Raw genomic sequence first — 71,745 nt, 5'->3', positions numbered from 1 at the left:
TGAAAAACCAACTCTGGACTACAAGAACAGCTCTCAAAAACCAAGGAGCAAAGAAGAAGCCACAATAAACCTGGTAGGGAGTGCCTGAATCTTCCCTGCTTATAGGAACGGGGGGGGGGGGTGAGGCTGAGAGCCCAGAGGGGATCTCACTCCAGGGAAAAGAGCAGAAAATACTGCTCACAGCCACTTGCCTGGCGACCAGGGAGTGAGGTATGTTGAAAAGACCAGCTTATCTCCCAAGTGGAAAGGAAAGAGAGAGGGACAGACTGTGAGGGGCTAAAGAATGCAGGAGACGATCTAAAAAAAGATGACTCATCTGTGCTGGAGGTGGCCATAGCTGGGGGAGGGACTGATCCTTCCCCACAAAACAGTACTGAATTGCTTCTGGATCAGAGATCTCCAGACATCTCTCCAGCTCCAATCAGTGCAACAAGACACAGCTGAAAACAAGAAGTGGGGAGGACAGGCAGTAATTCAGGTCTCCATGGAGATCTGAGATACACCTCCCCCTACTGAAGCTGAGAAAACACCCTGCCCCCAGAGAGATTAGTTGGTGGAAGAGGCCTTCAGAGTCTCAGGTTACACCCATCGCATTCCTGGATACAGTTTCAAGGAAGCCCCCTGATGATATCAGTAAACAAGACTATCACCTCTTAAGAAAACTAACAAATCAAGACTTCAAAGCTGCCCAAATCCTAAAGTGGATTACAAATAATAGCTGATACCAACCCAAGAAGACCTAGAAATAACACAACTGAAAACTGGAGGCAGACAACACCAAGCCTAGACTCAACCAACTCTACAAACAAAACACAGACAATGAGAAGACAAAAAAGTGCAATCCAAATGAAACCTTCAGGAGATGAACTGAGTGATATGGAAATAATCAAACTTCCGGATATGGAGTTTAAAATAATGATTGTAAGGATGCTTAGGGATCTTAGAACAACAATGGATGGTCATCACGAACACCTAAATAAAGAAATAGCAAGTATAAAAAAGGATGTTGAAATATTAAAAAAGAATCAGTCGGAGATGACAAATACAATATCAGAAATGAAGACCACAATGGAAGGAATTAAAAACAGGATAGATAGAGCTGAGGATCGAATCAGCGAGTTGGAGGACAACTGGAATGAAGGCATGAAAGCAGAGAAGAAAAAAGAAAAGAGACTCAAAAAGTCTGAGGAAACTCTTAGAGAGTTCTGTGACAACATAAAGAGAAATAACATCCGCATCATAGGGGTTCCTGAAGAAGAAGAAAAAGAACAAGGGATAGAGACTTTGTTCAATCATATCATAGCTGAAAACTTCCCTAAATTAATGCAGGAAAAACTCTCACAAGTTCAAGAAGCACAGAGGACTCCATTAAAGAGAAACCTACACCAAGACACATCATAATTAAAATACCAAAGCTAAACGATAAAGAGAAAATATTAAAAGCTGCAAGAGAAAAAAAAGCTATCACCTACAAAGGAGCCCCCATAAGGATGACATCCAACTTCTCAACAGAAACATTTGATGCCAGAAGAGAATGGCAAGAAATATTCAAAGTAATGCAGAACAAGAACCTACAACCAAGACTACTTTATCCAGCAAGGCTATCATTTAAAATCGAAGGAGAAATAAAAAGCTTCCCAGACAAAAAAACAACTTAAGGAATTCATGACAACCAAACCAATGCTGCAGGAAATGTTAAAAGGCCTGTTGTAAACAGATCAAAGTGGGAAAAAATATAGCAAAAAAGGAATACAGTTTAAAGAATAAAATGGCAATAAACAACTACATATCAATAATAACCTTAAATGTAAATAGATTAAATGACCCAATCAAAAGACATAGGGTAGCTGCATGGATAAGAAAACAGGACCCATACATATGCTGTCTACAAGAGACACACCTTAAAACAAAAGATACACATAGATTGAAGGTAAAAGGATGGAAAAAAACATTTCATGCAAATGGAAATAAAAAATAAGCTGGGGTAGCTATACTTATATCAGACAAATTGGACTTTAAAACAAAGGATATAGTAAGAGTTAAAGAAGGCCACTACATAATGATAAAGAGAGTAGTCCAACAAGAAGATATAACTATTATAAATATCTATGCACCTAATATAGGAGCACCTAAATATATAAAGCAGACTGGCTTTGATGGATTTAAAGGGCAAGATCAACAGCAATACTATAATAGTAGGGGATTTCAATACCCCACTAACATCACTAGATAGATCCTCAAGAAAGAAAATTAACAAAGAAACAGCAGACTTATTGGACACACTAGATCAACTCGATTTAATAGATATCTTCAGAACCTTTCACACTAAAGCAGCAGAATATACATTCTTTTCAAGTGCTCATGGTACATTCTCTAGGATAGACCACATGTTAGGGCACAAAAGTGGTCTTGACAAATTTAAGAAGATTGAAATCATATCAAGAACTTTCTCTGATCACAATGGCATGAAACTAGAAATGAACCAAAACAGAAAAGCTCAAAAATTCTCAAACACATGGAAACTAAATAGCAGGTTGTTAAATAACGAATGGATTAAGAATAAGATCAAAGAAGAAATAAAAAAATTCCTAGAAACGAATGACAATGAGCATACAACAACTCAAAATTTATGGGACACAGCAAAAGCAGTACTGAGAGGGAAGTTCATAGCACTACAGGCACACTTTAAGAAGCTAGAAAAAGCTCAAATACACAACCTAACCCTGCATCTAAAAGAACTAGAAAAAGAACAGCAAGTAAAGCCCAAATGTAGTAGAAGGAAGGAAATAATAAAGATCAGAGCAGAAATAAATGATATAGAGGCTAAAGAAACAATACAGAGGATCAATGAAACTAGGAGCTGGTTCTTTGAAAAGGTAAACAAGATTGATGAACCTTTAACTAGAATCACCAAGAAAAAGAGAGAGAGGACTCAAATAAATAAATTTAGAAATGAGAGTGGAGAAATAACAACTGACACAACAGAAATATAAAATATTGTAAGAAAATACTATGAAGAACTGTATGCCAAAAAACTAGACAACCTAGATGAAATGGACAAATTCCTTGAAACACATAATCTTCCAAAAATCAATCTTGAAGAATCTGAAAACCTAAACAGACCGATTACACCAAATGAGATCAAAACAGTTATCAAAAAACTCCCAACAAAGAAAAGTCCGGGGCCTGATGGCTTCACAACTGAATTCTACCAAATATTCAAAGAAGAACTAACTCCTATCCTTCTCAAACTATTTCAAAAAATTCAAGAGGAAGGAAGACTTCCAATCTCCTTTTATGAGACGAGCATAATTCTGATTTCAAAACCAGGCAAAGACAACACAAAGAAAGAAAATTATAGGCCAATATCCCTGATGAATATAGGTGCTAAAATCCTCAACAAAATATTAGCAAACTGGATCCAACAATATATGGAAAAAATCATACACCATGATCAAGTGGGATTTATTCTAGGGAGGCAAGGCTGGTACAATATTTGTAAATCAATCAATGTGATTCATCACATAAACAAAAAGAAGGAGAAAAACCATATGATAATTTCAATAGATGTAGAAAAAGCATTTGATAAAATCCAGCACCCATTCATGATCAAAACTCTCAACAAAGTGGGAATACAGGGAACATACCTCAACATGATAAAAGCCATCTATGAGAAACCCATAGCCAACATCATACTCAATGGGCAAAAATTAAAAGCAATACCCTTAAGATCAGGAACAAGGCAGGGGTGCCCCCTTTCACCTCTCTTATTTAACATAGTCCTGGAAGTCCTAGCCACAGTAATCAGACAAGAAGAAGAAATAAAAGGCATTCAAGTTGGAAAAGAAGAAGTAAAACTATCATTATTTGCAGATGATATGATATTATATATAGAAAACCCTAAAGTCTCAGTAAAAAAACTAATGGACCTGATAAATGAATTCAGCAAAGTGGCAGGATATAAAATCAATACTCAGAAATCAGAGGCATTTTTATACGCCAACAATGAACAGTCAGAAAGAGAAATTAAGGAAACAATCCCCTTCACTATTACAACCAAAAAAATAAAGTACCTAGGAGTAAACTTAACCAAGGAGACTAAAGACTTGTACTCAGAAAATTACAAAGCATTGATAAAAGAAATCAAGGAAGATACAAACAAGTGGAAGCATATACCGTGCTCATGATTTGGAAGAATAAACATCATTAAAATGTCTATATTACCCAAAGCAATCTATAAATTCAATGCAATACCAATTAAAATACCAATGACATACTTCAAAGATATAGATCACATATTACAAAAATTTATATGGAACCAAAAAAGAACACAAATAGCCTCAGCAATCTTAAAAAAGAAGAATAAAGTGGGAGGTATCACACTTCCTGATATCAAGTTATACTACAAGGCCATTGTACTCAAAACAGCCTGGTACTGGCATAAGAACAGGCATATAGATCAATGGAACAGAACAGAGAACCCAGAAATAAACCCACAGTTCTATGGACAACTGATATTTGACAAAGGAGGTAAGGAAATACAATGGAGTAAAGACAGCCTCTTTAACAAATGGTGTTGGGAAAACTGGACAGCTACCTGCAAAAAAATGAAACTAGATCACCAAAATGGATAAAAGACAAATGTAGGCCGTGAAACCATAAGCATCTTAGAAGAAAACATAGGCAGTAAGCTCTCCGACATCTCTCGGAGCACTATATTTGCTGATTTATCTCCACAGGGAAGTGAAATAAAAGACAGGATAAACAAATGGGACTATATCAAACTAAAAAGCTTTTGCACATCTAAAGACAATAAGAACAGAATAAAAAGACAAACTACACAATGGGAGAACATATTTGACAATACGTCTGATAAGGGGTTAATAACCAAAGTTTATAAAGAACTTGTAAATCTCAACACCAGGAAGACAAACAGTCTAATCAAAAAATGGGAAAAAGAAATGAATAGACACTTTTCCAAAGAGGACATACAGATGGCCAATAGGCATATGAAAAAATGCTCAACATCACTAATCATTAGAGAAATGCAAATTAAAACCACAATGAGATATCACCTCACACCAGCCAGAATGGCGCTCATCAACAAAACAATACAGAATAAGTGCTGACGAAGATGTGGAGAAAAGGGAACCCTCCTGCACTGCTGGGGGGAATGCAGACTGGTGCAGCCACTGTGGAAAACAGTATGGAGATTCCTCAAAAAACTGAAAATCGAACTGCCTTTTGACCCAGCTATCTCACTTTTAGGAATATACCCCAAGAACACCATAGAACGGCTCCAAAAGGAGAAATGCACCCCCATGTTTGTGGCAGCATTGTTCACAATAGCGAAGATCTGGAAACAGCCCAAGTGTCCGTCAGAGGACGAGTGGATTAAAAAGCTTTGGTACATATATACTATGGAATACTACTCAGCCATAAGAAATGATGACATCGGATCATTTACAATAACATGGATGGACATTGATAACATTATACGGAGTGAAATAAGTAAATCAGAAAAAACTAAGAACTATATGAATCTATATATAGATGGGACATAAAAATGAGACTCAGAGACATGAATAAGAATGTGATGGCAATGGGGGTGAGGGGGTCGGGGGAGGGGAGATGGGGCGAGGAAGGAGAGAGGGGGTGGGGGAGGGGAGGGGCATAAAGAAAACCAGATAGAAGGTGACAGAAGACAATTTGACTTTGGGGGAGGGGTATACAGCACAATCAAATGTCAAAATAATCTGGAGATGTTTTCTCTCAACATATGTACCCTGATTTATCATTGTCACTGCATTAAATTTAATAATAATAATAATAATAAAAACAGCATTGAAAAAATAAAAAAATAAAACAGGACAAGAGTCCCTTGGCCGAGAATGGCCAGAGAAGGCCTCTGTGAGGAGGATTTACACTAAGACAAAGCCCCTATGAGACAAAATAGGGAAGAGGATTCTAGGTAAAGGGGAAAGCTAGTGCAAAGGCCCTGAGGTAGGAAAGAACTTGATTTTATCCTAGAAACAAAAGGGTCAGTGTGGCTGGAGGGTAGTAGCTGAGAAAAGGAGGATCATGTGAGAGTTGTTTATAGAGGTGGAGAGGGACACATTCCTGCAGGGCCTTGGATGATGGTTTATGGGATCTTGAGGGTGCAACTACCATCTACTATAACATCAGTGGACTTGAAAGGCCACTGTCCTACTCCAAAGAAGCCAAGAATGGAAGCAAGAGCATTAATTAATACAACTGACAGGATGGTGGTGACCATTGGGTTCCGGTTACATACAATGTGCCTGGAGCTCTTTCAAATGTTTTACCTCACTTGCTTCAAATCACAACTGTTTGGCACACCTGAATGGGTAGAGAATGGCAGGGGAGGCTAGTCCAGAGGAGGGGAATGCAGGCAATGTGAAGGAGGTGACCTGCCTTCCTAGCTGATTGATAACAAGGCGCCCACTCTGATGGAGACCCCTGCTCAGCCCAGGCTTGAGGCACTGCCCAGATGCCAGGTGGGAAGAGATGCTTAGGGTTTCCAGAAGACCTGCCCACACAACAGGGCGGCTCAGCCAGCAGTGCCCTCCAAGGAGACAGTGCAAGGCCTGTCACCAGCTGCTTCCTTGCGTACTTCTACCTTGAGCCCAGGAGCATTCGAACTGGGCTCTTTAAATTTGGGTGAAAGGTACTCCAAAAGGTTAGCCACAGCATTTTTTCCCAGGAACTGACCTATCAACTCAGCAAGGAGGATCAGTGGGACCTTACGTGACCTGGAAGGGCACTCTCCATTCAAAAAGACTGCAAGGCAGGTCCAGGGCAAAGTGCGCCCCACGAAGGGATGACTCAATACCAAGTCCCTTCAGGTGTGGGCAGCCTAGGGGGCAAAGGTGTCATTTCAATGCCAGAGGCCCTAGAAACACTTCATCAGCCTGTTCTTGTTTGTGACTTGAGTTAACAAAGCCATGCAAATTTTTTCATTCCCGGATATTGAGTTCAAAATCAAAGTCTTGTTTGGATACTTTGCTCTCCACTGATGTTATAGTAGATGGTAGTTGCACCCTCAAGGGGAAATTTCACAGCCTAAGTCAGGGGTAGTCAACCTTTTTATACCTACCGCCCACTTTTGTATCTCTGATAGTAGTAAAATTTTCTAACCGCCCACCAGTTCCACAGTAATGGTGATTTATAAAGTAGGGAAGTAACTTTACTTTATAAAATTTATAAAGCAGAGTTACAGCAAGTTAAAGCATATAATAATAATTACTTACCAAGTACTTTATGTCAGATTTTCACTGAGTTTGGCAGAATAAATCTTTATAAAACAACTTACTATAGATAAATCTATCTTTTTATTTATACTTTGGTTGCTCCTTTACTGCCCACCATGAAAGATGGAACGCCCACTAGTGGGCGGTAGCAACCAGGTTGATCAGCACTGGCCTAAGACATCATAGCAAAAAGCCAACCTCTTCTGCACAGAAGAGAAAAAAATACCCTTGAGCTGGGTCCCCAGGAAAAGATGGACAACTCTATATAGCATAGGACATATGGACCTTGATAAAACTGTTCTCTTTATCCCATGGTCATGATAAATTGAGGAAGGTTAAACCCCTGTTGGTGGCCCATAAAGAAAAAAATAAGGTGCTTCTCCAAGAACGTGGGCATCAGGTCACCCTCAGAAAGTTAGATGGGCAAAATGTACACACACAGTGGATTTGACTAGAGTTCAATGAGAGTAAACCCAGTGACTGAATTTGTGACAGAAGAATTTGGAGTTCCCCCAAATTCCTATCAAAGTAACTTGACTGTCATGTCAGGAAGGGAGAAACAGAATGTGATTATGACTTTAAAAGCATAAGTCTTCCTACTTGGCTATATCGGATGTCCTGTGGGGATACCAATTTGAAGAGACTAAAGCATGCAAAGAAGAAGAAAAAGAAGAGGAAGAAAGAGGAGGAGGAGGAGGAGGAGGAGGAGAAGGAGGAGGAGGGGGAGGAGGAGGAGGAGGAAGAGGAAGAAGAAGAACAATCCCAAGGTCTCAGAGGTAGACAGGGCCATCTAAGCAAGGACGGGTGGGGTGGGTGGGCAGACTCACTCTTCCAGGACATTGCATCAGGCGTATTCTTCTTGTGGTCCACACAACTAATTTCACTTATTCTAACGCCAGGCTAACTAGGCAAACATCCACACTGAATTTGTCTCCTTGAGTGCATTTATCTACGAAAGGAGACTGTGCTTGCCAGGACAACATGGGTATTCAGATCTGTTGGTCGTAATTCAGGTATGTATATCAGTCTCTGGGCTCTGGTTAATGTGAGCTCACTCAAGGATGGTCAATATCTGGGTTGTGATGAATGTTGTGACATTTGTGGCAAATGAAGCAGCGGGAAATATCCTTTCATTCCCTCTGTATACAGAAACATCAAGAGAATGTACCCATCCTCTGCAATGTTAGCATTTGCATATGGCCAATTGCAGGACCTGGTAATCTTAATTATAGCCCAGTAAAATAATTTTTTCAAAAGCAAAAAATAAAAATAAATGAATACTTAAGAAAACACATTTGATTTTGATGATAGTTGTATGTTTCAAATTTCTGGAGCCTATTGATTTTCCTGCAGTCATTTCTAAAACAGTTGCCACTTTAAAAATTGTTTCCAAATTATTCTATCTCTCTTTTCTTTTTCTTTTTTTTTCCAAATTACATCAGTTAGCAGCCTTATCAGACCCTAGCCTGGTTAGGGTCTTCATTCTCATGGTGCCAAGGCCCAAAGATCCAGCACACTTCAGAGGAAGAATAAGGGCCCAGAGTGGACCCAGACAGGGAGATCTGTGTCTTCCTTTCCTCTGTGCCCCCAAATTTCATTTACTGGGTAGACTGCAATGACATTAACATTGCAAGACTCCAGGAAAAGAGTCAAAAAGAAGCTCAATGTGGCATGAGGTCTTTTAATGCCATGGTAACTATGACACCTTCTCCATTACTTCATTCACTTCCTCGGGTCAGGTTATTCTTCCCTCTTTCTCCTGCATTTCCTGTTGTTGTTATCAAATCAGGTTACCCTGAACTCCCGAGACCTCCTCAGGACAGCGGGCCTGTCTATTTCCAGCGGCATGTCTTTTCTCCTTCTCTTCCTTTGCTCCCGGACCTCTGTTTGGTGCCCTTGATGTTCCGGGTTGCTCTTCGTGGCGCTCCACATGCTGTAAAGGTGTCCCTTTCATCCACATCTCACCCACAGCCTGCTCCTGGCCGCTCCTCTCCTTGCCCCTCCTCTGGCTTCTGCAGTGGTCACCAGCACAGCCACTTGGTTTGTGACTCAGGGCTTCAGAATCCGAGGACCTTGGTTCTCCTGAAAGGCCCACGCCTCTCCTCCTAGAGTGAGATAAAAGTTCCTGCCTGCACCCAGATCTCAGTGCAATTAAGTTGAGATAACTCTGGGACCCCAACATGGGGTACTCCCTGGGGCACTCCATGCACTATTTAGCTTCCCCAGGAAGGTGGACAGAGCAAGTCTGGGCTTAGAATGTTTGTAGCCCAGCCTCCTCACTTCCGGACAGGAAAACTAAGGTCCAGGGCTTCATCGACTAGTTGCATGGCTAACCCTTAGAGGAACCAAAACAAATAGGGGGTAAACTCAATCCAATTGACGAATTTGGTGGGAAAAAATCTTGTTAAGGCATGAGCAGTGCCAACATGAGCTCTGATAATTATTGAAGAGTTCCGTCACTCATTCTGTCCTTGTCTTCCTGCCATCAGTGTAAACAAATAAAGCGGAACTGAGACACCAGCATAGGTCCACAGGACACCTGGAGAGAGAGGATCCTGCCTCCCAGGGGCAGGGAGACCCGGAAGACTAGTCTCCAGGTGCCTGGGCTCCTCCAGCCTCTACCAGCAGGGCGGAATGAGGGGTTGGGACATGAGTTCCACATCTACAAGGTTTTTCTCAATTTGCCCGTGCGCATAGTCATGAATTGACAGAATTGTTTTCCCTTAATATAGGAAGGTGTATAAAGTGCAAGATGCATATATATATATATTTGCAAAAAAATAAATCAGTCTTATAAGTCAGCTTCAGCCTCCTCTGGGGAATGACATAGGTAGTCAAAATATATGAAAAAACTCTATTTTGACTGCTTGCTGCAGTAGGTGCGGGTCTTACGTTTCTATATATCCCCAAAGAGAGGGATGTGTCCTTGGATGCACAGGAAGCAAACCACAGCCTCCTAGAAAACCCACTCCTTGGCAGGAGCATGGAAGCCAGTCAGACCCGGGGACTTGACTGTTGGATGTTCTGCACGGTCCCTGTCCTCCCAGGCTGGTTCTGGCGCATTGATCTGCTGAGTGAGTTGAGCCAGGCGGCTGCTGCAGCCGCCCACTGTGATTAAGAGCTTTATTGATTTTCTAGCCCATGACCACGTTGGTGGGGACAAAGGACGACAGAGGAGAATGGCAGGAAGCCAAGTGGAAAGAGGGTTTATGAAATGAGCTCTCAATGGAGAAAACTGTGGGAAAGAATGCGATGGAAGCAGATTTGGGGCCAGCAGATGTGGGAAAGTGGAAGGGCTCGAAACCGCTCTCCGACTTGAGCTAAGATAAAGCGCATTTGCCAACAACATGCAGGGAGAGGCCCCGTCTGTAAGCACGACTCAGCATTCTTTGTATGAACCAGAGCATTCCTCTCTGCAGCATCGCCATGGACAGAGCTCAACCTTCATCCCGTGCCAGGCACTGTGTTGGGTCCTGGGGCTTTACGTAAGAATCAGTCTGTCGAGGCCCTAGCCAGTTGGCTCACTGGTAGAGCGCCGGCCTGGCGTGCGGGAGTCCCAGGTTCCATTCCCGGCCAGGGCACACAGGAGAAGCGCCCATCTGCTTCTCTACCCCTCCCCCTCTCCTTCCTCCCTCTCTCTTCCCCTCCCGCAGCCAAGGCTCCATTGGAGCAAGGTTTGCCCAGGCGCTGAGGATGGCTTTGTGGCCTCTGCCTCAAGCGCTAGAATAGCTCTGATTGTGGCAGAGTGACTCCCCAGATGGGTAGAGCATCGCCCCCTGGTGGGCATGCCGGGTGGATCCCTGTCAGGCGCATGCGGGAGTCTGTCTGACTGCCTCCCCATTTCCAATCTCAGAAAAATTTTAAAAAAAAAGAATCAGTCTGTCTAGAGAAAGGGGTTGAAAACATACCCAAAATGATTTGTAAAGATGCAAATGTATCTTAAAAGAGTCATAAAAACGTTTTGCCTTAATTTGGGGGGCCCAGGTCCAGCAGGAATGAATGGTGGTGGGAGGGGTGCAGACCTGTGTGCCCATCCTGGCAGGAAGACCCCGGTCACCTCCCATCGCCACCCTATATAGGTGCAGAGGAGGCGTCCTCCAGTGATGCCAACCGTGTGCAGGCTTCCCAGTATTCTCAGGTGGAAAGGAAGCGCTTGACAACTTGGCTATGTGTTACAGGCTGGAGCTGCACACGGCACCACGAGGATGGCTAGACAGCCTTCTCTGAACCCAAAGACAGGAGCAGGATGCTTGTGACATGATACTTGCCCTGTCCTCACAAGCCCGCGCCCCATGAACTTGTGTCTCTGTGGTTCACCTGTGTGTTTGGGGGGGGGGGGAGGATTTCTTCCAATCACCATGGCCCCTGCCTCAGTTCCCTTTCAGTAAAGGAATAAATTATTTTTGTTTACTTTTAACTTTCAAAATATTTCTCTTTTTTTTCCTCCAGAAAATAAGCTGGAAACTAGAGAAGATGGGTATATGGTGTGTTTTTGTATATCAGTATAATTTATAAAGTAGGGGATATGTTTATAAAGGAGACATAAGAAAAAAATGTCATATAACTCAAAAACCGGAGAGTAACCAAACTCAATACGTGACGGCTTCCCCCCCCCCCCCCCCAAATCTGAAACAAAAATCCTCTTTTTGTGGTTTGTATTTGAAAGTGATGTGACCTGAGTGGCCCCTTCATCTCCCACTGCAGGGACACACCTGCAGCTTTGGTACCTGGGTGTCTGCACGGGAGGACTTCTAGGAGGTTCAACTTAAGCCAGAAGCGTTCAGAGGGGTGTAGACTAAGCTGGAGACTCTCTGAGTGGTCCAGCCCAAGCTGTGGGACCTCTGAGTGGTCTAGGGACTAAGCCGGAGGGGACCTTCTCCCAGTGTAGCCTGAGCCTTTATCTCCCTGGGGAGGAATTCAGGCTGGCCGGGGTGGTGAGAAGCACCAGAACCCAAATCTCCAAACTCCCGGTCCAGGGTCTTCCTCTGTCTTTCTAAAACAGTCAAAAGGGGTTGAAATTCCTGGCAGTATACGAAACAAATGTCCCTAACATTGTTCTCTTTTTCACGCAAGAAAACTGAATTTAAGAAGGAACTCATAATACTCGATAAAAATACGTGGCATTTAAGCATAGAGCCAAAAAGCATGGTGTGGTCTCCCATGCGCTGGAAGTACTCTTAAGTCGCCAAAGCCTCGTTCCTTGTTCAGAAAACAAAATGGAACAACTGTCATTGCTCTCTCCCGCCCCTCCTCCGTGCAGTAGCTGTTCCTAGCAGACGCCCAGAGCGGCACCCGGTAATTCCACGGTACACTGTGTACATTTACATCTATTCCACTAGCTATTTACAGCCGCCCTTTATGCCACCTGTAAGAGACAACGCCGCAATGAAACTAAGTGACTGGGCCGGGAACTAGGTCCCCCGTGATACTCTGCACTTGAAGAGCTCAAATCTGTGGAACGGTTGGCACTTGGAGAAACAGGGTGACAGCTGGGGACATCACCCGTCCAGGGCGGAATGAGCGAGAAGGAGGCGCGCCAGACGGAGGGTCCTTCCTCGTCAGCTCCTTTTTCACGACCACACCGCGAGGAGGAAGCAGCGGGCCTTCCGTGCGGCCAGTTTCCTGCCTCCTACAGAGTCCGCAGCGGTTTGGACTTGCTGAATTTCTGAACCATGGAGACGCCTGGCGGTCCCGAGGAGGGCGGGGACGCGGTGCGCCGGGGTGGGAGGCGCAGTCCAGAGGGGCTGGATATTGGGAAACCTGCTCTCTGATGTGATGCGGCGACCCCAGGACACCTGCGCTCCTGTGCGTGCCGCACTCGTGCATCTCCGGGTGGCAAACCGGGTGAAGCGGGGACGTGGGCGAGAGGAAGTCGAGGCGCCGGAGCGTCAGAAACGCTGCCTTAGCGTCCTCGCTCTTTGAAGGCTGTCGGTGAGGGTGGGAGGGGGGCGGGGCTGGCAGGCAAAGCGAACTTCCTAGTGTCCCTGGCACAGCTGGAGGTCAGAGTCCAGAGCCCCCCGAGGGCGGGTACCCGGCGCCCCCCTCCCCATTCCTAGGACCGCTTGGCGCCCTCGGAGCGCACAGAGATGCGAAGAAGCCGAGGAGAAACCCTGGGCCCGGGGGATGGTTGGCTGGGGCTCAGAGGCAGCGCGGACCCGGAGCGCCTTTCGTTTTAAGGAGCCTTACTTCTGGGAAGGGACAGGGAACTGTCAATCAACGAGGGAGGGAGCGCACCGGCGCCGGGTGATGTCAGCGGATCAGCTGCTCGCTAACAAAGAGGGGTTATTACAGGAGAAAGTTGCGGCGGGTGGCGGCCACAGCGGCACCCCGGGTCCTCGGAGGAGAGGGGCAAGTGGGCGAAGGGAGGAGGGACGGCTGCGGCAGCAGCAGCTGAAGGCCAAGGAATTGAAAGGGCTGTAGGGGGAGGCAGTGCGAGCCAGCCCCTACTGCTCCTCCTCTTCCTCCTCCTCCTCCTCCAAACTCGCAGGGTTCAGACCCAGCGTTCGCCCAGCTGCCGGAGCACCCGGAGGGACGAGAGGCAGTCGCACAGCCCCGAGCTGGGAAGGGTCCCCAGCCGCCATGGATAGCGACGACGAGATGGTGGAGGAGGCGGTGGAAGGTACAGGCATTTCTCTGGGGCCGTGGGAGGAGGCGCTGAGGGCTCGAAACGCGGAAGGAGTGGCAGGCTGTGACCCGCACGGCGCCGGGCCCCACAGCCACTACTGTCCCCTACGCGGGTGGCCCCCCGCCCGGCTTAGGCAGGGGCCGGACAGTCACCGCCACACCGCCGGGAGCGCGCACTGCGCGGCGGGGCGCAGGCCGGGAACAGGGTTCCGCTGGGCCGGGGCTCCCGGGATTTCACGCTGCTCCATGCCGGCGGCCACAGCCTGCATCCCATCCTCGGAGTTGCGGGCCCTGCCCCGCACTCTGGCCTTTCCCCTTTGGGGAATGGAAGGTAGGGGTGCGCAAGAGGACAACCCCTTGAGACCCGCGGTCTCCGCAGGGCAATGCCCTCGCCGGGTTTAGCAACCTCGAGCCCCTCTCCAGCCTCTACCTTTCCTTCCACTCTCTGCTGCGACCCGCGGCGACCGCGACCGCGTCGGGGTGGGTCCCCCGGCGCTGCGCACGGGGCCGAACCTGGCACGTGGCAGCCGCGGCCGGGGCAGCAGTTCTTTCGAAAGGATGAAATCATTGCGAGGCAAGGGCCGACGCTCCTGACCGAGGGTTTGAACGCGCGCCGACCGGGAGGCGGGTGGCCCTCCCCTCGCTGTCCTCGAGCGAACTCAGTCACACCGCCCCCTCCCCCTTCCTGCTTCCGAGCAGGGTGCTGCCGCCGCCACGCTGTGCAGGCGCGCCGCAAACCGGGACCGAAATTGCTGGGTGACACTTAACTTTCTGAATTCCATATAGTTGGCTGTGGGTGATATCACTGCCTTCGTGTCGTATTTCTCCGCCCCTTCTCTGCTAGCGCCCCTCCCCCGACTTTTCTTGCCACTTTGTTTTGCCGAGTTTCTCCACCTCTTCTTCTTCTTTTTCTTCTTCTTTTCTTTTTTTTCTAGTTCTAAAAAGCGAGGTGGGGATGTTATACAATCTCGTTGTTTGTATCATGAGATGTTTTGATTTTGTAACAGTGAATACTGGAAAATATTCTTTGGCATATTTATGTATTTGATCCTACCCAGCCAGTACGTCAGTCGTCGTGATGTTTTGCAATGTTGTGCGGTATTATTCCAGAATGTTTTTTTAATGTTTTTAATTCATACTACTACTATATACTTATTTGTGAGAGCTTAGAACCCAGAATATTTTAAACTAGCATCTAAGTACATAATTTTTAGCTTTTGGTTAAATCTGGTTGCTTTCTCACTTGTATAAGCAAGTTCTCATAAATGGTAAGGAAAACGAAAGTGGCAATATCGTACACGTGCATAAAGACATATATACATAGTTATTGCTGTGTTGGTAAAAGAAATCCATTTTTATGTTTTCATAAAACATAACTGACTCCTTTTGCAGTGCTCTGGAGATCTTAGGATACCATTAAGTAGAATAATATTTCTGAATTCTCTAAAAGTATCGATTATAATGCAACTATTAAAACGTATTTCTTTACTAGCTTCAAAGAATGTTTGTTGTTGTTTTAACTTCACAGTGTGTCAACTCACAGAACTATTTATCTCTTTGATAAGTAAAACTTATGTTGGGGCTCCCTGAGGCCCAAAGACATTAATTGAGTCCATGGGTTGGAAGCCTTCTTACAATTTAAGTTGTTGCCTACTTGTTCCTTCATGTTATGAAAGATAAATGAAAAAATGCTCTTCTCAAATTGGCAGGACTTGCTCTCATTTTTCAAAGTTTACTTTTACTTGTGTTTGTAAAATTTTAATGCAAACCCTTGTTCCTGGGCAGTGCTCCCCAGATTAAACTACTTCCTCCTTTGAAGCTGTCTAGATATAGAAGTCCATGGTTCGTAGGCTCCTTGCAGAGTGTGAACAGCAACTTTAGAAATGTGCCAATGCTGTTTTTGAGCTTGTCCAATTCATAGAAACAGAGAAAGTTCTTTATATGAACGAGGAAGGTTCTGTTTTATAGGATCACCATATACATTATTGTCCAAAATTAGAACACGCTTGAGAATGAGAGGGGTCACTATTAATACTCACGCTGGTGAAATAAAAACAAACTCAAAGATACAGAGAACAGAGCAGTGATTACCAAGGGAATGGAGGTGGGGTGAGTGAAAGTAGTGAAGGGGGTCAATTATATGGCGATAGATAGGTATTAGACTTTGGGGGGTGATCATTTTGTAGTGCATACAGATGAATTATAAGGTTGTACACCTGAAACGTTTATGTAGTCACTTAGGCTGGGACAACTTGGGCTTAAGCCTTGAACATTTTAGGGCAATCCAGGATACATGTCACTCAGTTGTATCTAACAGTAAACAATGAAAATAATACAGAATCTTTAAAAGTCCTTAGAGGCATCTAAGGCTCAAAGTTGTACAGCATCTAGAGTATGCAAGTGTTCACACAGGAAACTGTACCAGTGAGCTTCTCTCCAGCCATTCTTGGCCTTTTTAGTGCTATCTATAACAGTCTTGACTTAACATCAAATGCACGTTTATACACAGGGGCTAGTATAAAGCTAGTCTGAATATCTTGGTATTCAAGTACCAACTAACCTACCTCCCTCTGGAAACAAAGTCCCTGTTCTCAGTGGTTTCATTGTCTTGGTTGCTATTATTATTATCATCATTATTGTTTAGTTTTTATTCTCTGCAGGTTCTGTGTTAAATGTTTCACACGTACATTATTCATTCAGTCTTACAAGGTGAATAGTAATATTATCTGAATTTTACAGAGGAGGAAACCGAGGTATAGAGAAATTAAGAACTAATCCGAGGAGACTTGGTCAGGCTTGGACCTCCAGAACCCCACTCCACCATACCCAGCTACCTGTCTACATTTTTATTTTTTACTTTTAATGAGTCATCTAATATATGAAATACTTGGGAACCAAACCTGGAAGCAACAGTTAAATATTATGTCAATATCACTTTTTATTAGTAGTCACTCTTTAGAGGTTGCTTCTGTTGGAGTTTAGTGACATTCAGGAAAAAAAATGTATTTGGGGGAAGAGAATTTAACTTTACAGCCTCTGTAACACACATCCTTTTTCTTCCTCCTAAGACGTTGACTCTGGGGAACACATTGGTCTATTCAGGACTTGAAGTGACTTCTGTCACATCGTGTATATTTTGGTTCTCCATCACGGTGGAGCTGTGCTCTGTTGAAGGTCTGGACTCTGGGTGGATGAGTCCTCAAGGGGAACTAGGTAGTGGGGTGTCTATACCAGACTGGCTCCTTTGGAAAGGCAGTTGGCCCTGGGCCTCAGAGGCCTGACACCTCACCCGAGCTTCTGCTGTGGATTTTTAAAAACTCTTTGAGGCTCATTGGTTCAGTGGGAAGTGAGGTTGTGCTTTGAAAACAAAAATATTTATTACTGTGTTTTTTAAAAAAAATTATTATTAATTTTTAGAAAGAAATATCAATTTTTTGTACCATTTATTTATGCATGCATTGCTTGATTCTTTATGTTCTTTATGTACCCTGACTGGGGATTGAACCTGCAACCTTGGCATGTCAGGATGATGCTCTAAAGACCTGAGCTACCTGACCAAGGCCTATTATTATACCTATGTCTACCCACAGATTAAAAAGATGAATACAGTGTGGTTCTTAACATACTCTCAAATAAATATATCTAATCAGATGAATTACAGTGGTTAAGAAGAAGTACAGATTCCTTCCAGCTTGGGGAAGGAGCTCCCAGAAGAGGATACAGAGCTGAGCCCGGCTGAGTGGGGACCTTGGTTGCTGCAGACCAAGAGGGGTGGAATGATGCAGGCACGTTCAGAGAGGTGGGCACGTTCAGAGACAAATCCTCTGGCTCTGCTCTAACAGAGGGCCCAGGAGGAAAGGGGACCGGAAGACTGGAAGAAGTGGCTGTGTCACAGGCCAAGGCCGTGGGCTGTGCTGGAAGCCCAGGGAAGCTGTGGGGGATCTTGAGACCTGGGGGTGACAGGACCAGAGCTCTGCCCTGGGAACATGAAGAGGCGGTGGGGAGCTGGGGCAGCAGTGCCGCACGTCTGAGGGCAGGGAGAAAATGGAAAGGCCTGGAAACGCACGGGAGACAAAAAGGGGAAATACAGAATCCCCAGAACGAAGGAGCAAGAATGACAACAAGCAGGGTTGCACTGCTCCAAGCCCCTCAAAGTGTCAATGATATGTGTGACTGTCCCCACGACATCTTGTCCTGCCTGCCTCTCAGAAGCCTGCTCATGCTCTGTACTTAGGGAAAATGTGTGCTCGGTGTCCCGGCCCTCTCTCTGTGGCCATACCTTAAGGTTATGACCCTCACAACTACGAATTGAACCCTGGTAAAGAATTACCCTCAAAAGTCAAATTATGTTTTTAAGAATGAGTGTAAATGCATTATTGTGAGGGCATATTCTTTGCACTGAACAGAATAAGCTTGCCTATTATTATTATTATTTTGCTTAAGCAATTCTAGACTACGAAACCAACAATGCATGCAAGAGTCTCTTGTTCTTAGGGAAACAGACACACACACACACCCCACTTGGATCTCCTGAGTGTGAGCCGGAGGCAGGATGCAGCCCGGGTGCAATACGGAGGGAGTCCACCTTGCCCAGCTGTACCATCGCGGCACGGAATACCCACAGGCCTGGCTCTCATGACGTTAAAAAAAAAAGCTCAGAGGTAACACGAAGGAAAAAATTTCATGTTCTAAACACTTAGTAGAGAGTGACCTTTAGAACAAAGTGAAAAAGTAGACCGTGAGACTGTTGCATTTTCTCCCCTTTCTCTAACTTCTATAAATATTTTAAAAATCATGCCGCAGACAAACAGCACATGAGCCAGAACAGCGTTGATCAATGCGGAGCAGTCACTCCAGTGAATCTTCCTTGTTGTCTGGCCTGGCGTTCACCCTCTGATTACTGGGAACTGGCCTGGAAGGCCGTTGGCTGACTTGGCGCATTTCACAAATTGACCTCGCTCCTAGCAAGGAGGACTAGTGTGTCTCTTCGGGTTAAGTAACACTTGGAAGGGATAGGAATTTGCAACCACGATATGCTTTGCAAGTTCTGGTGGCTCTATGAGAACTATCTTCACGACAAAGGCTCTTCCACTTCTGTCCCTGGGACCTGGGCACACCTACCTGTTCAGAGGTACCTGCTTCCACCATCAGCAGGGAAGAAAGAGAGTTCTGCTAGTTTCCCCTTATCTAGAGAGAAAGGGAACTGAATGAAAGACTTAGGGGCTTTCAGCATCCACATTTAGAGCAATTAATGTGCTTCTTGGACAAGTCACATAGTATTGGCTTTCTCACCTACACGACTGGTACTTGGGAGATTGCTGTGAGAGGTTCAGTTTAGACAACAGGAAAGCACACACCCCCATGCCAGATGAATAATGAGGTGCACACATATTCTCTTCTCTGTATATCAGTCCCCGTCTCTGTTGAACTGACGATTACTGACGAGACAAATATGACATGCTCTGTTGTCCGGATGGCAGTTGAGCAAGAGTTGTGCAGAAACTCTTGTAGCAATAACGTTGAAAGGAAAGGTAAGCAACCCATGTCTCCTCCTCCTTACATTTCTTTCTTCGGAAAGTCTCTTCATTGTTATTGTTTGAGTTCCGCTGTTGCTTTATATATTAAATGCTACGCCTAAGACAACGACTCCAGACTATGAAACACTTAGGGTGGAAGTCTTGAATGATGACAACTCTTAATGTTCTGGCTTTTGTTCCATGATCCCGTTAATTGATTACATCTTCTCCGTTTGGAAGAAGACAACAAACAGGCCCACGAAGGATCCTGCAGTGGTCTGCTAGATTTCAGAACTTTCTCCCAACAAGCAACCTAACACCTTAAACATGGCAGGGAAGCGTCAGGTGTCCAAGCACCTACTTCTAAACACACAATGTCACTGGAGGAACGGCTACTGTTCAGCGGCTCATCTCCGTCCCTCTCTCCCTAAAGACTAAGAAGGTGATGGGACCCCTCTTCACCGACCTGTCGAAAGACGTGTGGAAACAAGCAGAACCTCACGGAAGCGAGGCTGATATTTTCGCCTTCATCTCCCCTGGAATTAGTACTGACCCTCAAGTGCTTCTCCTGTGTTAAATGACGCTTTCAGTTTTCTCTCCTACCAAAATGTCATCACAGAGGGCGCATCGACAGTGTTTTACTCAGAAATAGGACAAGACTATGGTGACTGAGGGAAGGTGGGAATGACTTTACACTGGGTTTCTTTTTCCCTTAGTGTTCATGGTTATCACAATATTTCTACTGACCTAAAGTAGAATACCAAATTTTATCAAATATTAACTTTTTTTTAAAGTCTGAAATATGTGAACTGTTTTTTATGGGGGAAGGCATTTCCAACAAATTAGTAAATGCTTCAATCCAAGGCTAAAATGACTGTTCTGATATCTATACCTACGTCAAAAGTAAAATGCGAAATTCATAGGAATGTCAATGGTTAAATTGAATTTGACCCAACACCATTTCATCAGAGAAAGGGTTTAGCTATACAATGAGCGGAGTTTTTTTCCAAGTGAAAAAAATTTAAAGGTTGATTTAATTTATTTCCATGAGAGAAATGTCATCAGCAGATATTTAGAGGATAATTGTCCAAATTATTTTGCATGACTCAAATGTCATGAAATTATGTCCCAAACAGCTGGGTTTTGAGAAAGGAGAAAGCAGTGATGGCTTATTTCCCTCCTGACCATTAATTTCCTGGCCCTTGGTATTTTTATTGGTAGAAAAATAAACCTGTGTTTAGAGAGGAAAGGAACTATATCATCTGTGGTTTATTTAAGTAGTCATGTTTTATGGCAATATATTCTAGGTAATGCATTCTATACAGTATCAGATGCAGACACTGTATATTTGTTTGTTGTTATTTTATGCTTATATAAAAATACAATAAAAATAAAGAGCTGTTTGTTCTTTATAAAAGTGTTCACTTACCATCTCTTCCAAGGGATGATATACTTTAGAAGAAATCATTTTAGGTGACTAAAGTGTTCATTGTGGTGATATGGTTTGTGTTTTCTTTCATGTCTGTGAGAGCCATCTGGAAGCCACATTTTAGTGTTTAATGTCCTGCACTGCCCACAGTTTTTAATGCTTTTGTACTTTTTCATCCATGAGCCAGGTCATTCACCCACAAAAAAAAAAGCCACAAGATAAACTATTGCCTTCATTTTTACCCACCTTTGCAAAATCAGCTCACCAGAGTGACTGGGGAGACACCAATGACAGGACTCCTGGGTGCCGGGAAATCTGTGGAGAATAATAAAAATTCTAAACATGGACTGGGAACATAAATGTTAGACTATACCAGTCTGTGACTCAAGAGGAACCAGCAATTTAAAGATCAGAGTGTCATAACTCCTGCCGATGTTCAAAATCCCTGTTTAAATGGCCATGCGGCTACCTCTAGCTGCAGTTAAAGCACAGCCCTCTGAACACAGTGGTAAAAGGTACAGACCAAGGTTATTACTAACCATTCAAAACTGGAAGATTTTGTAAAGTAAAGCAGCAAGTTCAAGGTGAAGCTTCCTTCCAAGCTTAAAGGTACTCTTGAGTTCACCTGTTAGCACAATGAGGTATATCATATAAATACTCAGGCAGTTGTAGAGATGTGGCCATGTCCCTTGTTTGGATGTAACAGATAGCAGTGGGATTTTCAGAAGTCCCTTGGCTGGCAGTCCTCCACACCATGCTATGTAATAATATCTAAAATCATTTTGCGAACTAGTTCTAGATTTAGATGATTCATGGCAAGAACAATGCACCTGACGACAGACTATAAAATGGTGTTGTCTCAAATACACTTCTGTTAAGCATCAGTTTGGGGCCTTCGTTCCTAATATGAGAAGTACCTGGCCGTGTGGCTGGGGGGGGGGGGGCATACTTGGTGAAGTGAAACAGGCTCTGCAGATGTGACCATTGACAAGAACTCTCAGTCCCACTGAAATGCAGGCTTCCTTTCGATTCCTGTCTGCAGTGTGGCTCAGTCCCTCCATCACGGACCCGTCGTTCACAAAGTGCCCAGAACAGGCAGGTTGACACTGCTATTGTGGGAGGGCAGGCTGAGTGAGGAGCCTTTGCTCTCTCTCGTCCCTCGGGCAAGGAAGGGACCCTTTGGCTGCAGGGGGACTCGCTGGGGGCTCCAGTGCTCGGCACATTGGTGCTGGCAGAGCAAGGAAGCCCTTATGGTTTGCCTTGTGATTCCCTTTCTCCAGGACACCTGGATGACGATGGATTGCCGCACGGGTTCTGCACGGTCACCTACTCCTCCACAGACAGATTTGAGGGGAACTTCATTCACGGAGAAAAGAACGGACGCGGGAAATTCTTCTTCTTTGACGGCAGGTAGCTCTCACGGTTTCATTTTCTTTTGTTTGAGGGACAGGACTGGGCCAAGTTCCTTTATTGGAAGGAATGATCCAAATGAAAGAATTTAAGTGGATGTTTTGGTAGAACTTAAAGAAGAGGTAAAGGGGGGGGGGGGAAGCACTGCTTTGGGGGCCAGGGAAGTCACCCCCATGGTTAGGGAGGCGCCAGCTCTGTCGTCACTGCCTCCTAGGGTCTGCTTGTCAAAGGCCAGAGGGATACACCATGCAGTGCCAGGCTCCTGGCCCCCATCTTGCACAAGTTGGTTAGGTGGTCCCTCGTTTCTTTTTTTTTTTTTTTTTTTGTATTTTTCTGAAGCTGGAAATGGGGAGAGACAGACAGACTCCCGCATGCGCCCGACCGGGATCCACCCGGCACGCCCACCAGGGGGCGTCGCTCTGCCGCGACCAGAGCCACTCTAGCGCCTGGGGCAGAGGCCAAGGAGCCATCCCCAGCGCCTGGGCCATCTTTGCTCCAATGGAGCCTTGGCTGCGGGAGGGGAAGAGAGAGACAGAGAGGAAGGGAGGGAGGGGTGGAGAAACAAATGGGCGCTTCTCCTATGTGCCCTGGCCGGGAATTGAACCCGGGTCCCCTACACGCCAGGCCGACGCTCTACCGCTGAGCCAACCGGCCAGGGCCGGTCCCTCCTTTCTTTGATGGATTTCACCTGCTCTTTTAGGTAATGAGTCTCGAGAACACCACACCGTGGGGCTGTGTCAGGGTGGGTTCTTGCAGTTCTGGTAGTGACCAACGCACTGTTTTCCAAGAGTACCACACACCCTCTGCCTTCAGCCCGCTCTCTCGGTCCTCGCGGTCTGGTTTCTCACTACCCCAAAGGGACGCTCGGCCACCTCGCTGGGTCCGCGGCGCCAGCAGTTTCTCAGCACATTCCCTCTCCTCACGGGACTGGTCAGGGGGATAGTTAGCAAAGTTCTGCCAAGCCGCATCACCCTGGTCCAAGCAGGAAGACAGGGCCAGGTGGACATGGGAGGTGTACAGCTCCGGCCTCACGGTGTTTAAATGCTTGGGATACTGACGTCCGCACTAGTATTTTCTGCGTTCTACCTCTGGTTAAAACATTTCTCACAGTGGCATCCTTCCTTACTTTGCTTTCACCCACTGTGTGAGGTAAAACCATGTCAGCTTCAGAAGCGAAGAGTCACCATGTGGCTTTCTCAAGCATTTAGAGGCACGAAAGCCATGGAAGGACCAGCTCTTCACAGACCACTTGGTTGGGTCACACAGAACTGGGTTTAGCTAACGCAGTTACAGGAGTCCGTGGGACAGGCCACCGCTTCCTGAGCTCTTGACACTGCTCATAACCTGACGCGCTCTACATCCTGGAGTTCCTTTGGGAAAGGAATTGTCTAAGCCAACAGTTGAAGGGTGACCGCAGGGACTGGTTTGTGACCCAGAATCCCTTTTCCATTGATGGAGTCAGGCTGTCAATTATCTGATACAAGGAGGAGCAGGCTGTCAATTATCTGATACAAGTGAGGAAAACAATAAAAACCTATCACAGCACTTTTGTAAAATTTCATTTTAATTATTCATTCCAATTTTCTCTTTCCCATTGCCCCCAACACATACCTCACCTTTTTTTAAAACAGAGTTTTGCTTACAAACTGTCCATTTAACATGGCCAGATATTTTATCTCCTTTTTCTTTTGCCTGGCTTTGAATACCCAGCATGCACCTGATCCCATGAAGGACTCTTTCTTCTCCTGTGGTTCCTTCACCTGTCCAGAGGGAAACATTTCTGAGTTCTTCCCTTTCCTGTTTCCGTAGCAGGGTATTTATTGCTCTGTCTGGAAAGGTTCTCTGTTTACCTCACGCTGCGATTATTCTTGGATTCTTTTAGCAAATATACTGTAATTTTTATCAATGACTTGTTTCCCCTACAGAACAGAAGTTTCTTTGAAGGCAGAATTTTGTCTCTTTCCTCTTCTGGGCTTCATAGCACTTTCCCTTAATTTAATGCTTAAAAAAATTCTTGCCGAATGAGTGTGGGAGCTGAAAGAGAGTAGACTTCACCCAGAACACACACACACTCACTCACTCATGCTTTAAATCTGGTAGTTTGATGATCAGAGCAAGTAACTGATTGATGCTAGGAAAACAGTCTAGCAGGTTTGGTTGGTTCTTTGTGTTGGTTATTAGTGTAAGTTTGGTTGGAATTTAGTGTTGGTGACTTGGTTGCTTCACAGACCGGATACACAGGGTATTGATGGATTAGACCGAGCTTCCGAACCAGTGTGCCAAGCATGAGCTACACGTTACTCAGCTACAAAACACTGCTCCCCGTGGTCCTGGGGTGCCAAGGGGGGCCTGAGACTGCCTGAGCACCTCTCTTCCTCTGTCAAGCTGGTAACTTCTGGCTCCAAGCGGCTTCATCCAGTCACTCCAGGTGTTGTGCAAATGCAGTCATCTGCATGTGTGTCATGACATGACAGGGATGAAGCTCTAGGCCATAGCTATCTGTGGGATAGAAATAAATTCTTCGACTTTTTTTTTCTTCAGGCACTTGTTCACTAGTTTTCATACCTGCCACTCAAACCCTGGTAGACACTTAGTTCAAATAGTAGACTCAAAGAATGATGGTATTAGCGAAGACCTCGAGAGGTTACCTTTCTTAACTTTCTTCAAACAGATGGGGACTAAGGCCTTGCAGGGAGAAGGTCAGTGTCATTGCTTGTATGACATGTGATGAAGCAGAGTGGTGACAGGCTCTTGTCATCCTTCTTAAACTCAGGACTAATCCTCTTATGAGATACCTATGAACAGGATTCATGGTAAAAAAAAAAAGTTGGTGAGACAGTCTTATGACTGGAAAAACGCTGTGAACTCTGTTGGGTCTTTCTAAAGAAAGTAGAAGATTTGGTGGGAGACAAGTCAGTAGTTCCTACATGAAGCAGCACCTTACTTTACGTTTTTCTGTTCATTTTTCTCCCTGTTGTCTCTCCTAATTGGTAGGGTCTGATGTGTTAGGTTTAATGCAGTGGGAACCTCACACTTTCACTGCCAGCCAGGAGGCTTTGGTCTGCAAACATTACCTCAAGAAAAACAAAAGGCTGAAAGCAAGGTTTTGAAATCACAGGTGAGGAAACAAAAAGTTTCCGTGGAGTTTTAAAAAGTTGGTCAAACCTGTGGGGCTGGCTGATGTTCCCATCAAAGGGTTTGTTTACAAATTGCAGCAACCTGTGTTTGCAAAGATCACCAAGTGTAGAGACAGAAGATTTAGACAGAGACATTTTAATCTTACAGAAAACCAGAACTCAAGTGTGTGATTTTTTTAAAACCAATTTATTGAGGTATGATTTGGATGCAAAGAGCTGTACTGATTTAATGTCTACAATTTGATGAGTCTGGAGTTAAATATATGTCCCTGATACCATCACCATAATCTATGCCACTAACTGGGTGTGTGATTTATGAGGTTTCATACAAATATGAATTTATATCAAGATAATTCCAGAATCAATTTTTCCCTTAACACAGTTTATGCTACACCTAAATAAAGTTTTAAATATTCAGATCATTAGGAAAATGGCCCCTGTTAAATTTTTTAACCAAGTTCCTAGATAAAAGAAGATTTTATTTTTAAATTGCACATGTTGCTAATGTTTGGTAGAATAAAAGACTTCAAGAAATACAGAAATATGAAAAGTGAATATGCTCCCTTTGTTTACCCTTACCCCATGTCACAGAGGTCACCCCTGTCGGCAGAGAATTTAAGCATCTTACGTATAGTCAAGGTAAAAGAAGAAAAAACTTATCTATTTCTATATCTCTAAATTAAGTTTAAATAGCCTGATAAGCCTGACCAGGTGGTGGCGCAGTGGATAGAGCGTCGGACTGGAATGCGGAGGACCCAGGTTTGAGACCCTGAGGTCGCCAGCTTGAGCGCGGGCTCATCTGGTTTGAGCAAAGCTCACCAGCTTGAGCCCAAGGTTGTTGGCTCAAGCAAGGGGTCACTCGGTCTGCTGTAGCCCCCCGGTCAAGGCACATATGAGAAATCAATGAACAACTAAGGAGCCGCAACGAAGAATTGATGTTTCTCATCTTTCTCCTTTCCTGTCTGTCTGTCCCTCTCTCTGACTCTCTCTGTCTCTGCCAAAAATAATAATAACAAATAAATAAATAGCTTGATCAGACAGTGGAGCAATGGATAGAGTGTTGGCCTGAGATGCTGAGGACCCAGGTTTGAAATCCCGAGGTCACCAGCTTGAGCACAGGCTTACCAGCTTGAGTGCAGGGTCACTGGCTTGAGTGTGGGATCATAGACATGACCCCATGGTTGCTAGCTTGAGCCCAAAGGTCACTAGCTTGAAACCCAAGGTCTCTGGCTTGAGCCAAGGTCACTGGCTTGGGCAAGGGGTCACTGGCTCAGCTGCAGCCCCCCGGTCAAGGCACATATGAGAAAGCAATCAATGAACAACTAAGATGCCGCAATGAAGAATTGAATCTTCTCATCTCTCTCCCTGCCTCTTTGCCCCTATCTGTCCCTCTCTCTGTCTCACTAAAATAAAATAAAATACATTAAGTTTAAATAGTCAAAAGTTACATTATTTATCTTTTTACTACTGTCTCAGCTTTGAATGTTTGCTAGTTTTAGGATCTTAATCAGTAGTTAGTCTTTCCTTCATCATGTGACAGAAGGTAGACCAGAAAGCTGAATCATTACAACAGGTTTATTAAGTCAGAAACCTGAAGTCAGACCACTCATCCTTTGCCAGATAGTTTATCCCAAAAATGAAGAATGAATATGAAAATTGATCTTCCTTTGAAAATTGCCTTTTCAAGCAGCTGTTTTCCATTTCCCCTCTTTTCAAAGGAAAGGGAAAAAAATGTGAAGATTAGGTTATTGGGACTTCTTGACACCCGCTCTGGTCCTAGGTAAAGCCGTCTGCGCAGTGAGGAGAAAGGAAGTGTGGGCGTTGTTGGTGCGGCTCTGGAGAGGATTTGTTGGACCACAGTGGGCTGTTATGAAATACATTCACTATGCAAAATACTTTGATATACACATCTCTAATTTTTATACTAACCCTCAATTCTGGATGTTTTTTTTTTTTTTTCTCAAAATTGTTCTCGTTGCAGCCAAGATTATGGATGTAAAGACAATTTCTCAAGATTTCTTTACATCCTAGAGTGGTAACAAGGAAGGGGTATTTCAATGCCGATAGGCTGTGGGTTGTGTGATATTAGGTTGTGTGATTTTATCTGTTTTTTAGTCTGATTATGAGACAAAGATGAGTTAATCCATTCAGTTCAATTTTTATTATGTTACCGTTGCGTCTCTTTACATGCCATTCGATTTCCAAGTGTTACTGATTGCCGCGTGACTTCCCTGTCCTGTGCCCCAGCCATTTTCTAAAGTTGATTTGCCACGTTAATGTGTCCAACTAAGAGGGCTCCTTGTAGTTTATCACTGGCCAAGTAACCTGAGTAAGGCTGCCCATCTGATGAGCCACTGAAAAGGGCTGACATGTTCTAGGCGACAGATCTGTGCAGGATTTCTTGTGTTTGCTTTTTAGAAAGTGCTTGGTCACATTTCAGAGAAAGTGGAGTTGGAATGAACTTCTGAAGTCATGTATTCCAACCTCCCACACAAGACAAAAAAAAAAAAAAAGAAGTCCTGTTTCCGACAGTCATCCAGCTTTTGCTGGAATCAGACTCAACAAATATATTCATCTGTATTCTAATAAACAGCTTTGATTAAGGCAAACATTTTTGTGATACAGAAGAAAGGAAGTGGGAAAGAATGGGTAACTTGGAATACTTACCACTTCTTCACTTGCCTTCCCAACAATCTGGGAAGTCAGTTTTATAATCTAATTTTATATGTGAGGAAATTAAGGCACAGAGTGGGTAACTAACTTGCCCAAGGTCCCCATACATAAGGGCTGGAGCTGAGAGTCAAACCCAGGTGAGTTCAAGTGCAGAATCAGCTCTCATCTCATTACATCTACTACCCTGTTCTAACCAGAAGCAAGGAAATACCTCTGTCCCTGACGGCCTTTCCTCCATGCTTTAACTTTACTTGAGGTCACTCATTAGGTATAATTGTGAGGAGTTCGAAAGAATCCTGGAGGTGACAGTGAGTTTCCGGTGGGAGTTAGAACACCAAGGTAAGAGCTTGGCAGTTTGATGGAAGGTTTTCATGAGGAACAACTCAGAGGAGCCATGTTCTAGCGAGGTGGCCTCTTCTTCGCTCATAACCTGGAAATAATTATACCTACTGCTCTAGCTGTGAAGACTGAGGAGGACACCTGTGGAGAGCTTGCAGCCTGGAGGGCACCTAGCAGGTGCTCACGGGAAAGCCGGGGTTTTTTCTTCTATTACTGTGTATCTGCATTTTTACAGCTTTATGGAGATATAATGGACATAATATATGCAAGTGTAAGGTGTGATTTGATACATGTATATATTGAGAAATGATTACAAGAGGGTTAGTTTACACCCCCATGCCATCACATAATTACCATTTTAGTGTACGCAGGGATAAATAACATTTAAGATCTACTCACGTAACAAGTTTCAAGTATTTGCTACAGTATTGTGAATTATAATCACCATGCTGTATGTTAGAGCCCCAGAACTTATTCATCATATAGCTGGAGGTTTGCATCCTTTGACCAACATTTGCCCATTTCCCCATCCCTTGGCCCCTGGTAACAACCATCCTACTTGCTATTTCTATGAGTTGGGCTTTTTTTGAGTGTGGACATACAGCATTTGTCTTTCTTTGTCAGACTTGTTTCACTTAGCATAATGCCCTCAAGGTCAAGACTGGATCATCATTATTATATAATAATATAATATTTATCATATTATATAATAATATAATATAATAATATATAATTATATAATCTTTTGTCATTATTGTTGTTACTATTATTAATTGATAACAATGAGTAGCAGAGTTTTCTTACAGTTGATTTTTCTTTTTTTGTGTATGTGACAGTGACAGAGAGAGACAGAGAGGGGGACAGATAGAGACAGAAAGGAAGGGAAAGAGATGAGAAGCATCAATTCTTTGTTGTGGCACCTTAGTTGTTTATTGACTGCTTTCTCATATGTGCCTTGACCGGAGGGGGGGAGGCTACAGCAAACCAAGTGACCCCTAGCTCAAGCCAGTGACCCTGGGCTCAAGCTGATGAGCCTTGCTCAAACCAGATGAGCCGGCACCCAAGCTGGTGACCTCGGGGTTTTAAACCTGGGTCCTCTGCATCCCAGTCTGACACTCTATCCACTGCGCCACCACCTGGTCAGGCCTTACAGTTGGTTTTTCAAAAGCAAAACTCAATTTCACTAATTGTTTCTCAAATATTTTACTGTCATCTTGAGCCTTTATAAGAATCAGATTCGACAGACTCATAACTCTTATTCTCAAGGGTAAAAACTTTGAAGAGAGACAGCTCAGTGTTTTTGGTTTTTATTTTATTTTTTTATCAAGTGAGAGGCAGGGAGGCAGAGAGACAGACTCTTACAAGCACCCAGACCGGATCCAGCTGGCAGCCCCCATCTGGAGTTGACACTCTGTCCATCTGGGGTTGCTGCTCCATTGCTTAGCAACTGAGCTATTTTAGTGCCTGAGGTGAGGCCATGGAGTCACCTTAGCGTCCAGGGCCAACTTGCTCATTCAAACCATGGCTTTGGGAAGGGAAGAGAGAGAGAGAAAGAAAGAGAGAAAGTGTTTGGGGGAGGGGTGGAGAAGCAGATAGTCGCCTCTCCTGTGTGCCCTGACCAGGAACCGAACCCAGGACTTCCACACGCCGGTGGACGCTCTACCACTGAGCCAACCAGCCAGGGCCCACACAGTGTATTGTATGAGGGATGGTGGTGCTCCATCCTGTGGCTTATCAGACCCTGGAAGAAGTTGAAGCTGGTGGTTGAAGGGGTCCCAGCAGATGGTTTGTTTTTTCATTGATGTTCTCCTTTACTTAGTTTTAAATATTTTAAGAGAGAATATATATTGTCATAAAAAATAATTCCTGGGCCCTGGCCGGTTGGCTCAGCGGTAGAGCATCGGCCTAGCGTGCGGAGGACCCGGGTTCGATTCCCGGCCAGGGCACACAGGAGAAGCGCCCATTTGCTTCTCCACCCCTCCGCCGCGCTTTCCTCTCTGTCTCTCTCTTCCCCTCCTGCAGCCAAGGCTCCATTGGAGCAAAGGATGGCCCGGGCGCTGGGGATGGCTCTGTGGCCTCTGCCCCAGGCGCTAGAGTGGCTCTGGTCGCAACATGGCGACGCCCAGGATGGGCAGAGCATCGCCCCCTGGTGGGCAGAGCGTCGCCCCCTGGTGGGCGTGCCGGGTGGATCCCAGTCGGGCGCATGCGGGAGTCTGTCTGACTGTCTCTCCCTGTTTCCAGCTTCAGAGAGGTGAAAAAAAAATAATAATAATAATAATAATAATTCCTAAAACAATGTGTTTAAGAAAAATTACAACTTAATTTGGTTATAGATGGAAATGTAAAGTGGAATTGTGATTCATTTTAAATTTCCCTCTTGGTTCTTTTTATCGCCATACTGCCTGGGAGAGGGAGGGAGCTCACGGGGGAAGAGATAGCCTCATAAATACAATAGATAGAAAGCCCCAAACGGTCCAGACCCAAAAATGATGAAGAAGAAGCCAAAGCTGTTAATTGTCCTAAGACCGCTTCTGTGTATTCAGATATTAAAGAGGACTTTGAAATGAATACAGTAATATGTGAATAGGATGCAAATGTGTCAGTCTAGGTCAGGGGCCTGGAACCTATGGCTCATGAGCCAAATGTGGCTCTTTTGATGGCTGCATCTGGCTCGCAGACAAATCTTTAATAAAAAATAATAACGTTAAAAGTATAAAACATTCTCATGTATTACAATCCATTCATTTCCTACCACTCATGTTCATGGTTTCAGGTGGCTGGAGTCAATCAAGCTGTCCTCCGGGACAACACCAAATTTTTATTGGATAATGCGTAACGTACACGGTTATAGTATGGCTCTCACAGAATTACATTTTAAAATATGTGGCGTTCATGGCTCTCTCAGCCAAAAAGTTTCCTGACCCTTGGTCTAGATAAATGAGAAAGTGACCTATGCATTTTTTTCTGACTGTGTCCTCAGGGATTTTAAAAGTTTGGTCACATATGTGTTAAGGGAAGGAGCCAGGAAACACAGTATGGAGGCTAAGATGCAAATAGACGTGTGCCTGGAGCAGAGCACCAAGGGGCACGAGTCAGCATCCTTTTTCTGTACTGGGTGGGACAGTAAATATGTTAGGCTCCTCAGGCCACATACAGTCTCTGCTGCAACTGTTCAGCTCCACCGTTGTAACGTGAAAGCAGCCACAAAGGATCTGGGAAGGAATGCGCATGGCCACGTTCCAATCAAACTGTATTTACAAAGACAAGGCTGCAGGCTGGGGCTTGCCAGCCTCCTCGGCGGGAAGAACAAGTTGGAAAGAAAGATTAGCTCCTCTCATGCCAGACCAAGAAGCTTTTATTTCCTGCGTGACCAAGGATTTCGTAGCCGTATCATGTTTATTGCTCTGGGAGTGCCCAGTATGGAGATATGTCTCCTTTGTCTTCAGACACCATCCCAGCCCCCGTCAACATTTGACATGGAAGCAAAGCTGTTTCCTCAGGCAGGTGCTGAAAAGAATGCACTTAAGTTTTGCTCTGCCATGCCTCAAGAATTCGCAGTTGGGTATCTTATGTCATTTGGGCTAAGAGGAAATAGTTTATTCTTGGTCTTAGGACAGTCATAAGGATGGGCTTCATTGCAAGGGACAAGCAGCTGGATATAGTGAAGGGAGAATATGTCTAAGTCCATATTACTGTTTCTCTGATATACAAGATCCGTGCCAGGTAGAGTGCATCATAAACCTGGGAGACATGGCGGACTAGTCCGTCGGGGGATAATTCTACCCAACACGCAATTGATTCAGTTTTGAACGCTGCTGAGAATCTGGTCGTTCCAGTTGCCAGGGTTAGCCAAGAAAAACCCAGGGCACCTGGTGAAATGACATTTCAGATAAGCAACACAAAACATTTTAGTATCACTATGTCCCATTCAACATTTGGGACATACGTATACTAAAAATTTATTTCTTGTTTATGTGAAATTCAAATGTGACTGAGCATCTTGTATTTTCTCCAGTGATCCTAAAAATAAAGATAGAGGATGAAATAGTTTTTTCTAATATTAATTGCATCATTATGTCAGTTGAGTAGTTATCCTTCACCAAGGTTGTTTTTTTTTAATTGTAGTAGTCTAATGGCAGTCGAATCTCATTAATTCCAATCTTGCTGATTTAGAATTTTGATGATTTATGCAAGGGTTCTGCTAAAGTGCACTTTAAAATAAGCCTGTTTGTCATTCATAGTACAAACGAAACTGAAAAAGAAGTATTTATCGCCTTGGGAGAAAACAAATAGTGCAATTACCATGTAATCAGAGGCCATTGTTACTTGGACTATACTTTTCATTTAATAATTACCGATCATTCTGTCATTTATTAAAGCAAGAGAAGACTTTACCAGGCACAGTCAGATGCAGCCACCTCTGTCCCCACACCCCCTTCACATCCCACCTGTCACCAGTACACAGTTCATTGGGCTTGCTAGAACCTCCTATGATGCTCATTACCTAGAAGGTACCCTATAAATGTTTGTTGGTTGAATGAATGAATGCTATCTGCACATGTATAATATAATCAGACTGTCTTTGTTGCTAAACATCTTGCATTTTAAATTCAAAAAATAATTTGAGTTGGTCCCCTTATTCTAAATCTCAGTCGATAAAGGCAGTTTTTGGTATAGCTTCCTTGCACACTGCCCTGTGTGAGGCTAACAGGTTGTTGAAATTCTGCAAGTATTCTATAAGGAGAGTGGCACTTGCGAAATCACCACGAGCACCCTTCTGAATGTTCTTCTATTCTAAGACTGTGAGTCTCAAACATTATCAGGCTGCTAATGATATTAGCAAGGGGTAGCCTGTGGTTTTCCTTACTTAACCCTATTTTTCATGATCATGTACACACACATACACACACAAATAAATTTCCATAAGTCTTCCAAAGAGATGGACGGAAGGGGATTCTTTTGATTGGATACCAATTATAGTTGTCACGGACAAATAATATATTAATGATTTTAAAAAATATTTAGACATTTACACATTCTCAGCCACATTTGTATTCTGAGAGACCACGATATACAAGGCAGCTTGAAGATCCTTGAGTCTGCAAGTGAATTCTGAACCATTCTTGAGGGAAGTCAGGCCTGAGTGGCTTATCAGTGGGAAGGGTGACGTGAGAATGTCTATTGCTAGGTAATGGTTGGCCTCCCATCTTGGAAACGTACTTGGAGGGGGCTTGTTCTCAGTTCCTACCTGTGGCTTCCTTCACCTCTGTTTTCTCCAGCAGAGAAAAAGGATTAACGGGAACCAGGAGACTGGGAATGAAATCTCCCTCTCTGTTCCTGACCTTTCCGGTATTTTTCCTAGCAACCTAGCAGATGTTCTGAGCACAGGGCAGGGGTTCTTGGACATGATCCTTTTATTATTTTTGGAGAGTTGAGTCATGGCCTGATGATTCCTTTTGCTCCCCCTTCTCCCCAGCACCCTGGAGGGGTATTATGTGGACGACGCCCTGCAGGGCCAGGGAGTTTACACCTATGAGGATGGAGGCATTCTCCAGGGCACATATGTGGACGGAGAGCTGAATGGTCCGGCCCAGGAATTCGACACAGATGGGAAACTGATCTTCAAGGGACAATATAAAGATAACATTCGGCATGGAGTGTGCTGGATATATTACCCAGTAAGCCTTGTGTGTGACTGCTCATTTTGCAAAAAAGTTGCATGTTTTAAGATAGTGCTTTGACTCTTCACAATGAAGAGTCCAATATATTCTCTCCGTAAGAAAATATGAAGCTCTGAAACTTGAAAGTCCCCGTAGCTGAAGCCAAGAGTTCAGGAGTGACGTCCCCTCACACTGACACTTCCTGCTGATTTAGATTGTTGGCCCTTCTATCAACCATGAATTCCTTTCAGCATTGTTTTGGAAAAGAATGATTAGTCATGATTAAAGCAGGCTGGGACAAATTGGTTGTATTGTACCACTAATAAAGACAAAACTGGCCCTGGCTGGTTGACTCAGTGGTAGAGCCTAGTGTGTGGAAGTCCCGGGGTTTGATTCCCAGATTCCCAGCCAGGGCACACAGGAGAAGCGCCCATCTGCTTCTCCACCCTTCCCCTTCTCCTTTCTCCCCCCCACCTCCCCACAGCCAAGGCTCCATCGGAGCAAAGTTGGCCCGGGCACTGAGGATGGCTCCATGGCCTCAACCTCAGGCACTAGAATGGCTCCAGTTGCAATGGAGCAATGCCCCAGATGGGCAGAAAACTGCCCCCTAGTGGGCATGCTGGGTGGATCCCAGTTGAGCGCATGTGGGAGTCTCTCTGCCTCCTCTCTTCTCACTTCAGAAAAAAAAAAAAAAAAAAATTAAAAATAAAAAGACAAAACTATATTATTTTTAACTATGTCTTTGATATAGTATAGAAACAGATGGTGAAATAGTTTGTTGTTGCATTTAATTTTATTTTGTTTCCCATATGTAAGAATTAATCCAGTAATTTCTCATCTTTTTGGACTTATTATACTGTAGTTACTTCATTTTATAACTATTCCACACTTTATAAGGTGCTTTATGGTTTATATTATAGCTTAAATTAAGGTGATTAAAATTAATGTGCCTTTAAGTGTTTGATAACATTTATGGTATGTCTGGAGCTTACTCAGACAAAAAGATGTGGCAAAACCCATGGTTGGAAATTAATGCTCTAATTTTTGTTTGCATTTCAAATATCTCATCTGTTGCTAATGAATTTCTAGAAAATGGTTGAGAAAATAGACCTTAGGAAATATTTTATCTAATATTTTATTTTGACCAGAGCTTCAGTCAAAATTCATTTTTTCCTTACTCTGAACACTATCTTCTTATAAAAAACAAAGTAGCTATTACTTGTGTACCAAGAAAAGTAGTTTCAGCCAAATCTACTTACATATTATTGTTCTTTAAAAAGAACTTATATTCTAAGGACAGGGCGTAAGAAAAGAACATTGTAAAACATTTTTTAAAAAATAATGACAAAAGCACTTACGAAGCTCATGGTAGGATCTGCAATAGAACAGAAATCCTTTCAGCTTCTGCCTCCAAATATATACAAGGAAGAGGGAAATGGTGGAGGCATCACCAGTTTAAAGAAACTAACACTTTCCTGCTTCAGGAGAAAGGAGGTGAGCATCTCGCTGCTGCTAAGACACTGGCTCTTGAAGTCAGTGGAACTCCAGTGTGAGGATGGTGATAGGAAAGACTAGCAGATTTCCCCCACTACCTGTCATTTTACTGGTGACTGTGATCAGATAAAGTCCCTAGAGAAAGTCAGAGATGCACTCAGTGAATGTGTCCACTTTCCTCGATGGAGTTGTGTTTTGGGTTTTTATTTGTTTGTTTGTTTTTTGGTTTTTGTTTTTATTAAGTGAGAAGCAGGGAAGCAGACAGATAGACTCCCAGAGTCCTCCTGGCCTGGATCCACCTGGCAAGCCCCCTACCAGGGGATACTCTGCCCATCTGGGGCCACTGTTCTGTGGCTCAGCAACCAAGCTATTTTAGTGCCTGAGGCAAGGCCATGGAGCCATCCTCAGCACCTGGTGCCAACTTGCTCAAACCAATCAAGCCATGGTTGCAGGAGAGGAAGGTGGGGGAAAAGAGGAGGAGGGGTGGAGAAGCAGATAGTCACTTCTCCTGTGTACTCTGACTGGGAATTGAACTCAGGACTTCCACATGGTGGGCTGATGCTCTACCACTGAGCCAACCAGCCAGGGCCTGCAGTTGCATTTTGAAACCTAAATGTGCCACTGCATTTTAGCCTTCAGCCTAAATTATTATCTTATGAAATGCCAAACAGTGCTTCCTCAGGAAGGAAGCACTAGGGAGTTACAAGCTTTCAAAACAACTTGGTGGATGGTACCTTTATCTCTGGTGCCTGGTGGCAAAGGAGAGGGCTGGTCCCCCCTCTGCTCTCTGGCTCTGGAAAGAACTAAGAAACAAGTAGAGGTGTCCAGGATCGCAGTGTGGGGTTTTTATGGCAGTCTGGATTGGAGATGCAGCGTGGGTTTCTACGTGCTCCTCCCAACTGATACAGAGATCAGCTGCAGGCAGAACAGCTAGAAAGCTGTAGGTTTCCCCTGGGGGAACAGGGCCGCCTGGGAAGCTTCCCCAAGGGCAAAGCAGGAGTAGAGCAGGGAACAGGTGTGCCTGCGGGCACTGCCAGTTCCAGGCTGCAGGAGGGGTGAGTGGAAATGTGGCAGGCAGGACACAGGGGGGCAGCAGCTTGATCCTTCTGACCCCTTACCAGACAGCCACATGGGGGTGAGTGGCTGTTCGAGAGGAGAGAGGAGCGGCTATGGAGCAGAGGAGAGAAAGCACCTTCTTCCCCAACACCCCCTGACACAGAAGACAAGTTTTCGTGACATGAGGTCCAGGCGGGAATGAGGGGAGGGAAAAGCAAAGATTCTCCCTGCAGTGTTGCTAAGCTCACTCTAAGGACAATTTCTTTCTTTCAAAATTTTACCTTGGAACAATGATGCAAAGTTTTTAATTAAAAATTCATAACCCCTTTCAGAAACAAAAGAAGAATCTTTGTTATATCATTCCAGACAAATAAATTCACCTGCCACCAAAACCAGAAGCTTAGAGCATTTAAGAGAAAAAAATGTGAGACCCTGGAAAGACAGAATAAATAGAAATGATGGCTTATATTCATTTCAGCGTGTGAGAGGCATCAATGCTCTAACACCCTTCAGCTCAGAAATAGCTGGAAGCCTCAAGGCAGCCTTTGCAGAAAGTATCATCCCTGTTATGTGGGGTGATTAAGAATTAACTCGGAGAGCAGAAAAAGAAATAACTCATCCCTAATGCATTTGCTAGCCATGAAAAACGCTTCCAAGCATTTTTCTTCCTATGGAAGTGCTGTGATTTGTTTTTAAATGGAAAACCTTTTTTCTCCAAAGAGTAATTAGGCACTGGAGAACTGTATACACCATGCACCCGATGTTACTTACTCCCATTGGCTGTCAGTTAAAGCAGCATTTGGGCTCACTTGGAAGTCACCCTACATTGCTGTCTTTGGGTAGCTGCTCCTGGATCCTCTGAGTCAGGGAAATGACCAAGCTTTTAGAAGCTGTCCTGGCATTATTGTTGTTATATCAAACCCACAGAGGTCTTAGATTTTCAAAGGTATACCATAAGGACTTCTGTGTGGCAGGCAGGCAGGCAGGCAGGAAGGAAGGAAGGAAGGAAGGAAGGAAGGAAGGAAGGAAGGAAGGAAGGAAGGAAGGAAAGAAGAGAAAGAAACATCTCTTGCACCTTAAGATTAGAATTTTTACTATTATTAGATTATTTTTTGGTATCGCAGTTCAACTGCAAAAGTATTTATGGGTCACCTACTGTGTCCCTCGTACTTAGGAGGATACAGAATTCTGTGACAGCCTCTGTCTGCCCTAAAGCATTTAACGACCCTTCAGAAGGGAGTAAATGGCAGCTCTCCGGGAAGGAGGCCAGAGGGAGCAGTAAACAGAAGAGTGGGGGGAGACCTGCTGCAGAAGCGAGTGCAATTTCGTTGATTTTGTTTTCACATTTTCTTCTAACTCCAAAGAAAGTGATGATATGGGATTTTCAGAAAGGCTGGATCCAGAAGGCCTTTTGTTTATCTTAGAAAATGAAGCCAACTCTTTTTACTCATGAACACTAAATTAATTCCTAAGTCCATTTGAATTAAAGATTTTTTTAATTGACCGGAAATCCAAAGTTCAACATTGAGGAGTGAGATGGTGTGGCTAGCGAGTGAGACGTCTTGCCACAGATGCTCTTCCCATTAGATAACAACCCCAAGGAACACTTAGTTCCGTCTCCTTTCGTTGTTTGTAACGAACATTACAAATGCGGCACATTTGTTTCTTTATCATTATTAATTTTATTTATTCGTTTATTTTGAGAGAGATAAAATGAGAGAGAGAAGGGGGGAGGAGCAGGAAGCATCAACTCCCCTATGTGCCTTGACCAGGCAAGTCCAGGGTTTCGAACTGGCGACCTCAGCGTTCCATGTCAACGCTTTATCCACTGCGCCACCATAGGTCAGGCTACATTTGTTTCTTAGATAACAATTCAAGATCAAATCTCTATAACTTGTCCAGGATCCTAAAGTGCGTCTCAGCGTCTGAGGCTCTAAATCAGGCCTCTGTGACCCCGTGCATGGAACTTGTAGCAGTTCATTCATCTGGGGCCAAATGCGGAGATACGAATCGTATGTTCTTGCTCCTATGAAGAGCTCTGAGTTCTTAAACTGTTATGAGCCATCTCAGTGCGGTTCACAATGGGGTGCACAGGAGAAATTTCTTGAAATTTGTGTCACATAGATAAATACTACATGTAATTTTTCTGGATTTTGGTTTCTCCCGTCAGGATGGAGGCAGCCTGGTAGGAGAAGTAAATGAAGATGGGGAGATGACCGGAGAGAAGATCGCCTACGTGTACCCGGATAAGAGGACTGCACTTCACGGGAAGTTCATTGATGGAGAGATGATAGAAGGCAAACTGGCCGCCCTGGTGTCCACGGAGGAAGGCAGGCCTCACTTTGAACTGATGCCCGGAGGTAGGTCGGCCGGCTGGGCCGCAGACGGGCTGCTCTGATCCTCAAGCAGGTCATCAGGGCTTATTTGAGAGAAGTTCGTGTCTTTGTCTAGTCCCCTTGAATGGTGTCTTTCCAATCCACGTTAAGAAAAAAGAAGCAGAAAAGCTAACAAATGCAGGCATTCATAGGCCAGAATAATCTTTAGCAATTTATGACCTGAAGAGACTCACCAAAAGGGAAGCTGTTCAAAAATAGGAAATCCTAGCATTTTGCATTTAAATCCAACTTGTGTTGTCTTAAATGTGTCATTTTTTTGTTTTTGGTTTGTTTTAAGTTAAAAACTCAGGCCATCTAAATGTAATATAGGGTTCTGGATTGGATCTTGGAACAGAAAAAGGACATTAATGGAGAAACTGGTCAAATCTGAAAAAGCCTGGAGTTTAGTTGATAGTCATGTAGCTATGCTGGGCTTTTGCATTTTGATAAACGTACCATGGAACATAAGCTAACATTAGGAGAAATAGTGAGGGGCATTGGGAACTTCCTGTACTATCTCTGCAACTTTGCAACTTTTCTGTACATTTAAAATCACTCCACCTGACCTGTGGTGGCGCAGTAGGATAAAGCATTGACCTGGAATGCTGAGCTTGCCGGTCCGAAACCTTGGGCTTGCCCGGTCAAGGCACATATGGGAGTTGATGCTTCCTGCTCCTCCCCTTTCTCTCTCTCTCTCTCTCTCTCTCTCTCTCTCTCTCTCTCCCCTCTAAAAATCAATAAATAAAAAATTTAAAAAAAAATCACTCCAAAAATAAAAAAAATTTTAAATTAGGGGAAACAGTAATCTTTGAACTTCAGATTCTAATGTCTGTGTTCTTCACATATGTTCTGAAAGGAGACAGCCCATAATGTTTAGAAATGAGGAGACGTGGGCCAGAGGATCCCAGTTGGGGATGCAAATTTTAAAACTTCAGCTGTGGCAGAATTTTTAGTGGCAAGATCCTTGAACTTAAGAGTTGCCTTATTTGCAAAGAGGGTAAAGGGGATCACATATATGGTGATGGAAGGAGACTTTACTTTGGGTGGTGAACAGGCACGCAACTGTTCTGTATATCTGTATTATAGAGTTGTATGCCTTAAACTTACAGCATGTTATTAACAGTAGTGGGATTCAAATAATTTAACAATGGGTTCTGTGTCCTAATGACCATTTTAAGTATAAAAAGATACACTGAAAAGTAGTTTATTATTTCATGGATTTAATACTCAGATAATAACAATAAAAGAACTACATAAAACTAGATTATGTTATAAGAAAGAATTTTAAAATATGAATGAAAAAATATTAAATAATACCTGACAAAAACCAGTAAAACTGTTATTTAAGATATTTCCATATTGCTTCTTGATTGGCGTCCTCACTTGCAATTCTTTTCACCAATGGACAGAATGAACATTACCATGGGCGCTTAGAATACATTGTTGTGCAGATGAACATTAAAAAAGAGTAAGGAATGTCAATTTGTGATTTCCATATTAGGCAGCTGCTCAGGCGCCCACCTCAGAGAGAACCCTGATTACAAGTGCCATTTTAACAACCAGTTCGCCAAACTCAACAAAAAATTAGGTATTGGTTCTCCTGAACCAATATGAATCACTGGTTATTAAACAATATTACCCAAAAAAAATCTAATTAAAATTTTATAAAAGAATGACAATGGGGGAAATGTCACCTAATTTCAGTCTCAGCTCCAACATTTACTGTATTATCGTCTCAGGCAGGTTATTTTCAGTTTTCTTCTCAGAACCTGTTTCTTCATTAGAAATATAAATACAGATCTTGGCACCTACCATAAAACACCATAAAAAAGTTCTTGTTATTACTTACATTCTTCTTAGTATTAGTAAGAAGCAGATTTGGGGAAGCAAGAATGATCACTCTCAGGGGAATGATGGTTTTTCTTAGAACTCCTGGTTGCAAAGAACAAACACCCTCTTCAAACTAATGCAAGGGGGGGGGGGGGGAACGGAGTGGAGTGGGATTTATTGGCAAAGTTCTGGCAGGCCTAAGCTATTTAAAGGACTGCCGAGCCATCTGGGTCTCAGGAGGGTCAGGAACGTGGCTGCTTTGGGTGACTCAGAAGAACCCATGCACAGATCTCTGATGGTCGGCCACTTTTCTCCCCCCCCCCTTTTCCCCCGTGCCTGGCTTAACTCCATTGGTTGAACTGCTGACTAGCTGATAGGTCATGTTTTACAGCAGGGGTCCCCAAACTACGGCCCCCCCACGGGCCGGGCCACATGCGGCCCCCTGAGGCCATTTATCCAGCCCCCGCTGCACTTCCGGAAGGGGCACCTCTTTCATTGGTGGTCAGTGAGAGGAGCCTAGTTCCCACGGAAATACTGGTCAGTTTGTAATTTAAATTTACTTGTTCTTTATTTTAAATATTGTATTTGTTCCCGTTTTGGTTTTTTACTTTAAAATAAGATATGTGCAGTGTGCATAGGGATTTGTTCATAGTTTTTTTTTTATAGTCCGGCCCTCCAACGGTCTGAGGGACAGTGAACTTGCCCCCTGTGTAAAAAGTTTGGGGACCCCTGTCTTACAGGGTCTTGTGGCCATCTGGCCCAGCGGTTGGAGGCTGAGAAGAAACATGAAATGCAAATATCCCACCTGAGACACTCCTGACCTGCCTCTTCCCTGACCTCTCTCCCGCCCCCCCCCCCCCCCCACAACCTCACCACCACAACCCCTCTCCTTGATCTCCTGGAACTGCAGACTGCTTCTGGGTCTCCAGTTTTTTTCTTGCTGATGTCCTCATCATGCCTCTTGCTGAAATTTTTTTTCTCCATCTCTTCCCCTCGGCACACAGGAGTCCACATCCCAGGCTAGTTCCTATGCCGGTTTCGGGACTTGGCTGACCTCTTAGAGGTAATATTTGTCAAGCGAGCAGAGGGCGTCCAAGCAGCGGTCCTGGTGTAAACCATAGAGGAAAGGGGGACAGGAAAGAGTGCCTTCTGTTTGCCTGGAGCACCAACTGTCTAAGGGAGAAGAGGGAGGGACAGCAAGTGCTGGGAAAGGTGGCATCAGCTCCTGGAAAGCAGGGAGAGACGTTACTCCAGTTTGTGTCTGCAGGGCCCCTGACACAGCGCTTTATACGTGGTCGGCACTTAGCACATTTGTGATGAAAGTGTTGGCGTAAGGAAAGGAGACGGGGGTCATAGGAGGGTCTCTGCACCGTAGAACATGTATTTCACAGAAAAGTGGCTTAACAGTGGTTTTTTTTCTTTTTTAAACAAACTTCCTTTCATGGAGCATTACTGGTTCATGACCAGCATGCTCGCAGATGTGTGCTCACAGAACTGTGCTGGCAGATGCGTCCCTGGTCCCTTGGCCTTGCCCTGCCCTGCTGTCACTGCAGGGGGTCGGCCCCTGTCGGCTACAGTCCCCAGGCTCCTGTGCCTCTGGCATCTGTCTGGGTTTGGCCACAGAGAGGCACTGCCAGGAACACAAGAGGGACAGAGCAGGGAGAAGCCCTCTCTGTCTGGTAGTATCTCCAGCAGAGGCCTGCCTCCTGATTCCACCTTCCAACAGGAAGCTCCTTCCCCATGGCTCCAGCTTCCTTGGGCTACCCTAGCTCTCAAGCCGTAGGAACCCCAGCTCTAGGGCTCCTGCAACCCCAGCTCCAGGGCTCCAGGAACGCCAGCTCTAGAACTCCAGGAACGCCAGCTCTAGAACTCCAGGAACCCCAGCTCCAGGGCCTCAAGAACCCCAGCTCCAGGGCTCTAGGAACGCCAGCTCTAGAACTCCAGGAATGCCAGCTCTAGAACTCCAGGAACCCCAGCTCTAGAACTCCAGGAACCCCAGCTCCAGGGCTCCAGGAACCCCAGCTCTAGAACTCCAGGAACCCCAGCTCCAGGGCCCCAGGAACGCCATCTCTAGAACTCCAGGAACCCCAGCTCTAGAACTCCAGGAACCCCAGCTCCAGGGCTCCAGGAACGCCAGCTCTAGAACTCCAGGAACCCCAGCTCTAGAACTCCAGGAACCCCAGCTCCAGGGCTCCAGGAACGCCAGCTCTAGAACTCCAGGAACCCCAGCTCTAGAACTCCAGGAACCCCAGCTCCAGGGCTCCAGGAACGCCAGCTCTAGAACTCCAGGAACACCAGCTCTAGAACTCCAGGAACCCCAGCTCTAGAACTCCAGGAACCCCAGCTCCAGGGCTCCAGGAACGCCAGCTCTAGAACTCCAGGAACCCCAGCTCTAGGGCCCCTGGAACCCCAGCTCTAGAACTCCAGGAACCCCAGCTCCAGGGCCCCAGGAACGCCAGCTCTAGAACTCCAGGAACCCCAGCTCCAGGGCCCCAGGAACACCAGCTCTAGAACTCCAGGAACCCCAGCTCCAGGGCCTCAAGAACCCCAGCTCCAGGGCTCCAGGAACGCCAGCTCTAGAACTCCAGGAATACCAGTTCCAGGACCCCAGGAACCCCAGCTCTAGGGCCCCGGAACCCCCACTCCAGGGCTCCAGGAACCCAAGCTCCAGGGCCCCAGGAACACCAGCTCTAGAACTCCAGGAACCCCAGCTCTAGAATTTCAGGAACCCGCACTCCAGGGCCACAAGAACCCCAGCTCTAGGGTCCCAGGAACCCCAGCTCCAGGGCCCCAAAAACCCCAGCTCCAGGGCTCCAGGAACCCCAGCTCTGCCCTGGCCCTCTGGCTTAGGGTTGTCACTGGGCTCTTGGCAGGTTCTGGGCTCCTCACCACCCTGTTCCACTTCTCAGCTCTTCCATCCTTTGTGTAACCAATTCCCTGAATTCAGGTCTCTCTCTTTGAAATACTCAGGTGGTCTGTTTCCTAGTTAGACACTGACTGATGGGATTGTTTTCTAATTTTTTGTTTGAGACATTAATTTGGGTTTTGATTGTATTTAAGAGAGAGAGAGAGAGAGAACCTGGCAACCATTGGGAGCCACTCAGGAATTGCTTAATGGAATTATTTATGATGTCTTAGTGCCTAAAACAACAATTGACTTTGCAGGAGTAAGTTCCAAATTGTGTTTCTTTGCTCATTAGCCTTCGGAACATAATATGTCTTCACTGCATTCCGAGAGGACCGTGTGAGGCTCATCCTTCACAGAGAAGCAATGTTAACTTGAGGATGGCTGTGAATTCCAAGACTGTAGTTTCTGGAATAAATTACTGATTGGCTTCTGAATCACTTTAATAGAAATGGGATGACTTTGTAAATACTTCATCAAAAGCAGTTCTGCTCTCCTGAATTCTGGTGAAACCCAATGTTTATTTTTAGTGAAGAAGACGATTCTACAGACTGTGTCTAGTATGAAGAAAACCACAAGAAAAGTTTTAAACCATTATCCAAGCTTTATTTGACCAGAGAGATCTCAAAATTTCATGACAAAGCATTTTCTTGATTAAAAATTTTTAATCATACAAGCATCTTTTAGACCATCTGAATAAGGAAATTTTGGAAGAATAATGAGCATTTTAGGAGACACTTGTGATGGCTATTCATTAACACCTGACACTAAAACTCAAGAGCAAATCTAAAACACTGTCCATTTATACTGAAGAATTTCCTTCTAGGTGGTATAACTTGAATAACATTTTTGGTTATTTAACTCTTTCCAGTCCCATGGAGAGAAAAAGAAATGTTTTCACTGTTTTTCCCTAACTCTGTACCTGACTGAGATCATTGTTTGCTTTCTAGGGTCAGTGTACCACTTCGATAAGTCAACTTCATCTTGCATTTCTACCAATGCTCTTCTTCCAGATCCGTATGAATCAGACAGGTATTTTTTTTCCTTGCCGGTTTTTTTTTTGTTGGGGTTTTTTTTGTGTGTGTATTTTTCTGAAGTTAGAAGTGGGGAGGCAGTTAGACAGACTCCCGCATGTGCCCGCCCAGGATCCACCCGGCATGCCCACCAGGGGGCGATACTCTGCCCATCTGGGCCTTTGCTCCATTGCAGCCGGAGCCATTCTAGTGCCTGAGGCGAGGCTATGGAGCCATCCTCAGTGCCTGGGCCAACTTTGCTCCAATGGAACCTCAGCTACAGGAGAGGAAGAGAGAGACAGAGAGGAAGGAGAGGGGGAAGGGTGGAGAAGCAGATGGGTGCTTCTCCTGTGTGCCCTGACCGGGAATCAAACCCAGGACTTCCACACGCAGGGCTGATGCTCAACCACTTCCTTGTGGTTTTAAGGGCACTGTTTGTGTGAGGTTAAATAACCCCAGTGGTGAAAACCCGTGGTCCTCTGTTGCTCTCCACATAAGTCAAAAAAGAAATGTTCATATATTCTGCAGAATCGTGTTTTTATTCTCATTTATGTCTCTGTAAGTGCGTTGCTCCACCCATAAAGCACAGAACAGCCACAAGTCAGCCCTAGAATGAAACCTCTACATAGACAGTCAGGCCAGGTAGGCAGCAACGCCCTGCCCAAGGGTCCCCTTTCCCTGGGCTCTGGTGTCACAATGTGTGCTACAGCCAGCCACATGCTGGCCTTTAGGGGAGCACCTCACAGCTCTGGCCTGGACAAGGGTCAGAATGCCTTCACTGCCACTCAGCCCAGCTTGTGAGGGCCTGAAACACGAGACAGTTTATTCACTAAAAAAGAACAGGAGTGAAACGAAAAGAAAAGAAGAAGCATAAAAACATTCCAGCCCGTAATTGACAAGTGTCGAGTTCTATAAGCTCACTCCCAGAATGTGAAGTCTTGCTCCATTTTCTGTCTTATCTCCACTCAGCTCTGGATTCTTGCTGCAGCATCTGGGGCCCTTCTTGGGGTGCTTACTCCCTAGCAACTGGCCTGGTGGTGAGCGAGAGCGCCATTTGCAGGTGGTTTTCTCCTGGCCTCACGTTTTGGAAATCGGGCGTACAATGCATAGCTCCATTCAGTTTCTACTGTTACTATCTTAGAAATAGGCCTTTTCCCTCATTTAACTGACAGAGCTGACCCCACAACGTCACAGTGAATGAATGGCCTCTTTATTGACACGCAGCTCTGGCTCATTTACAAAGGGAAAGGTTTTGGTCTCCTGTTAGTTGCGTTTCTCCCAAAGCACAACTGTACGTGACTGTACGTATCAGCCTTTTTTGTTACTGCCGTTGTGATGATGCCGCACACCGGTAGCCTCACAACTGTCAGGGGGTTACAAATGCAAAACTTTTATTTTACACTCATGGTTCTGTAGGATGGCTGAGGGTCAGCTACTCTTTCCTGGGCTCAATTCAGCTCCGCTAACTACGCTGGACTCCAGGTTTCAAGTTGGGTTCTGGTCTGTTTCACGTGTCTTTATTCCAAGACTCGGGCTGAAGGAGTGACAGCCCCCAGCGCCGTCTTCTTCCCAAGGGGATGAACGGAACCTGGGAGGAGGCTGGCAGAAAGGTGCCACGCTCCTTAACACCTGAGACCTGGCATGCCGACTTGCACCCATGTCCCTGTAGAAAGCAGATCATGTGGCCACGCCCAGAGTCAGGCGGGAATGTATCCTTCGAGGCGCTGAAGAAACACCACAAGGCCACGAGGCAAAGTGGCAGGATGTGTAATTCTATGGCAGGGAGGGAGCAAAGAAGTGGTAGTCCCTGAAAGAAGCGTAAGATCCATGTAGCAAAAGTTACAGATGACCAGTTTTACCAGTCATGACATCACAGTGCCCAAAGAAACTGAAATACTTGTTGCAGGAGTGTGTCCTGTCTTGTTAACTCCAGTTCACATGGGCTAGTTTCTTCTAAAATGAGTGGCTGTCACACTTTTTCTGTAAAGGGCCATGTAGTAAATCTTCTAGGCTTTGTAGGTCTCTCTTGTAACTACTCAACTCTGTCTTTGTAACATGAAAGCAGTCAGACAATACTAAACAAATGGGTGTGCTGTGTTCCAATAAAACTTTATTTACAAAATTGGACCGCAGCCAGATAAGGTCCTTGGGCCATAGTTAGCTGGCCCATTATAAAGTGTTTTGTTGGGAAGTGCTTATTGGATAAATTTTATTAACTATTTGTCATCCTCTCACGTAAAACATTCTTCCTGGAGTTTAATTAAAACAGTCTTTCCCTCCTATTTGGGGCTGACAAACTTGGGTACAGCTTTAATTAGCTTTGGAAAATGTTATATTTGTCCAAGAAGACAGTGAAAATTGAGATTAATTGAAACCATTAAAAATGTTTTAAAACTTGCCCTGGCCAGATAGCTTGATTGGTTGAACATTGTCTGATATGCAGAATTTGCTGGTTCAATCCCCAGTCAGGGCACATACAGAAACAGGTGAATGTTTCTGTCTCTCTCAAATTAATAAATAAAATTTAAAAAATTTTAAACCTTAAAGCATTGAGTTGCTTTTTGAATATATCATAATAACCTTCTTATTAGAGAGCAAATTTAAAATGTCACTCTTAAAAGAGACATAAATAGTAGTTTTTCAGTTTCCAATGCCATAATATTGTGGTTTAAGTTTCCTTCCTTCCCTTCCCTTCCCTTCCCTTCCCTTCCCTTCCCCTTCCTTCCTTCCTTCCTTCCTTCCTTCCTTCCTTCCTTCCTTCCTTCCTTCCTTCCCTCCTCCACTCCCTTCCCTTCCCTTCTCCTTCCTTCCTTCCTTCCTTCCTTCCCCTTCCTTCCTTCCTTCCCTCCTCCACTCCCTTCCCTTCTCCTTCCTTCCTTCCTTCCTTCCTTCCTCCCCTCCTTTCCCCCTTATCTTCCCCTTCCTTCCTTCCTTCCTTCCTTCATTCCCTCCTCCACTCCCTTCCCTTCCCTTCTCCTTCCTTCCTTCGTTCCCCTTTCTTCCTTCCTTCCTCCCCTCCCTTCCCCCTTACCTTCCCCTTCCTTCCTTCCTTCCTTCCTTCATTCCCTCCTCCTCTCCCTTCCCTTCCCTTCTCCTTCCTTCCTTCGTTCCCCTTCCTTCCTTCCTTCCTTCCTTCCTTCCTTCCTTCCTTCCTCCCTTCCCTTCCCTTCCCCTTCCTTCCTTCCTTCCTCCCTTCCCTTCCCTTCCCCTTCCTTCTTTCCTTCCTTCCTTCCTCCCCTCCCTTCCCTTCCCTTCCCTTCCCCCTTCCCTCCCTTCCTTCCTTCCTTCCTTCCTTCCTTCCTTCCTTCCTTCCTTCCTCCCCTCTCTTCCCTTCCCTTCCCCCTTTCCTTCCTTCCTTCCTTCCTTCCTTCCTTCCTTCCTTCCTTCCTTCCTTCCTTCCTTCCTTCCTTCCTTCCTTCCTTCATTTCTTCCTTCCTCAGTGGATTATTATGAACTGATGTTTTGGATTCAGTAGCCATATTGTGGTGGTTGAAGTAAGGAGTGCATTAAAGACATATCAGACTTAAAGAATGATCATTTGCTTCCTTTTGCTCTTTAGGGTATATGTTGCTGAATCTCTCATTTCCAGTGCTGGAGAAGGACTATTTTCTAAGGTCGCAGTGGGAACTAATACTGTTATGTCTTTTTATAATGGAGTTCGAATTACACACCAAGAGGTAAGGGGTAGAAGTAGAAAATCAACTTGATCGGTTAAAGGGCTTTGTTTCAAACACCCTTAATTTTCTCATTAGTCCCTTTACTTTAGAATTCATTAGAAGTATAAAGGAACAAACAGATAGGCTTTTTTGTAAAATCAATTAGATATTGTCTAATAGCAGTCTTCGGACTTCTGTAGGAAAAATACTGTAGACTGGGTGACTTATGAGCAACACACACTTATTTCTCAAAGTTCTGGAAGCTCTGGCCTGACCAGGCGTGGCGCAGTGGATAGAGCGTCAGAGTGGGACACAGAGGACGCAGGTTCGAAACCCCGAGGTCGCCGGCTTGAGCACGGGCTCATCTGGTTTGAGCAAGGCTCACCAGCTTGAGTCCAAGGTTGCTGGTTTGAGCAAGGGGTCACTCTGTCTTCTGTAGCCCCCCGGTCAAGGCACATATGAAAAAGCAATCAATGAACAACTGAGGTGCTGCAACAAAGAATTGATACTTCTTATCTCCCTCTCTTCCTGTTGCTTTCTCGGTCTCTGTCTCTGTCACACAAAACAAAACAAACAAAAAAACCCCAATAAAACTGTAATTAAAAAAAAAGAGTTCTGGAAGCTCTGAAGTCCAAGATTGGTAGTGAGCAGATCCAGTGTCTGGTGAGAGCCCACTTCCTGGTTCTTAGATGGCCTTCTTTTTTCTGTTGCCTCACATGGCGGGAGGTAACCTGGGAGCTCTCTGAGGGTCCCTTTTGTAAGGACACTAATCTCGTTCATGAGGGCCCTGCCTGCCTAATTACCTAACACCATCACACTGGGGACTAGGTTCCAACCTGTGAACTTTGGGAGGACAACACAAACTTTCAGATGCAGCAGATACTGTCCTTATTTTGAGCTTTACAATGATTTTTTAAGTTCCACAACTATGTTGTGGAAAGTGGGATGGTGCCATCAGTAAAACAGTAATAGCTTTGTTCTGGACGATAGCCAGTCTGAAAATCTGAGATCCACTTAGACCGTCAATGTCTAATTTCTGACCTTGGGCAGGTGCCTCGTAAGAAGAACCCCTACTTCTGTTTGTGCAAAAGCCATACGATTGCCTATATCTAGCCAGGAAAGGTTCTAATGCTCCCCCAAAAAAATTAAAAGTAAAAAGTTAGAGTTGAAGCCCTGGCCGGTTGGCTCAGCGGTAGAGCGTCGGCCTAGCGTGCGGAGGACCCGGGTTCGATTCCCGGCCAGGGCACACAGGAGAAGCGCCCATTTGCTTCTCCACCCCTCCGCCGCGCTTTCCTCTCTGTCTCTCTCTTCCCCTCCCGCAGCCAAGGCTCCATTGGAGCAAAGATGGCCCGGGCGCTGGGGATGGCTCTATGGCCTCTGCCTCAGGCGCTAGAGTGGCTCTGGTCGCAACATGGCGATGCCCAGGATGGGCAGAGCATCGCCCCCTGGTGGGCAGAGCGTCGCCCCTGGTGGGCGTGCCGGGTGGATCCCGGTCGGGCGCATACGGGAGTCTGTCTGACTGTCTCTCCCTGTTTCCAAGCTTCAGAAAAATGAAAAAAGAAAAAAAAAAAAAAAAGAAAAAAAAAAAAGTTAGAGTTGAATCACCTCTTGCCTTTAAGATACAATTGTTGGTATGTTCCCCAGATCACATTGTTCGTGTTTACTTCTTCACTTCGCCGTTAACTTCCTTGAGTGTCCGCCTAAAGGCAAGTTCATGGCTTTTCGTGCAGTTTTATTCTCCATCCTGGTCTGACTTGGGTGAAGCTCACATCCCACACTCATGTCTTCACTTCTTCACTTATTATTATGGGATGATAAGGGGGGAAATGCCATGAATTAAGTTATCGCCCATTCACAGCAGTTGCACAGTCTGAGACAGAGAGGCACTCAAACTGAGCTGTGGCCTGGCACTTGGTGGCCCTCGTGATGGCCACACCTCTGTCTCGGCAATCCTGAACATCCCAGGAGTTCAGCACATGAAACGTGGCTCAGGATAGTAATTTATAATTTATTTATTCCAACCAGAAAGGTTGAGCAGTTGACCCAAAGTCACAAACATGGTAACTCACAGAGTTCCTGCAGTGTGTCACATACAGTATAAGCTGGCTCTGCTGAAACTCACCGTGCTCTACTGTATAAATGAAATTTAGATTCTGTTGGGGGGACTAGAAAAATACACAACTAATGGCACCATAACATAGATGGTACCAAATGCCAGATATCAGTATCACGTGATAGGTTTGGAATATTAAGATCTATAAAGATTCTTTTTTTTTTTTTTTTTTTTTGTATTTTTCTGAAGCTGGAAACGGGGAGAGACAGTCAGACAGACTCCCACATGCGCCCGACCGGGATCCACCCGGCACGCCCACCAGGGGGCGACGCTCTGCCCACCAGGGGGCAATGCTCTGCCCCTCCGGGGCTTCGCTCTGCCGCGACCAGAGCCACTCTAGCACCTGGGGCAGAGGCCAAGGAGCCATCCCCAGCGCCCGGGCCATCTTTGCTCCCATGGAGCCTTGGCTGCGGGAGGGGAAGAGAGAGACAGAGAGGAAGGAGAGGGGGAGGGTGGAGAGGCAGATGGGCGCCTCTCCTGTGTGCCCTGGCCAAGAATCGAACCCGGGACCTCTGCACGCCAGGCCGACGCTCTACCACTGAGCCAACCGTCCAGGGCCAAGATCTATAAAGATTCTTTTCAGTTTCATCACTGCTCTATCCCTACCTAGAACGGTGCCTGGCATCTAGTAGGCATATATCTCTTGAATGAATTTCAGATACAAATAACAGCTTAATTGTAAGTTAGAGGCAGGAGAGATGGTATACCTCTGAGAGTCAACTGTAGATACTCAACAGTTTTGTATGAGAATACCATCCTGTTTGCTCCAAAAGGCTGATCTCTTGGCGTCAACAGATCCTTGGGTGTGACGTGGAGAAGGGAAGCCTGTTGACTGCCCTGCAGACAGGGAATCACTGCTTACAGTGACTCTGGGCTGGTCACAGTGGTTGTCCACCTGTAACAAAGGTGTGGGGCTTTCCTGAAGTGCGGTTTTGCATTTCTTACGTTTCTGGTTCCATTTATTCGCATTTTTGTTTGTTGTTTTGTTTTGGTTTTTGCCTCCTCTTCCTCACTGTAAGGGGTTCAAGGGTATGGGGGAGGGGGCTGATCAAAGAAAAAGATTTGACCACAAGAGGCAGTAGCACATAGCAAGCTTGGGGTGGGGACTGGACAAGGTTGGATGAGACCGTTTATGGCACAGGAGCCACTGCCCAGAGAGGCGAAGAGGGCAGGGAACCCCGAGAAGGAGGGGGATCAGAGAGTGGCCCCGTCCACGTGGCAGGGGACACAGTGAGGAGTGTCCACGCCAGAGAGCTCTAAAGGACAGTGGCCACCTGGGGTCTTTATGGTCTGGGTTTATCTTATCTGTTGCTAATAGCTGGGGGGTGAGGTGTCCTCCTGAAAGCAGGCTTTAAATGGTTAAAATTCTACTTTGTTTGGGCTACTTAAAAACAAATGGATGTGTAAAAACTTGAGTTTGATGTGGGTGGGTTTTTGAGGTAATAGGTTTCAGCATGCAGTGAAGAAATAAACAACCTAGAGACATCTGATTATATTTGTGTCTTTGTAAAAGACTTTTAATACTTTTTTTTAACACAAGATAAGGAAAAATCAGTGAATAGAGAGTTGAGCTCCCTGGGGATAGTTACATATGCCTTTTGCACCATTTCTATGTTTGTGGCAGGCAAACCATGAAGTTGAGGGACAAATGAGTTTGTACCTCTGGTATCCTCTGAGCTTTGGGAAGAAAGGTCCTTCCAGTGCTCACCTTCTTGTGTTTTGCAGGTTGACAGCAGGGACTGGGCCCTCAACGGGAACACCCTCTCACTTGATGAAGAAACGGTCATTGATGTGCCTGAGCCCTATAACCGCGTGTCCACATACTGTGCCTCCTTGGGACACAAGGCCAACCACTCCTTCACTCCAAACTGTATCTACGACATGTGAGTATGACACCGAGCTGCTGAGCAGCTCGGAGCCTCTGGGCCCTGAAACAGAGGGGGACCCGGGAAAGCTGTTGTCTTGCCTGGAGGAGGCTGCTCCCCCAGAACCTCTGGGGGTCCCCTGCCCAGGGCCTCACGCTGATGACTTGAAACTCAGAATCTAAACAATCCCACTCTTTGGCCTTGGCAGGCTAAGAAATGGAAAGTACATTGAAGAGTAGGAATGCTATGGAAGTACTATGTTTTATTATGGCTTTCTTTTTTATCCCCTTCAATTGTTTCATTCTGGAAAGTTAAGGATGGTGTTATTTGAAATAATAGTAAAAATTGAAATTACTCTGCATAATGGAGAGTAGAGAATGCTTTCATGATGTGAAAGAAAGGAGGAAAAAATCCTAAGCGTAAGGCACGTGGTCTCAGCACGGTAAAAGACCTATAACATCGAAGAGTCCCGCTTATTTGCAAATAAAGAGAAGTGAAGTGTCGACAAATGCCACAGCCTGGATGAGCCTTGAAAACATTATGCCAAGTGCAAGAAGCATTGTCCAATAGAGCCACACCCACAGAGACAGAAGGCAGGCCAGTGGCTGCTCAGCGGTGGGGCAGTGGGGAGCAATGGGGGTGATGGGTACTGAATATAGGAGGTTGATAGTGGTGACAGATGAATTTTATGATACATAAATTATATCTCAACAAAGCTGTTATTTTTTAAAAAAAATCAAATAATCCTACTACCTTCCTCTTGGGATTTGAGTGTCTTCTTCCAACTATTCATTGAACCTCTTCTTGGAAACCTCTGTTGTTGGGGAGCTTACTATGATCCACAAAAGGTGGTTTTCTAGACAAATAGATATTCTGAAATTAGCTTTTGGGTTCACTGAATGTTTCTTTTTTTTTTTTTTTTTTAATTGAACTCAAATAGGTTACCCTGGAACATCTAGCCCTTGGCCCTAATTGTCTCCCTTTCTTTCCAGTACACTATGTCACTGTCTCTTCCATATGGTGACCCTACAGATAGTTTAGGCGTTTGTATCTGCCCAGGATATTCTCCTCCCAAAGTCAAGTATCTCTGACTGTTCCTTAAAGGACACAGTTGGGACTCTTTGTACCATCGTCATTGCTGCCCTTCACTCGGCCCAAGAATGCCAGCTCGTCCTGCGAGCCAGGGAGCTGCGAGCACCTCGTGTGCTGCCCGGCTGTAGCTTACAGCCCCTCAGTCCTCCAGCCTGTTAACGGAAGTGGGATCAGCTCCATGCATTTAATCTGTAGGAAAATTGCCAGGATTTGACTGTCCCTTCTTGCAACCCTGAGACGGCTTAAACCTCGGTCTGGCCGGGACTCGCTCTCCTTGGCAGTCGGTAACAAGTACCGACGCTACAACTTCTGTTTAAAAGACGGGTAGAAATGGCAAAGGATGTATGTCGTGTGAAATGAAATGCACCCTCTTTATGAACTCCAAGGCTTTCATGGCCAACGTGAATTAGGCTAAAACCTCGTCCCAAGCTGCCCACAGCTTAACAACAGCCCTGCAAAGCAGCAGCAACAAGGATACTAAATGCCATTTAGACCGCTGTTTTAAAACAAATCAGTTCTATGATTTCACTGCAAGGTCGCAATTTGTTCTCGCCAGAAAGAAGAAGGAACAGGAGACAAGAGAAGGAACCATTTGTGCAAAATCAAGTCCCTATACTTGTCAGGGTTCCTCTTTCAAGCCAAGTGTGACCAATTAGTTATTTTGGAGCAATGGGTAGACTACCTGAAGAACAATCAACTATTTATATATAATTCAGATACCAAATCATGGCATTCATCTGTTTCTTAAATCATTGACATTAATTGCACACTCAGTGCAAACTAAACAAGGCCTCTCTATGCTGTTTTAACTGCAGTCCAGCACAAAACGCCAAATAGGCAAGGACTACTTCTTTAGCTGTAAGTACAGGGAACGTGACCAGGGCCCACCCACACTGTGCAGCTGATGTTTGCGGCACGCTGACCGCGCTCCAGAGGGTGCGGGGGCTTCACACGCAGGATCGGGTTCAGTCCTCCCAGGAACTCAGTGTGGCCACTCCTGTTCCTGCCTCTGATCACAGACAGGAACCGCAGGCCTCCCCGTCACAGAGGCTAAGTGCTCCCGACCACTGTGCGTTAGTACGGCCTTCAAGAGCCAACACTGAAATTGAGTTCTTTCTTTTCAGTCTGCCCTTTTCCACTCTCTGAAAATAAGGACAGTGAGCAGAAAAGTGCAGATACAAGAGGATTGTCAGAGAAGTCGTACATAGGCCTCTCACAGGATTTCTTTCGGTGTACCAGAAGATTAACGAGAGCTCTATTTCAGAAGTATTATTTTTTTAATTAAATGTTTTAATTTGAGCCTGACCTGTGGTGGCGCAGTGGATAAAGCGTCGACCTGGAAATGCTGAGGTCGCCAGTTCGAAACTCTGGGCTTGCCTGGTCAAGGCACATATGGGAGTTGGTGCTTCCAGCTCCTCCCCCTTCTCTCTCTCTGTCTCTCCTCTCTCTCTCTCTCTCTCTCTCCCCCCCCTCTCCTCTCTAAAATGAATAAATAAAAAAATAAAAATAAATAAAAATTTTAAAAAAGATGGCTCTTCTAAAAAAAAAAAAAAAATGTTTTAATTTGAGACACAGAGTTGTGATTTTAGTGAGGAATTCCTGAATCCCTGACCCAGCAATCTGCTCTGTGATAGAGCACAGCCTGAGAATCCTGTGCACATGCACGTACGCACACACGTGCAAGCTCTCCCACGTGCACGCTCTCACGAGTGCATGCTCTCACACGTGCACACTCACACACATGCATGCTCTCACCATAGTAACTAATATTAGTGGGGTTCTCACTTTATGCCAGGCACTGCGTGACCTTATATATGTAACCCTATATTGTCACAACCACTCTTGTCAGACAGGGATCACTAGTGTTACAGTTTTGCAGGTGAGGAGAGTGAGATTCAGAGATAGGCACTCAGTTTTCCCAGAGGAGGCAGTGACCGTGTGCGGAACCAGGATGCACACTCAAGTCGTCTGACCCCAACTCGGGTTTTGGGGAAACAGGACCCCTGAGTAGGGTAGACATAGAGGCCCCCTGGAATGAACTTGGCCTTGTTCCTTTTAACCCCACACAAAAGACGTCCCCAAAGCGCAGACACAATCCTTTCCCTCCACCGATAGAGGGAACCAGCCAAGGACTTATTACTATCATGCCCCAGGTGCCAGTCTAACTTTAGGCCAGGAAACTTCTCCTTTGATGTCCCAATGCCTTTGGTTCAAATGTGATGAGAAATGCATGAGACTGTTTTGGGCAGATGTGTATAAAAACAGAGGTCGTTTCTTTCTGGAGAGTGAGCTCATTTGGGGCGTCAGCAGCCATCAGGGGAGTCCATTACTTACTAATTCCCTGCCCTCCTGAAGGGGCCGGGCAGGAGGCTCTGGCAGAAGGTGGCAGGAGGGGACAAGAGCGAGACTGTGGCCTCTTTTCCTGAGGGAACCCCGTGCGGGGTAAGGGGCTCCCCGTCCCAGGAGGCCCCACAGGGTAATGATAAGTCAGGTGGGCAGAGGGCTCTGGACTTCCATCGTGGAGAGAAATCTTCATCTACGTTTTTGCTAGAAGGGAAGACGCCCTCTATCTGTAGAGAGCAGAATACAGTCTTTTGCTTTTGAAAGTCCCCGGGGCCCCTTCTGACAACGCCGAAGTTCCCGAGCCTTCCCTCCCCAACCCTCCCCTTCCCCAGGTACCAGGAAAGCTGAAGCCGCAGGCCAGGTGACTGAGATGTGGACAGGCCGCGCGGGACTCCATTTCTCATTCAGGACAGATTTTTGCTGTTGACCATCATTGTTGGTTTATAGCCACAGAGTGCCAAATATGCTCAAAAAAGGAAGCTAGAACAGCACTTCTGAAACTTTAATGTGGCTGTGACTCACCGGGTGGAGTCATTAAAGTGAAGATGCCAATCCAGCAGGTCTGGATGCGGCTGCACCTCCCCCCCCCCCCCCGCCCCATTAGCACGTGGGGGAGGCTTGTGCTGCCGCCTTGTGGGCCCCATGTCAGGGAAGAGCACGTGGGGGACTCCTGCCTCGGCCCGCCACGCCCCAGCCTTTGCCTCTCACCTGCCCGGGAATGACCGTGTACATCTTGATGTCTAGGTTTGTACACCCCCGTTTCGGGCCCATCAAATGCATCCGCACACTCCGAGCTGTGGAGGCCCATGAGGAGCTCACCGTGGCCTATGGCTATCACCACAGCCCCCCGGGGAAGAGTGGGCCCGAAGCCCCCGAGTGGTACCAGGTGGAGCTGAAGGCCTTCCGAGCCACCCAGCAGAAGTGAAGGGCCTGGCTCCGGGCTTCCAAGACCCGGAACAGAAACTTGGATCTATGCACTACGTTTATCCGACTGTGGGACAACCAGGGACTGCTCGGGCTCTGACATCACATCCTCTCACTCTGTGTCCGCAACGACTTTCTCGCATACTAACTAGATTTGACTGTATTACTCATACCAGATTTAAAATTAGCTAGCCTTGCCACAGCGTCCTACTGAGAGGTATTGTCGAGCACTTGACATAAGACAGCGTGATGTTCCTGGGTGGTTCAAGTCTAAATCTGGGCCACATTCAGAGATGCCAAATGATTAGACTGAAAAAGGGGAAGGGGGGTTTTTTCAGTCATTTTTAGTCAGTGGTTTTTCCATGATGTTTTTTCCTATGGCCAACGCTAAGTGTGTTGTTCGCCCACCTGCAGATGGGCTACACGGAGGACAGAATTACTACATTTCTATTCTCTAAATGTAGTAGAATTTGCCTTTTAACTACCTTTGATCTGTATCTTGCAATAGAATGGCTTTGTTTTTATTTTTTTTCCCCTAGCGAATAGAACCTCAACTTTTTGAGTCATTTCAGCCCTTGGCACTGTTCTCTCTACCTTAGATACCTTTTACAAAAGAAAACTTCCAAATGGATTTTGTGTCTGCCAGTGTGGGGGTCTCCCTAGCTCTTTCTATATCATTGTTTCATTATTATGTCCTAATATAAAGAACTGGCTCCTAGAGCCAGGGTATTATTATAGAATTATTATTCTCGCATGTAAACAAAGATATCCTTGCATTAAGATGTGAGAAGAAAGAGTTTACTTTGTGTGCATTTAAGTTATGGAAGAGTTGTAATATATACATTTAAGAAAGATGAGAGGGAAGTTAGCATTTCTAAGCAGTGTAACTGTGGCAATTTTACAATATCCTCAATAGTGCTAGTGATGATGATTTTTTTTTCCTCCTTGCACACACATTAAATGTACATAACACAGAGCAGTCTGGCTTGTGGCACAGTGCATTGAATTCAAAAGTCAAAAGCTGAATTCTGACACAGAATTCAAAAGTTGTGTTTTTTGTTTAATCGCTACTATTAAGAGAGACATACTAATCACTAGGTACATATCAAACCTTAACGCTAAAACTTTTCATCCTTGTAATTTCAAAGCACTTATCCGCTTCAGAGCATTGTGAATTAAGAATAACACCTGTATAGTTTAAAAGCAATGATATCAATAGCATTTCAGCCTTTTTGCAAGCCATGTGTAATCACAACTGCAGAAATAAGGAGAAAAACCCTGTTTTTAGTTTAGCTAATTAGGTATATAACATAACTGGGATTGCTCTGAGTGAATTCTGAGAGTGTGGGGTCTGGGGACGCACTTACCACACGCCAGAGCTCTGCCTTCTCCAGATGCCTCCATGAGGTAGCCGAGAGGTCTGGAGAGCAGCAATGTCTCTGACCTGCAATTGTCAACGGTGGCACCTGTCACCTGAGTCAGTTTGGTCCTGAAAGCTGTCATTGGCAGTTAGCTCTGGCTGAGTAGAGAAGGCTTGCTAGGAGGGAGACAAAAATAAACAGGCAGAAGAAAGTTTGATAGTTCTTGTCAGTTACAAAATGCTCTTAGGAAGAATTAAACGGTCATGCTTGACACAGGGAAGCTCACGACCTTCAGTTCAGGCAGCTGGGGTGACAAATGCCACCTTTCCTTTTTTTTTTTTTGCAAGGCCAAGCTTTCAGGACCTCCCTTCCCCAGCAGGGCCAGAACAACTAGGTGGCATGTTCTTGGAGAGGTAAGCTGATGGTTCACATGTGAGAGATTGTCCGGGTTGCCAGAAGGCTCTCCCATGAAAGACCAAAGAGAGTTTTTAGATTAAAAGGCACCAGGATAGGATTGCTTCTATTCTGTAGAAAGAGACCATTCTGCAAACTGTGACAGGTGGGCAGTCTTGGGACTTGTATTTTGATAGGTGCTTTAATTCAAATGTGTCCCAAAGTGAGTGACTGTTAGCAGGAGGAAGATGGCTTTAATTAACCCCAGTGAGTTGAGTTGTAGAGTCAGGTCAGGGAGGGAGGTCAGGAAGGTGAGGTCACACCTCTGGTTCAACCACACTCAGATTTCATTCCTGAGGGCTGTAATGCTCTGGTTGGGGCTGCAATGGGTGGTAATTTCTGTCCTAATGAACTACTCTAGCCCATTTAAATGGAATCTTCCTTTCTCTCTCTCTCTCTCTCTTTCTTTCTTTTTCTTTCTTCCTCCTTTCTTCTTTTTCCTCCTTCCCTCCCTTCCTCTTCTTTCTTTTTTTCTTTTCTTTTTAATAAAAGGGATAGAAGAGTTCTAAGTAGTGATTAACCAGCTAAGCCGTTACATATCAGATGGTAACGCTCTGAGTTTATGACCCAGACTGTGTCTTGACCTTCAGCCGAATCCGAGGAAACAGACCCGGGCAGAGCCTCTCTCCACCTTCCTCCTTCCTCTCAGGGTGTCTGCTGGCTTTCCCCCTCCCCCACACCCTTCCTCCTCTTTCTGTGTTGTCTGCGACGAGGCCTGGGTGTCTGTGTGTAATGACAGCCGCAGATGACCTCTCCTGCTCCACTCCTCTCTCCTCGGTGCTCCGACCTCCTCCCTTGCTGGTCGCTCCAGCTCCAAGTGCCCTGGGGTCCCTCTCTGTCCATCTTTCCATCTGTGTGGCCCTCTCGCCATCTACTCTGTTCTGTCTTGTCTGGCTCTGTTGCTCCTGCTGTACACACACACACACACACACACACACACACACACACACACACACACACTCCCCTGGGTAAGGCTTTGTCACTGAGTACAGTGGGAGGGGGCTTCAGGCTCACTGCGTTCCCTAGGTAGGAAAAGAAGTCAGGGGGTTGGCGTCCCCTAAGGAAGTCACTGCTGGGTAAATAGCGTTTGTTCCTTGTTTGAGCCCCAGTCGAGGGGGAAGCCCCGGGAGGTGCTGTTCTGCTGAGTCTTCACGTCTGTGTGGGAGGAAGTGTGTCAGGACACAGCTGGAGCCAGCAGCGCCATCAGCGTATCAGTCACAACAGAAATATGGGAGGTTCCATGTGGTGGGGAAGAGAGGTATCACTTTCTGCTTGCCCCCCAAAACCGGTTGCAACCTGTGGGTGTGCAGGATGCCACCATCTCGGGGAGATGTCACTCAGAGCCATCCCAGCCCAACTCCTGCATGTCTAGAACTTTCCTTAGCAGCTTCTCTATGATGAAATATTATCTTGCGTTAGTTAGGAACAGGAACTAACCGTAGGAGTATGTCCCCAAATGGACGTTGGAACGGGCTACCCAGAACAGCTGGGAGAACTGGTTTCGACGCAAAGAAAGGATGAGATTACAAAGCCACAGGCAAGGAACACTTGAGTTTTGTAGGACCTATTCTTATTTTAACCTGCTTCATCCCTGCTCTCCCAGAGAAACTAAGAAGGAAATTTGTTTTTCAAGACCTCTTTGAACCTGCCTGGGGCTGTGGTTAAACTTGGTCGCCCTCCAAAGGCTCTTCACACTTGAAAATCTATTTCCTGATTCGCCAACAATCTGGAAAGGCTACGGTGGAGGCCAAGTGTAACCATTCACAACATGTCATCGTAACTATTAAAATCGCAGTAACTCTGAACAGTGAATTCAAGGGTTGTCTTCTCAGTAAGACAGTGTGTGGCACTTTAGTCCCTTTCTTTTAATATCTAAAATTTTAAATCACTCAACTGCAAAATGCATTGAAGATCTTACAAGAAGGTAAAGTTTGTTGTGCTTTGTTTTAAAATAGTTGCCTCTAAGTTTCTGTCTTCAGAGTAGTGATTTAGAATCCAGACATCTTTTGTTTTAGAAAAACAAGCAAAACTATGTTGCAAGACTAATCGTTGTGATGTTTATTTGCCACAGATCAAAGGTTCACAAAATATATTAAATTTACATCTACTTGAGGTACCTGGATAGATTGTTTGTTTGTTTTTCCTTTGATCTTCCCTTCAGGAATTGGAGACTCAGTGTCACTTTTTTTTATTTTAGAAAAGAAAATCTAAATTTTAATAGTTTTATTTTGCCAAATGTGTGCAGACATATATACAAAGCAATGAAACTATTTCAAGCCATACAACCATAGGGGTGGAAATCCCTTTCACAAATTTTAATGTGTTTGTATGTAAATAGATGTTTGTATGAAATATTTTCATGGTAGAATGATTATATTTAAATGAAGTTGAATTATTCCAGTGCTGTTTAAACAAATTACAAAATTTTTGGTGAGAATTATGAGTCTATTGAGATATAATGCAGGTCAATTTTGATTTTTAGAAATCAATAAGCCTACAAGTAACTCTGACCCAAAGCGACTGCCCTGCGCAGTTGCCTCGTGTGGAGAGGCTTGTAGGTTTCCCAGTGCCTCAAGTCGCTCCTGGTGTAAGTTAGGTGCTCGTGGAGGTCTGTCCACCTTTTAGTGACCCCACTCCAGGCCTTCAGGGGCCTGCGAGTGAGTTCAAGGCATTAGAGACACAGGTGCATTTATCCAGAGCACAATTTCTTTGCAGGGCAGCAGAATCAGAAGCCAGATGTGGCCAAGTGTACCTCCGAACTGGGTTTTCTGGCCACCATCAACCGCCACCCTTACTGCCTAGTCACACATGTCAGGGAGGCTGCCCTCAGTGGAGTTGGGGTTCAGACCCCGGGGTGGGACTTCACGGTTCTGCCAGCAGTCCCTGCCTCCTGACCTCCACCTCGCAGAGAGGCAGGAGGAGGGTGCCGCTGGCAAGGGGCCCATTTCTCAGCACAGTCCATTTCCTGTCTCAGCTCTGGGAGACTATGCATGTAAGCACCAAGCTTCCAGCCAGAGAGAGACGCCCTCGGATAAGGCCAGCCCTAGCTTCCTCTGTCTGTGACTTCAGTACCCTGAGGGCATACCTCCCAACTCCCCTGATTCTTATGTTACTAAAACACTCCTTCCTAATGATTTTCAACTTGAGTGGGGGTTTTCTTTTTTCTGCTTTGGTCCTGGATATAATGAAATGATCAGTTTTATGACAAATTTTCACTGTGTATACTAGCAATATGTACACACACGCCAATGTATCTTCCTTAACATGTTGACTTGGTTACATTTTGAGTTACTATAATTAATCTTGATTCATGTATTGGGAAATACAGGGGCTATGTAATGCCTGCTTATTATAGAAGAAATTGGGTTCATGGTTCTGAGCTCCCTACTTCAAAAGTTTTTTCCTCCTGGGTTTTCTACATTCTCTTTTTAATTCTGAAATGCATTTTTGAGGTTGTCAGGTATGTTTACGGATTGGAAGCCAGGGGTACGCTTTCAGCATTTATTGCAACCAAAAGTTAACCCCACCACAGTTAATGAGCATCTTTGACTGGTCTCTTGTAGAATTTGAACTAAATCTATGAGCCTTATTCAATATCTATAATTCTATGATTTTTTTAAATTATGGGAAATTAATGAAAGATGTTTACATGAATAATGTTTGCCCTTACTGTGTTATGAATGAGTTTTTTTGTAGTGTGTCTGGGTGCATGTGCAAGAGAGTAGGAAAAAATGTTTCTGAAACAAAACTTGACAAATATTTGTAATGAAAAGTAAATTTAAAGATTGCTATAATTGCGCTATAGAAACAATGCAAGTATTAAACAAAATATACAATTATCTGTCATTGTCTTCCTTTAATCGTCAAGGGCAGAAAGGGAAAAACTTTTTTTCTTATGAACCACAAACGTATATATTTAAATTACTAAGCAAACCTTACATTTAAGTTGTTAAAAAATATCATTGACCATTTCCCATTTTCAAAGCATGGTAGTAAGACTTGAGGAGGAGAGCGGGAAGATCAGGAGTTTGCTGTGTCCTTGGCATGACTCTGCATACACCCATGCACCAGACACATCAGCAACATCTACCCACAGTGTCTCTGGTTGATGACATAAATATTAAGGGTATTGAATGTAAAGGAGGCGATCAGGGAAAATATCTGGCAGTTGAAAAAACAAAACAAAACCCTGCCCTCACTGGGCCCCCCCTTCTCTGCACCCATGGGAGCGGACAGGCCGCCTGCCACACCTCATCGATTGCTTAATGAGTGAACCATCTGGGTGACCTTGGTGACCTCCCTTTTAGATGACTGGTTTTGGGGGACCAGCAAGTATATCTTAGTGGGTGCATGCAAGCATTCTCCAAATATTTGATGTGAGAATGAGTGACTGAACTAGAGTGTCTTTTTCTTTTTTAATCATGTTCTCAGTTCATCCATTCTTTCAACACATATTTCTCAACCTTTACCAGCTAGCAGTCACTATTCTAGGCCCTTAATGAACCAGTGCACAAAAACAAAGTCCCTGCCTTGTGGAGCTTACATTTCCTTGGGGACACTAGTTCGCAAACCCGACAGAGAATGATGTATGTGCCAGGTAAGCACTAGGGGACAAGGAGGGGGGAAGGGAAGGAGTGTTGGGGGAGGGCTGCAGGGGCCAGATCAGGAAGACCTCCCTGAGAAGCAGTGGCACCAATGGGGGGCTCTGGGGAAAGGCTCCAGGCCCAGAAGGGGCTGCAAGGAGCCAAGTCCTAAGGTGGTAGTTTGCATGGGGTGGTCAAGAATGGGCGGGCCAGGGAATCAGATTCCAAAGGGCCCCCAGAGCCATTTTAAGGACTTTGTTTTTATTTATTTATTTATTTTTCATGTTTATTTTAGAGAGAGGAAAGGAGAGAGAGAGAGATAGACAGACAGACAGACAAGAACATTGATCTGTTCTCGTATGTGCCCTGACCAAGAGTCGAACCGGCTACCTCTGCGCTTGGGAACGAGGCTCTAACCAACAGAACTGTCCGGCCAGGGCACGGTTTTGCTTTTAATTTAAAGTGCAATGGGAGGTCAACCAATGGTATAAAATGCTAAACAAACCAGCTTGGTTACTGCTGGTTCCAAATACTCCCGTGACAATTTAATTATTAGCTCCTCCAGTGGAGGGCTCTGAACAAAGAGTGGTAAGACAGACCAGACTGCCCCGGATGACAGCGTCACTCTGGGTGTTCACAGGTGGGGCGCAGACTGCTGTGGGGGTGGGGACCCGGCCGAAACAGGCAGTACAGCGTGATGGTGGGGGCGCGAAAGAGGCAGTGGCGACAAGAAGTGGATGAACTCTGGATGTACCATCAAGGCAGAGACACTAAAATCTGCTGAGATGTGGGGTTAGGTATTTATTTTTTAAAAATAAAACGTAGGTTTTATATTTTAGGTATGGTGAGGCCAACAGATCAGGAGACAAACGCCACTGAAAAGATAGTTCCAGTGCCCAGGAGGAGAGGGCACACCAAGCATGGGAACTGCCCGAGGAAGCACATCAGGGGCGGTCAGTAGGCGGAGGGCGGAGGGGAGGTGTGAGCGAGGACCTCACTGTGGTTCCTGGGGGAGAGAAAGCAAGGCAGGGCAAGCAGGGTTAGGACTGGCTAGTTTAAATGACTTCAGCAGGCTCTGGTGTAGGGACCGCCTCTAATGTCTGGTACCTGGCTCTGGGGTGACAGCGGCCGGGGTGAGGGACCAGGGCGGTAGAGAACCTATAAAGAAGCTGGTTGTTTTGAAGGCTCAGGATTAGTTGCTTTGTACATGAAAGGCAAGAGTGGTTTGCTATTTCTAGGAATTGGTTGCCCAGGGTCAGCGGGAGCCGGACCCCAGATGTTCAAGCTTCAGGATAAGAAGACACGCTTAATACACTGGGAAATAAGGAATCAAAGCCAACTCTGAATTTTTGTCTGAGCAAGTAAAAGAATGGAATAATCACTGGGAAAACAAGTTCTGTCACCACCATTCCTAGTGGTGGTCTCACCCTGAGTCGCCTGCATTCCTGTTTTTATTTCTAATTCTGTAAAAAACCCATTCATTTTTCCATGGCCCAGCACCCTCTTGTGGTGAGAATTTTTATTCTCATACTGCTGCCGAAAAGAAGCCATAAGAGAAAAACTTTTAGCCAATGGATAACTTAATATATTTTAAAAACAAACATGAACCCTGAGCCGGTGCTTATTTCTGTCACTAGATTGAACTTTGAGTAGCTGAAGGAACACACCATTTCCAGGGCTTTTTTTATTGTTTAAATAAGCCCAAATTTCAAAAGGGCTAATAGCACTTTTGGAGCCTACAGTTAACTACATTGAGCAAAGCTTGTTTATCTTTTAAAACAAACAAAAGCTTTTTTTATGCCACATAGCACTTGAACATCTAGCTAGAGCACAGTTTTCTGCAAAACAGAGGTTATGAGTTCATTAGCCCTAAATTCATCAAACCTTGTACTTCTCTTATCACTTTTTTTCTTTTTTTTTTGATGAGCCGGCAATGGGGTAAGAGACACAGATCACCAGGGGAAGTGACCTTCCAGGTAACCACATGCACAAACTGTGCAGAATGGAATGGAAGTGTGTAGATACCTTCACCAACAAGCAGCGTCCTTGGTGTTTTCTAGATTCTGGAATCTAGCTCCCAGCCACAGCCAAGAAATATAGTTTCTCCAAAACAAGGAAATCTGGCCTGACCTGTGGTGGCGCAGTGGATAAAGCATTGACCTGGAAGGCTGATGTCACCAGTTTGAAACCCTGGGCTTGCCTGGTCAAGGCACATATGGGAGTTGATACTTCCTGCTCCTCCCCCCTTCTCTCTCTCTCTCTCCTAAAATCTTTTTTAAAAAATCATTCAAAACAAGGAAATCTTAAATAAATTAATAATAAATGGAATAAAAAGTGGAGCTATATTCAAGCTTACCGTGTAAGCAGGATACACATTGAGGGGGAATTGTGTCCATCCCATACCTACTAAAAGGAAACTAATTTATCCCAATAGGATGGAGATACTAGAGAAATTTCTAAAAGTTTTTTTTAGATAGTAGAGCTATTCACAATATAGCACTTAACCTGTGTGTTTGTGTGCGTGCATGCCTGTATGCCTGTGTATATTTGTGTATACGTGCATGTGTGTTTGGGTGTGTGCACGTATGCATGTGTGTGTGTGTGTGTAAATGGGAACACCACTTATCTAAAGACTTGCATCACCCTGGCTACAGGGGACACAGCCAGAAACCTGAAAATAGATGGCTTCCGAGCAGCCAGTCACTATTTAGACGTTCACACACTTTGTTCTGCAAAGCTCCCTTGACACAGTGGCTGTGGAATGTCAGATCCCAGCCTCAGAGCCTCTGCCCCAGCGAGATATGACAGCCAGCAAGCGGGGAGGGGGTGTATGTGAGACGCATTAGAAAAATGGGGCTGGTTTTCTAAAGTCTCTTTTCCAGTTTTTCTCACCGTAGCTTGAAACCTGTGAACTGAACAGTCTCTGCCTATGTCCCGTGTCCCCATTTCAGGGAGCAGAGTCCCCTGGGAACGTGTGACCTATGCAGATCCTTGGCCCCTCCCAGAGACCCTGCCTGTGGACTGAGTCCCTGGGCAGCACACTGAACGCCTGGTGTTTCTGCTTTACGGTGCAGCGCAGTGATGCTCGGGGTGAGACTCCTGAGTAATTAAGGTAAAAGTAAGTGGGATGTACCCTGCCTTATAATAATGGTAAAAATCGCTGTCTGGGAGCCGGGTTCATTCAGATCAGCGCAGGGCAGAGAGATCTAAAGTTGTCAGAAAAAAAGAAAAAAAATGGCTCTCAAACCAGCAGAACCTGATGTGATAAAAAAATATCTTTAAAAACAATCAGGATGTTTGCCAATTTTCTTCAAATCTCAGTGCAGGAGGTGGGGGACATGGGGAAGATGTAGATAAAACCGGACCGGCCAGGTATGCATGGTGATTGAAGCCGGGCGATGGCTACATGGGGTTCACGGTCTCATACTGTGTATCTTTATGTTTCCAAAGCTCCACAATAAAAAGTTCAAGAGAAAAGAGAAAGTTATTAACAATAAACATATTTAAAAACAAGTGCCAAAGAGGCAAACATTACCTGTCCTAATTCTGTCCAAGTAATTGTTTTCTTTGAATTTCCTGAGCTCATTGGAAAACTAATCTCTACTGTGAAATAGATCTGTTGGGTAGCATTAAATGTTACATCTATATATATAAGTGAAAACTCCCTTGTTCTCATTCCTGGAGAAAATATTCTGATGGTGTTAAGCATAGCTCTTCAACCCACAGTCACATTCGTCATTCCCTGTGACCAGACCAGGATTCTGGTTTTGATTCTAGTCTTATTACAAAGAATTATAGAGTTTACCATGTAGGAGCATATTCCTAGTAAACCCACTTCCCAGGCACACGTGAACCTATGTTGCCACGATCCACTGGAAGCGAAGAGATAGTAAAGGTGAGGTGCTTGCTGTTAACCTCTCCCCAGTGCAGACGGTGGAACCAGGGCACCCGATTCCCTAACGTGTAAGGCACAGTCTGCCTGGCATCCAGTGTCAATTCATGCATTACATATTAGCAATGCTGAATTCCTAAAGCTACATCATCTATATTCATGCAAACACAATATTTGAGTATGTGTCCTTTCCACATGCCAATGAACTGTCTTCCATATCCCCTGGGGTACACGGCCTTACCACTGTGTTTGGTGAAACTATTCCCTAGCATAACCGAAGACACTATTATTTTATTTTTTATCTTCTTATTTTATCGTTTTATTGATGAGAGACAGTGAGCGAGACAGATCAATTTGTAGTTCCACTTATTTATGCATTCATTGGCTGCTTCTTATATGTCCTAACCAGAGATCAAACCTGCAACCTTGGCATACTGGGACAATGCTCCAGCCAACTCAGCTACCAGCCAGGGCTTTTTCTTCTAATTTCTAGAAGGCTTCTTTCCATTCTTCTTGTGGACCGTTAATGGCAAAAACGCCATTATAGATTCGAGGCTTGGCAGGGGGCTAAGTTCTCCCCCCTCCATCTCCATATTTGGCTTTGATGCTGAGTGTTTGCACCCACTCCACTTCCTTCCTTGGGTTGCAGGAAGCAATATACATGCCCTTCCTCTGACTCTTTGTTTGTTTCAGATGTTTGTAAATTTCACTAATGTATCCTGTTTTTGCCTTGGGAGAATTCCTGTCTTAGCCTTTGATGTGCAACTTTGTATCAGGGTCCTTGATTTGCATAGGTCTATATAATAAAGCGAACTGGGGCTGTGAGGCACTCAGATGCTGCCAGGCAGTTTGAGGAGTCCTCCCGGTCCCATCGGTTTTGTTCTGACAAAGTGTGTTTCCTTAATTCCGCACTGTTATTAGGAGCCGCGCTGGTCCGTGGCAAGTGGCGCCCGAACAGACGACTTGAGTATGAGTACGAGGAAACTAAAACTGAAGGAAGGTGACGGAACTCCCCAAAGTGAAGTGCGCACAGTGAGTAAAGAAAGTTTTTGGGGAAAGTGTAGTTGGGAGTAAAAGAATATGGGACAGATAGGGTCAAAAGTAAGGGACCTTTATGTAGAAATGTTTCTGTATGAAGACAAATCGTTGTCTGAAGAGTATCAGGGTGCGCTGGAAACAGAGGGATGTGAAAACGAGGATAACTTGGAGTCTGAGGATGACAGGGGGGATGAAAAATCCGTGGCTATGGCTGCCTTAGCCGCGGGGCCTCCGCTGCCCTCAGCTCCTTCCTACATTCAACCCTCTGCTCCTCCATTCCCTTATCAGGCTGATTACCAGGCTCGAAATGTAGGGGAAACAATAAATGATGGTTTTACCCATTTTCCTGTTGTAGAAAGACAGGATGATACAGGGAGACTAGTGCGAGAACATAAACCTGTACCTTTTAAAACTCTGAAAGAGCTTAAACTTGTTTGTGTTCAGTATGGGCCTACTGCCCCTTTTTCACTTGGTTTATTAGATACTATTAGGGCAAAGGCTCTTCCCCCAAATGACTGGAAGGCGATTGCTTGTGCTTGGCTCTCTGGGGGTAATTATTTGCTGTGGAAGTTGGACTTTCATGAAGGGGCTGTTGAGGTAGGAGAAAAATCTCAGCATAGTCAACCTGAGCTGCCGGTTACAGCAACTACAGAATTTGAGAATGGATAGGAGATTCAGGTATTAGGAAAGTTACAGCTTTTCCTGTCCTGATCTGATTTTCTTTAATGTTTTGGCTATGATCTTCTGAACTATCATTTTGTTTCTTGTTCTTTGCCTGGAGGTTGAGGCAGGGGACCTGTGTTGGATTTGACTATAGGAAATATCCCAGCAGCTGCCGAGAGCAAATTTTCTCGGGGAGATTTTATTTAGTCACATCCTTCAGTCTCTGTCAGAAAATGCCCTGACTAATATCAGGCAGGCATCTTTCTAATCTGGATGTGCTCTGAAATCCCGGGTTTCTCTCTGGTTTGTCTGGTTTGTTTAATTCTTGTCTCTGTTTAGTCTTTGCTTAATGTTGTCAAAATGTGTCTGTTTTTAAGGTCTGAATTAAGTTTGTTTTTGCATGCAAAAATTGGAAATGCTGGCTCTAATATTTAGAAAAAATAAAATGTTTTTAGAACTTGTAAGGAGCACTCATTTAAATTTAAATAGAATGTAGATCCTTAAGTCTTACTGATTTGGTTAGTGCACGTGAGGTGTGTTCAGAGTTAGGAGCCAAATAGCAACTTAAGTATTAGGAAACTCCTGCAAATCTTTGTCATGCTCTTTTCACTTTAAGTTTTTTGAATACTGATGTACAGGGTCATTCAGCAGCAGAGAGACTCTGGAACCCTGCAAGGAAAGCCTTCCCTGAAGTGCGATGGAGGGACCCACTCACAGGAATCTGGCAAGGGCCAGACCCTGTTCTCTTATGGGGCCGAGGATATGTGTGTGTTTTTCCTAGGTCTGCTGAAGCTCCTCGGTGGATCCCTGAACAACTAGTGAGACACCATGATTCTAGATGAGAGACTCACTTCACAAGAGCAATTGTATGAGGCTTATTTTATTATGCTCTCTCCCCTTTCTCAATTATTATTATCTAATTTTTTTAAATGTTTTAGATCATTTTATTTCTTTCCTGCTCCATTGCTTGAAAAGAGGGTGAAAGGGGGGCCTGATTTGGGTATTGCTGAATAGAAATCTCATACGGCTGTCTTGAGATTTTTCGAGAGAGATCTCTGTTTAGTATATATCCTTATTACGTTCCTATTAAGGTAGCCCTACTTAAGATCAAGCAGGCCATAGTTTAATCTCTAAAACCCCGGGTTTCACTCTTGATTTGTGTGATTGTATGTGAAGTCTTTGTTTAATGTCTAAGTGTTTTTGTTTATAAGGCCTGAATTAAATCCTTACATGAAAAGTAATGATGATAATAGTTTTGGAAGTGCCGGCTGTAGTATTGAAAACAAAACGGGAATAATTTCATTTCCCTATATAAATATAATTTTGTTTGGAATAAGTAGAGCACGCTCATTTTGGATCCAAAAGACTTGCTGGTTTGGCCAGGCTGCTCCAGGCCGCAAGTGAAAGGCTTGAAGCAGCATAGATTTACATAATAAAAGTGTAAAGATTTTTTTTTTTACTATAGGAGAATAATGAGGATCACACTGGGATTTTTCAGTTTTGATATGTACTCTTTAAGGTGCCTGTTAATTAATTTTAAGGGGGTATTTTGATAAGTGTGGGAATGTTGCTTAAAGGTGCATTTACTCTATTTTTGTTAAAAGTTAACAAAGTCAAGAATTTCTTGCAATCTTTGAAGTCAAAATATTGTAAAGTGTGCTTAACATTTGCTTGAAGATTCAATTGTAAATAATATAAAAAGAAACGGGGGGGGGGGGGAGTCATGTCCTGGAGCTCCTGCAGGTCTACCCTGTCATGCTTTTTACTTCAAACAGTTTATTTTGAATGCTGATGTACAAGAGATGCCAAAATTTTTGTCCTGCAAATTACTACCTTTTTTTTATTTTTATTTGATTCCAGCTAATAACACTGTTTTGTCTTTTCCCGAATAGCTCCAGATATATAGGCAGATAGGGACTCTCAAGCCCCTCAGCGAGATCTTCTGAGCATGGCTTTTAAGGTACCAAGAGGCCAAAAAAGCCCAAAGGAGATCAGGTAAAATACTAGCTCTTGGCATACTCCCTCAGAGGCTCCAACGCTCCAACTGGAACTTCATCAGGGCTCTGCTTCAATAGTGGAAAGGATGGTCATTTGAGCCAAAGCCTGCCAGGCTTACATGCCTTTGCTGTGAGGAAGAAGGGACACACTGGAAGGTAGGCTTCCCCCTCACTCCTCTAAGGGAGAGTTCAGTCTCTTCCAGCCCTGCTCCAGCCACCTGTGACCTAACCTTGCCCAGAATACTGGGATTTGCCACTGAAGGCTGAAAGGTGCCCAGGGCCATCGGCCGCTTCTACGACACTGTGGACGAGCCTGGGGTATTTCTTCCAAGAAGCCGGTCGACTGGTCTCATTTACACAAGGGCCACTTAACTATGTCTTGCCTGAATATTCAGGTTTGTTCTTCTTCCCTCGAAGATCTCTGTTGTGGGTTTTGATAGTCCTGTTTTCTGCTGCTTTGATTAATATATAGTCTTTCCTTTATTCCTCCTTCCTTAATGCCCCACTCATATTTTAGGCTAGGACCTACTCCTAATTCAGAGCTCCTTTTTTCCTTTTTTGCCAACTTAACAAATTTACCTCTGCCACCCAGCTTAGTGTATCCCAAGGTTCTCCTCACCACCCCATGGCTGTAAAGCTCCAGTATAGGACCCCTGGGTTCATCTTTCCAGCTTGAGGAAAACGGAAGCTCCGTCTTCATGCGTGCTGCAGATGGCTTTTCCAGTCTACCTGGGTCATTGCCAGCTGGGAGCAGCGGTCATTGGGACTTTGACGCTAACTGCAGAGTGTGGAAGTGTGACGGCAATTCCAGTGCCATGAGGACTTCTCCTGAAAGTGGACTTTTCCTGGACTCCTGCTCCTGTGACAATTTTTGATGGACTGAACTGGGGTTGGGTTGCATTTGCAGAGATTTGGAATGGTGTTGGTGCCAACTTGGACTTGGTGAACACTTTTAAGGATATTACTCTTTTATAGATTCTTATTGTATTAGCTTAAAGAGTTTGCTTAAAGGCTTTAATCACTGTGATGTATT

At 44.9% G+C, this 71,745-nt stretch overlaps 1 protein-coding gene across 2 annotated transcripts; it reads left to right on the top strand.

Moving 5' to 3' along the window:
* The first annotated feature begins 13,039 nt into the window (after positions 1 to 13,039).
* SETD7 (SET domain containing 7, histone lysine methyltransferase) lies at positions 13,040 to 62,376 on the top strand. 2 transcript variants are annotated; one of them, XM_066385421.1, is made up of 9 exons: positions 13,040 to 13,076; positions 13,759 to 13,890; positions 22,121 to 22,250; positions 33,876 to 34,077; positions 38,780 to 38,969; positions 44,670 to 44,751; positions 48,292 to 48,409; positions 52,227 to 52,384; positions 56,546 to 62,376. In XM_066385421.1, exons 2-9 carry the CDS (start codon positions 13,851 to 13,853, stop codon positions 56,724 to 56,726), a joined length of 1,101 nt encoding a protein of 366 aa, XP_066241518.1. In that variant the 5' UTR covers positions 13,040 to 13,076; positions 13,759 to 13,850; the 3' UTR covers positions 56,727 to 62,376. The 2 variants fall into 2 exon arrangements, with proteins under 2 accessions (XP_066241518.1, XP_066241527.1); XM_066385430.1 differs by lacking the exon at positions 13,040 to 13,076 and adding an exon at positions 13,109 to 13,202.
* The last annotated feature ends 9,369 nt before the right edge of the window (positions 62,377 to 71,745 follow it).

Source organism: Saccopteryx leptura, chromosome 1, assembly GCF_036850995.1.
Source record: "Saccopteryx leptura isolate mSacLep1 chromosome 1, mSacLep1_pri_phased_curated, whole genome shotgun sequence".
Lineage (NCBI taxonomy): Eukaryota > Metazoa > Chordata > Mammalia > Chiroptera > Emballonuridae > Saccopteryx > Saccopteryx leptura.
The sequence above is the reverse complement of the archived record's forward strand: the minus strand, read 5'-3'. Positions and strand labels throughout refer to the sequence as shown.

Coding starts and splice junctions, on each gene's coding strand:
- SETD7 (XM_066385421.1), top strand. CDS start 13,851: ATGGATAGCGACGACGAGATGGTGGAGGAGGCGGTGGAAG. Junction 34,078..38,779: donor TGTGCTGGATATATTACCCA/GTAAGCCTTGTG, acceptor TTCTCCCGTCAG/GATGGAGGCAGCCTGGTAGG. Junction 44,752..48,291: donor GATCCGTATGAATCAGACAG/GTATTTTTTTTC, acceptor TTTGCTCTTTAG/GGTATATGTTGCTGAATCTC.